We start from the raw sequence: 72,089 nt of genomic DNA, 5'->3' as shown, positions 1-72,089 counted from the left end.
GTCTCCGGAGGGCTTACCAGAGGTATACCCACAAAACCTTTATACTCCAGACCCTAGCTATCTACACAGAACCTTGGAAGGAACTAAAGAATCTCCTTGGTTGGCATACTTATTGACTACAGGAGGAAGTACCCTGATACGAAATTCCAATTGATGTACACGAGTTTGCACTCTAGCATACTAAAATTCATATATAAGTGACAGAGCTCTACTCAGATAGTCGCACTATGGACATCAATATCCGGAGTCAAAACTAATCACATGGATAGATCAAGAAGATGGATATAGAGAAAAACATAGATGGTTTTGATGTTTACTAGGTGAACGGTGTTTCTCATATCTGTCTGAAGGCCTCCGCTAAAATGAACCTATCCTAATGGACTGAGATACTAGTCTGACTAATATCAACACACTGGCATATACATGGGAACCAGTGATTGATAATCCTAACTCTAGGTCAACAGAACTGGCATATACAAGGGTTCCAGTGGTCGAATTTATTGAATTTATTCCAGTTGGTCTGATGGTCTGGTCTCAATTTCTCTTTTTTTTTTCAACTCTTTTTTTTTTCAACTTTTTTTTTTGTATCTCAATCACTCTAATTCACCTTAGCATTGGTAACAACTTGAATCGTGAGCCCCACCTAATCACTTAGAGAAACGTAGTTTAAAAATAAAACAAAAACAGAAGTGAAAAGGACTCAACGAGATATGGTGAAACTATCATGTTATTTCTAACACCTGAGCTCTGTGCTTTTATGAATAGACTCTTTAGAAGATTGGTTCCTCAACTCCTACAACCAAATGCTTCCATACACTTAGATTGGTTAGTGCCATCCTTAATAGGGATAAATTTCTAGGCTCTGGAGTTTATTTATTGCAACGGAAAGGTAACAAAAAGTTCTACCCCACCCCCAAACTTAAATCTAACATTGTCCTCAATGTTTCTAATTAAAGAACAGTACCAAAAATATAAGTAACATGAGGAAATAATAAAGAGAGAAGTCGGAAAGATAGTACCTGGGTGAAGTGTAACCAAAAACCTACAAAAATATTATACAACATACAAATCGCCTCGACGGTCAATCAAGGTAAATAGGGTCCTCAAGAGGGACCTCCTCAACATCACCTGTAGGAAAAGGCTCTAAAAAGGGATTCAATCGCTAACCGTTAACCTTCGAAGAAACACTACCATCTGGTGTCTCAATCTCAACAGCGCCATGAGGAAAAACAGTACGGACCACAAAAGGACCGGTCCACCGAGAGCGCAACTTCTCGGGGAATAGATGCAAACGAGTGTCATACAAAAGAACTTTTTGACCTGGAGAAAATGACTTTCGTAAAATATTCCTATCATGCACAAGTTTCATTTTGTTCTTATACTCCTTAGCACTATCATATGCATCTCTACGAATCTCGTCCAACTCATTGAGCTGGAGCTTTCTTTGAGCTCCTGCCTTGTCAAGTGAAAATTTTAAGTTGTTAATAGCCCAATAGGATCGATGCTCTAACTCAACAGGAAGGTGACATGCCTTGCCAAACACTAAAAGATAAGTGACATTCCAATGGGTGTCTTAAACGCAGTACGATAAGCCCATAAGGCATCAGTAAGCCTCGATGACCAGTCTTTCCTATTTGGATTAACTGTTTTCTCTAGAATACGTTTAATCTCCCTATTGGAAACCTCTACCTGACCACTAGTCTGAGGGTGATATGGGGTTGCTACTTTATGGGTAATACCGTATTGTTTCATTAAAAGAGCAAACGATCTATTACAAAAGTGTGAACCCCCATCACTAATTATAGCTCGCGGCGTGCCAAAACGTGTAAGTATATTCTCTTTCAAAAACTGGACTACGACCCTGTGGTCATTCGTTTTACACGGAACTGCCTCAACCCACTTAGACACATAGTCTACAGCGACAAGTATGTAAAGATAACCAAACGAAATAGGAAATGGACCCATAAAATCAATGCCCCACACATCAAAGACCTCAATCACTAAAATAGGGTTCAAAGGCATCATATTTCTACGGGAAATGGTTCCTAACTTCTGGCAACGCTCACAAGAAACACAATGACTATGGGAATCTTTAAACAACGAAGGCCAGTAAAATACACACTGCAAAATCTTAGAAGCAATCTTCTTAGCACTAAAATGACCCCCACATGCATGTTCATGACAAAAGGAGATAATACTAGACTGGTCACTCTCAGATACACATCTCCTAATAATCTAGTCCGGAAAATACTTAAACAGATAAGTATCGTCCCAAAATAAATGCTTAACCTCGGCTAAAAACCTATAACGATCTTGCTTACCCCAATGTTGAGGCATTCGACCAGTAACAAGATAATTCACTATATTTACATACCAAGGTGATTGGGAAACAGAGAACAATTGTCCATCAGGAAAACTATCCCTTATAGGAAGGGAATTATTAGGGGAACTAACAACTAGCCTAGACAAGTGGTCTGCTACCACATTCTCTGCACCCTTTTTGTCTCTGATGTCTGGACAAAATTCTTGTAACAAAAGGATCCATCTAATCAATCTAGGTTTGGTATCCTTCTTGGACAAAAGGTATTTCAAAGCAGCATGATCAGTATAGATTACGATCTTAGAACCAAATAAATAGGATCTAAACTTATCCAAGGCAAACACGATGGCTAGCAATTCCTTCTCGGTAGTTGTATAGTTCATCCGGGCATCATTCAGAGTTTTGCTAGCATGGTAAATCACATGGAGTAATTTGTTTTCTCGCTGACCTAGCACAACGCCTATAGCATAATCTGAAGCATCACACATAATTTCAAAGGGTAGGTTCCAGTTAGGTGCCTGGACTATCGGGGCAGTAGTGAGTAAAGTTTTAAGATTATCAAAAGCCTTTAATCAAGCATCATCAAAGACAAACTTAACATCTTTTGCAAGTAAATTGCAAAGAGGTCTAGAAATCAAGCTAAAATCCTTAATGAATCGACGTTAAAAACCTGCATGCCCTAAGAATGACCTAATATCTTTTACGGTTTTTGGGACCTGTAGAGTCTTAATAAGGTCAATTTTGGCTTTGTCTACCTCTATCCCCTTTGAAGAAACGATGTGCCCTAAGACAATTCCTGATTCAACCATGAAATGGCATTTTTCCCAATTAAGCACTAAATTCTTTTCCTTACACCTAGTCAACAATAATGTCAAATGATGCAAGCACTCATCAAAAGATGAACCAAACACTGAAAAATCATCCATAAAGACCTCTAAAAACCGTTCTACCATATCAGAAAATATGCTCATCATACAACGCTGAAAATTCGCAGGGGCATTACATAACCCGAAAGGCATGCGTCTATACACAAAGGTACCAAAGGGACGGGTAAAAGTGGTTTTCTCTTGGTCTTCTGTGGAAATAACGATCTGATTATAACCGGAGTAGCCATCTAAGAAGCAATAGTGACTATGTCCAGCTAACCGCTCTAACATTTGGTCGATAAAAGGAAGGGGAAAGTGATCCTTCCTTGTGACCTTGTTCAATTTCCTATAGTCAATACACACACTCCATCCCGTGGTCACTTGGGTTGGGATTAATTCATTATTATCATTCTGGACTACAGTGATGCCTGATTTCTTGGGGACAACCTGAACAGGGCTGACCCACTTACTGTCTGAAATTGGGTAAATAATACCCGCATCTAACAACTTAAGCACCTCTTTTCGAACTACCTCTTTAATTTTAGGGTTCAGTCGACGTTGCATCTCCCTAGAAGGTTTGGAGTCTTCCTCTAAATGAATCTGATGCATACACACCGTAGGACTTATACCCTTAATGTCTGCTATAGTCCACCCTAAAGCTTCCTTATTGTCTTGAAGTACATTTACTAGCCTACTTTCCTGATCACTATCCAAATCGGAAGCTACAATCACAGGTAATGTCTGCAGTCACGCATTCAACTTACAGAAACAGTCAAGAACTTCGAAGTATGCTTAAAAGAGTAACCAATATTTTTCGAATGACTTTCCTGTTAAGCTCGTTACCCTGTCGATCTCGTTCTAATCAAAATTTTAGGCTTAGGTTCGCGTAGGTTACGTGTTCCTAAAGCGAGCAAGAAGAGAACGGTGATGAAATCTGAACTCTTATCTTGTATGGCCAGGCCTTGTCCTTTACTAGAAAAATAAATGTCCGTATTCAGTCCTCAACATATATGCATATGAAGGAGTCCAGTAACTCGCTGACAGGGGATTCACGAGAGTTTAGAATCTTGCCTCGCGTTCCAGATGGGGGATGAATCAGTTGTAGTCGACTCGGGCCACTGACTCCGATGTCAAGTGTACGAACCCAAGGTGCAGAGAAAATATCGTAATTGTCCTCCTTCTCTGCAAACAATTTATATTTAAAGTACCCTTCCGTGGGGTGATAAAAAAAATGTCTCAAAGTCCAAAAGTCCAAAAAGTAAAGAAAAATTACAAAAATAATAAACCCTTATACAGTTTTTTTTTTTTAAAGAAAATAAACAAACCCTAAACTAAAATTGTCTAAAATAAAATTATCTTCTCTTCTATTCTTTTTGCTTTAATCTTTAGCTCCAAGTCTTTATGAAATCACCAAACTCTTTGGCTCAATTTTCTTTATGATCCAGAACCTGTAGACACAAGATAAATACCCAAAAACATAAAAAAGAACAAAAAAAAAATCTAAAACCCTAAAAACAAGTCCGCATCGGCGGCACCAAAAATTGATGTGATTTGTAGATAGTGGTAAAAAGTGATTTGATTCTCGAACTTGTGAAGGATAACTTTAGACTTAAATTCAAAACTAAATTGAAAACTCACTAATAATTATAACAAACACTGACAAAGTTGGTATCAATATTAAAAGAACAGTGAGGCTAAGATTCCACTATTTTCCAAGTTTAAAGTGATTTAATCCAATCTTTGTATTCATGCAATTTTCTCGTTCAATTTGATTCTTACTATTGCAACAAGTAGATTTTCAAAAGAAATAATTGTAAATACCAAGTATGAAGCATCAAAAGTCTTAAACTAAGCATACTCCATCAAAATAGATCACAATTACTCAAATAAAAATCATATTCGATATTAGTTCAAGGCAAATAATCATAATAAAATTGCAATAAATAGATAAAAGAGAATATACCACTTCTGGTTGGAAAAATAGCTTCCTCTAGCGCGTCAGCAATGGGGTTTATCTCCTCATATCAAAAACATGCTCAAAATATTTATTCATGGCTCCAAAGTGTTTGAAGAGAGTGAAAATACAAGAAAAAGATAAAACAGATCAATTGCAACGTTTGTATGCGTGGAAGATCGACTGTTACTAACGATACAAAAGATGTAAGACTGCTAGGAACGATACTATGTGTGTCGTGGATAAACCACACTTTTCTGCGACTGACTTGGGTAGTCTAATGTTCTTCAGCTTCGTCTTCTTCCTCCTGATGCTGCAACTTTCTCTGCAGCGTGATTTCTTCGTACCAGAGCTTCCCCTATACTACGTAAAGGCCCCAAACTACTCGACTCCCTTGCTCGACATCCCATCTGCCTATATATACCCACAATAACCCTTTAAAACTCGAGCTAAATCTTCCAAACCTAAATATTTTTCTTCGGCCAAAAGTCACGAGAATAACTCTCTGCAGCTTCATTACGCATCTTCCAAACCAAATCCAACGTCCCAGACTCTCTCAAAGATAGTCTTAACTTCAAAAGAGAATCCTATTTCCTTATCTACCTGTATCTTTCCCGGAATAATCTAAAAACTACCGAGAATATATGCAACTTTATGTTTTGATGCAAATCGATAACTAATCATCTTTTCTCAAATCTGGCCGCCTTACCTTCCCGGTTTAATCAAAATAGGTTCCTACCAATCCAACCCGACAACCAAATCCGAATATAACTCCACCTTCTACCGAATCAGGATGTCCGTGATAGTTCCTCTCCGTTCTGCTCCAACACGATCATGCTGCCAATTATGGTCGATCAAAACACCCTTACCAGCTCCATTATACTCTAGCAGGATCATCCCAACAATAATCTGCTCTTGAATCTCTTTAAATATCGCTTGAATCTCGAACCCTAATCTGCAGGTGTGATGGTTCATTTTCCCGCCAAAACTGATAATTCAAATGTAGGAGATGGTCGCCCCCTATCCAGAGTAAGGGTGCGATTAGCAGCTGCCTGGAAATGGGATGCCTCTTAGTAATTAGGTTACCCTTATCCAAAGTGAGGGTCCGAATAGCAAATGTCCTCCTATGAACGCAAAAAACACTTTTCGAGCCAATTTCGCCGCAAAATCTTATTTTTCCAAAAACACCTACAAAGACATAAAAAGCCAAAATAAATACAAAATTGAGCACTAACAATATACATAATTGAGAACAAAACAGACATATAAATGTGTCTATCACACATCTTTAGATCATAACCACTTAAGTTCACAAACAAGTTCGCGGACTTAAGATAACTGGCAGAGTTTTCCAAACTCAGCAGAAATTCTCGGGTCGAGAACTTCCGCCAGTTCGCGGACTTAGCACACAAACGAGTTTTTGGAAATCCCAGCAGAAATTCTCGGTACAAGAACTTCCGTCAGTTCGTGGACCTTGCAAAGCCAATTCCTCCGGTTTCTCTCAATCAACAAAGTTCGAAAACTTCGGATTAAGGAATAAGACTTATGCACATATGTGTTACCACACAATGCTTATATCCATCATTGGTTATATAGACCTAAACTCTCATTCCAACCATTGAAACATTCTTAGAGGACGGTATATAGTTGTTACACTATTTCTCGTCAAAGCGATTTTCAAAGTGATTGAAACATTATGAATTTCGTCACTACGTGAAGATAAATCCGATCAAAGAGAAATGCTTTACCAACACACGATTTCGAGAAAAAGATAAGTAGAGTATACTCAGCTCGAAATGTCAAATGTGTATGATCCAGTCTATATAGCATACGACTTTTGTCTCATAAGAAGTAGGAGATAGAATAGATAGACTTTTGAGTGATATATAAGTTCATGTATCCACATACCTTTTTGTTGATGAAGTTTCACGGTTCTTTGAGTAGATCTTCGTCGTTGTATGATGAATCGCCATGAAGTCCTTGAGCTCAACTAAACTTTTCTATCCTAGTCCGAGAATTAGCTATAATAGACTAGAAATCAAGACTCATAGTTTTGATCACTAACATTGACAAATATGCTTGATATAGCAACGCATGCGAGGTCGACCGAGCTATGCTCTAACAATCTCCCCCTTTGTCAATTTTAGTGACAAAACTATTAATACATATGGAATACAAAAAAGATAAACTGTAGTGGCTCCTATTCCATAATCTAATCTTCAACTTTCCTTGAATCTTCGTCCTTCCAAGTAATCCAATGATCCCAAAGGTTGTAAGTTTAGCACCACCGTTGTTGAAGATCCGTAGCTATAACAATGAGAGAAATCGAGATTCTCGATCATTATTATACAGTGACATAGTATTATTATGTAACATCAAAGTCCAATTGCATCACGACTTTAACAACAATACTATGGTGATATGTATCGCTCCCCCTTAGTCAATACTCCATCTCGATTATGGAAACCACTCCCCCTTACACAATGATCCGAAAACCATATGTATTTGTAGTGTGAACTACATTATTTCTCCCCCTTTTTGTCAATAAAATTGGCGAAGGTAAAAGAACGGGATCATAATGAAATTTCCACAAGAGACATTTCATAGACTAAAAGAAAAAATACATACCATCTTAATTTAGATGCAATCATAAAGCCGAAGCTAAAGGCATTCATCAAAGAGTTTTAAGATACAAGATAACCCCTATAAAATTCCACAGCCGCACACCCCGCAAGATATTACCATTAAGCACAAGTTCAAAAGAACTCTCCCCCATTTGATGTCATTACCGAAAGAACAACAAGAGCGACCTTAATTTTGAAAGAAAATAAGGATTTTGAAACACTAAATAGATACTAAAAAGACAAAAACAAACCTACAGAAACTGAACTGGAGAGTACCTACTGGAGTTTCAGACTCGATTGCCCAAAAGATAAGGATAAGCATAGGGGCAAGAGTCATTGAAACATTTTTAATGAACCAAAAAAACACCAATAGACTGCCGCAAGTGTTGAAAAGTTGCAGCGTCTAAGGGTTTGGTGAGAATATCAGCCAATTGTTGTTCAGAAGGCACAAATTACATACCAATGATACCATTTTCATAAAGATCACGAATAAAATGGTACCTTACGTCAATGTGCTTTGTTCTTGAGTGCTCAACAGGATTCTCAGTAATTCGAATCGCACTGCAGTTATCACAAAAGATCTTCATTGTTCCAGTATCAACTCCATAATCAGCAAGCATTTGTTTCATCCATAGAAGTTGAGTACAACATGATCCGGTAGCAATATATTCTGCTTCACATGTAGACAGGGATTGAGGGTTTTGCTTCTTTCTATGCCATGCTACAAGATTGAGACCTACATAGTAGAAACCCCCTGATGTACTTTTTCTGTCTTCTACACATCATGCCCAATCAACATCAGAATAAGCAGAAAGGTCAGTATTAGTATCAAAAGTGTACGAGAGACCATACCCGGCCGTGTGATTTATATATTGTATGATATTTTTGCAGCTGCAAGATGATATTCTTTTGGATCCGCCTGAAACCTGTCACAACAACCAACACTGAAATAAATATCAGGTCTAGTAGTTGTAAGATACAAAAGGCTACCTATAATGGATCGATACAGTTTTTGATCCAATTTTGCTCCTTTTTCATCTCTGTGCAATTTACCAGTAGTAGGCATGGGAGTCAACTTAGGATACGACTTATCCGGACCGAATCTTGACACGAGATTACGTGCATATTTCTCTTGGGATAAGTAAATTCTCTCCTTATGTTGGTGAATCTGTAACCCTAAGAAGAATTTTAATTCACTAACATTTCTCATTTCGAATTCTTTAGCAAGAGAGACTTGAAAGTCTTTTGCGAATTTTTCAGAGGTTGATCCATAGATAATATCTTCTACATAGATTTGAGCAATGACGACATCTTTTCCACTCCATTTGGTAAAAAGAGTTTTATCAGCTCCTCCTCTTGAAAAACCTTTCCTAATAAGAGAGGTAATGAGTTTCTCAAACCAGGCTTTTGGTGCTTGCTTTAATCCATATAACGCCTTTTTGAGCTTCAGCACATGATCTGGGAAATCAGGGTCTTAGAATCCCTTTGGTTGAGCGACATAGACTACCTCTTTTAGAATTCTATTCAGGAATGCAGATTTTATGTCCATTTGAAACAACTTAACCTTGAGAAAACAGGCATGGGCCAATAAAAGTCAAATGGACTCAAGACGTGCCACAGGTGCAAAGGTTTCATCAAAATCGATTCCTTCAATTCGTGAATATCCTTGAGCGACAAGTCTATCTTTATTTCTGACAATCGTGCCAAATTAATCAGACTTGTTCTTGAATATCCACTTGGTACCGACAATATTGACATTTTGAGGACAGGGTACACGTTCCTAGACATCCTGTCTTTCAATTTGATTTGACTCTTCATGCATTGCATTTACCCAAAAATAATCTTTCAGAGCTTCATCAATATTCCTTGGTTCCACCTGCGAAGGATAACAGCCAAAATTACATATATTTTGAAGTTGATCCCTTGTTTTGGATGTAGAATCCCTTCCCCCAATGATACTGTTAGGGTCATGATTCCTTTGAACCCATAGATGTCGTGGAGGGATACGTTCTTGTTCCTCAGGAATGTCTTGATCAGTGCTCTTCTCCTCGTCACTAGAAATGTCAGGATCAGCAACAGTTGGGATAACTTCAACTGATTCTGGAATTTCTTTTACTTTATCAATTGTCTCCGTTGGAGGCAACTCAGCAGGAGAATTATCTTGAAGAAAATCACTGATGTCGTCAATGATAACATTAGAAGATTCCATCATGACTTGTGTTCTGAGATTAGACACTCGAAAACCACGACTATCAGAGGCATAGCCTGATGTTAATTTTTTGAATGATGTTGTAGTAATGAGGTTCAAACTCTCGGACTTGTGAAGATTAAATTTAAATATTTAATAAAATTATATACAAAAATATTAACAAAGTGGGCGAGAGGTATGAGAAAACAACCAAGACACTGATTCCACTATTACATATGAATTAATGATGGTAAATAATCCAAAACTCTAATTATCTTTTAAGTCCTTTATATCTTAACTCACTAATAATCAAGCAAATTCTCAAACATCAATTGTATCCCTTAAGCATAGATTATCTAAACAAAGCATAACCTATCCAATTGAATCACAACCGATTAGAAAAATTACGCAAATAATTTAAAACTCTGCAAAAGCAGTGATTGAGTGGATTATAATTAAATATTAGAGAAAATAAAATAGTTACCAATTATTCATGCGTAAATAGCTTCCTCATTGCCTTGGTTGTGGGAGAATTAGCCGCTCATCATGTTGGAAACACGCTCAAAAATCATTATTATTGCTCAAAGGGTGTTTACAAATGATGAAAAGGGAGAAATAATTCAAAACCGGGTTTGTAACAATTATATTTTTTACAAACCAGAGAACTACGACCCTCGGCAAATAAGACTGTCCAGCGACAATAACAAATAAGACTGTCACTGTAACAAATAAGACTGTCTGACGACAGTCGCTGAAACTGTAGCAAAATAAGACTGCCCCGTGTGGGTCATATGTTCTTCGTGTTCTTCAGCAGCAGCAGAAAAATGGCAGCTCTGTAACTTGATTTTTTTCTTCTTCTCTGGCTCCTCACCCCCCCCCCCCAAACTCTCGACACCCCATCTATGATACCTTGTGAACATATTTATACGTGATTGCGACATTGAATCTCCTCCATTAACTCCAAATAATCTTCATTTACTCGGGATATTTTCTTTCTTTTTTTATCAATGATTTTGATTTTTACGCATCTGCAGCTGGATTAAATTCCGTATAAATCTTCTTCACGTTCTAAAGTGTTGATTAAGGCTTCCAAACACGTGCATTACACGTTTAGATTCACCACAACTCGTGTAAGCTCATGTTTTTCCTCCAACTCCCTGTTTGAATTAAACCAAGTTATCCAGACAAATTTGATCGAAACAAACACCCATACTAGCTTTGTTAAGACATATCACAACTACCCATGAAGTTTCAGAGATTGAATCGCACGAAAACTCCTCCAAAATCCGATCGAAAAATCTGCCTGTGAAAAGAAATATTTTCCCGCCAAAATATTTTTTTGAATTTGTGAAGAAGGTCACCCCTTGTTCAGTGGTCACCCCTTATCCGTTGCTGGAGTCCGAATAACACATGTCCTTTGGGGTGCCTTAAGTAATTTTTCTGGGGTGTTTCCAGCATTTTTTCTGGGTTCCTCCGGCGCATTTCTGTGGTGTTTTTAGTCTCTATCCTGGGGTGTAAAACACCACTTTTTGAGCCAATTTCGCCGCAAGAGCTTATTTTTCCAAAAACATCTACAAAAACATAAAATAACACAATAAGTATTTAATCGAGTCTAACAATACAGAACATTGAGAACAAAATAGACACATAAATGCGTCTATCATAGCCAAGAAAGATACCTTCGTCACTTTTGGTGTCGAATTTCCCTTTTTGTTCTCGATCTTTCAGAATATAACACTTACTTCCAAACACTCTGAGATAGTGTAGGTTGGGTTTTATTCCATACCACAACTCATAAGGAGTGTTAAGGGTCTTAGACCGTAAATACACACGGTTGATCAGGTAACATGTTGTAAAGACAGCTTCTCCCCAAAACCTTAAAGGTAAGTTTTTGTTGTGGAGCATTACTCTGGCCATTTCCTGGATGTTCCTGTTCTTTCTTTCTGCAACTCCATTAGCTTGAGGAGTAATCGGTGGAGAGAATTGTTGAATGATCCCCAGTTTGTCACAGAACTCAAATACCTTGGTGTCTTTGAATTCAGTACCACGATCGCTTCTAATCTTCTTTAGTTTGCGACCTTGTTCGTTCTGGATCCTTTTAACAATAATCTTGAATTCACCAAGGGTTTCATTCTTATGAGCTAGGAATGCAACCCAGGTAAATCTGGTGTAATCATCTACCATAATTAAAGCATACTTCTTACCAGCAACAGTGGGTTATTGAATTGGTCCGAAGAGATCCATATGAATTAAATCAAGTGGAGCTTTAGTGAGAATATCTCGAGATGGTTTGTGGTGAACTTTCGTTTGCTTACCCTTTTGAAAGGCACCACATACACCTTCAATCTTTGCATTGATTTTGGGAATGCCTATAACAAGTTCTTTGTTAATGATCTTAGTTAGAAGGCGATAATTGATGTGACCAAAACGCTCATGCCAAATATGTGTAGATTCCACCTTAGTCAAGTTGCAGCGGTTGCTAAACTGAGTATCAAGAAGATAACAGTTGTTTTTACCACGAGTTCCTTGGAAAATTACTTTCCCAGACTTGTCAACAATGTCACATCCATTCGCATTGAAGACAACTCGATGGCCCTTGTTGCAAATTTGACTAATAGAAAGAAGATTAGCAGTCATACCTTTAACATATACCATATCATGAATTTCTGGAACACCGGGTAGCTTGATCGTTCCCTTCTTGCTGATGTAGCAACAACTTCCATCTCCGAACGTTACGGGACCTCCTTCATAGTCAACATTTGAAACAAACCAAGTGAGGTCTCCTGTCATATGTCGACTACATCCACTATCCAGAAACCACTAAAAGGGAGATGTAGATCTCAAAGCAAAGGCAACCATACCACTAGTACTTCTCGATTTAGAGTTTCCTGGTAGTGTTGTATGAACTTTTAGAGATTCATACAGTTGTTTAGCTTTCTTAGAAAGATTACTTGCAACGTTAAGACTCTTTTGAAAAGACATACACGCTTGATATATATGATCGTACGGATCAAAACATGAGCCTACGCTTTGAAGATTGTCTGACTGGTTCCTTGTCATATCAGTTTTCTCAACATCCTGTCATTGATTACTATCTGACTTGTGATTTTTCTTAAGTGAGGAACAACTGAGGCTTTTTAAACTCTCAAAGGGAATATTTCCAGATATCAAATCCTTAAGAACAGTAATTTCTGCAACAAGACCGTATTTGATCCGGATTTGTTCATCCAACCCTTTTTGAAGAAACATCATTTTGTCAGACCATTTATTGCGATTGTTTTTCACAACTGGTGAAGCGTCAATTGAGAATTTATAGTCCATATAGTCAGATCGCTACAAACACAGACTTTTGAGGTCTTTAACGTGTTTGCCTGCTCTGATACAATTTAAAAAGCTGGGGTCTAACAACACCACCCAATAATTCGATTAGCAATCTGTATGGACTAACTCTGAAATACTTTGCTAGAGAATCAACTAGACAGTCAGACTCAATCTAGATTAAAGTATCTCAATGAGTTAATATCTCTCACTTGTTTTGATTTACTCAAGCTAAAACAATAGCGAGTCTTTAATCAAACATAAGGAATAACTTGGACGGTACCAAAGACCAATGTCCAAGGATCAATCAATATCAATCAACAACCAAAGGTTGGATTTCCAGTTGATGATCTTAATGCACAACCTGTATTATTTCAATTATATAAAATATAATGCGGAAAAGAAATAAAATAGACACCAGAAGTTTTGTTAACGAGGAAACCGCAAATGCAGAAAAACCCCGGGACCTAGTCCAGATTAAATACACACTGTATTAAGCCGCTACAGACACTAGCCTACTACAAACTAACTTCGGACTGGACTATAGTTGAACCTCAATCAGTCTCCCACCGATCCAAGGTACAGTTGCACTCCTACGCCTCTGATCCCAGCAGGATACTGCGCACTTGATTCCCTTAGTTGATCTCACCCACAACTAAGAGTTTCTACGACCCAACATCGCAGGCTTTAACAATAAACAAATCTGTCTCACACATAAAAGTCTATCAAAGGATAAATCTGTCTCCCACATATAAACCCTAAAAGTTTATTCCGTCTTTTGATAATAATCAAGGTGAACATGAACCAATTGATAATCCGGTCTTATATTCTCGAAGAACAACCTAAATTAATCAATCACCTCACAACAAACTTAATCGACTAGCGAAAGAAGATGTTGCGGAATCACAAACGATGAGACGAAGGCGTTTGTGATTACTTATATATCTTGCCTATTAGAGAACACTCACGATCTCAAGTCAATCAATATGATTGTACTCGTACGATAGAAGATGCAAGATCAGATCACACAACTACAATAAAAGTAGTATCGGTTTGGCTTCACAATCCCAATAAAGTTTTTAAGTCGTTAACCTGGTTTTAGAAGAAGAAAACCAAAGGTTAAAGGTTAATCGACTCTAGCGAGCGCACTAGTATCACACAGACGTGCGGGGATTAGTTTTTCCCAATTCTAGGTGTCTCATTTATATAGTCTTCAAATCAGGGTTTTGCCTTAGTTACAAAGCAATCCATATTCATCGTTAGATGAAAACCTGATTTAGATTCAAGCTAATATTTCTCAACCGTTAGATCGAAAACTTAGCCTTTTACACACACTTGAGATATAAGTTTACTGGGTTCGTGAAAACCATGCCCAAACGTGTTCGTGTATGTTGGTTCAACATGGTAACCCAAAAGGTTAACCATATGAGCTTTTCATATTAACCTTGTTCTTCTTCACCATAACTAGTTCAATTGACTTCAAATGAACTAGTTAGAGAGTTGTTCAATTTCTATGAGATCTTATGTAACTACACAAGACACAATTGAAACAAAGATGATTCGATTCGATTGAATCGGCTCATGAACTTTAGTCACGGTTTGCATAAAGAATTCCTTAGTAATTTAAGTTTCATGTTCAGAGCACATCTTTAGATCATAACCACTTAAGTTCACAAACAAGTTCGCGGAGTTAAGATAACCGGCAGAGTTTTCCAAACTCAGCAGAAAATATCGAGTCGAGAACTTCCGCCAGTTCGTGGACTTAGCACACAAACGAGTTTTTGGAAATCCCAGCAGAAATTCTCGGTACAAGAAATTCCGTCAGTTCGCGGACTTGGCAAAGCCAATTCCTCCGGTTTCTCTCAATCAATAAAGTTCGAAAACTTCGGATTAAGGAATAAGAATTATGCACATATGTGTTACCACACAATGCTTATATCCCATCATTGGTTATATAGACCTAGACTCTCATTCCAACCGTTGAAACATTCTTAGAGGACGTTATATAGTTGTTACACTATTTCTCGTCAAAGAGATTTTCAAAGTGATTGAAACATTATGACTTTCGTCACTAGGTGAAGATAAACCCTATCAAAGCGAAATGCTTTACCAACACACGATTTCGAGAATAAGATAAGTAGAGTATACTCAGCTCGAAATGTCAAATATGTATGATCCAGTTTATATAACATACGACTTTTGTCTCATAAGAAGTAGGAGATAGAAAAAATAGATAGACTTTTGAGTGATAGATAAGTTCAAGTCTCCACATACCTTTTTGTTGATGAAGTTCCACGGTTCCTTGAGTAGATCTTCGTCGTTGTATGATGAATCTCCATGAAGTCCTTGAGCTCAACTACACTTTTCTATCATAGTCCGAGATTTAGCTATAATATACTAGAAATCAAGACTCATAGTTTTGATCACTAACACTGACAAACATGCTTGATATAGCAACGCATGCGAGGTCGACCGAGCTATGCTCTAACACAATATTCCCTTAATGTCTCCAAATTTTAGTGTACAGAGGCGCCTGACATTTTGGAATGACGAATCCACCGACGACCTCATTATTTGGGCTAGTATTAGTCATGGGAGCTTCAAATGGGAGTCCAGCCGTTGGATATTCTCGAACGGGAGCTCTAATCACAGCCTCCACGGAATCAGTAGAGTCTTCATCAACACGGTTGCTGCTATCGTCAACTACGACCACTGACTCCCCATTTCTCCTCTTTCCAGCATCAACAACAACGCGTACATCAACCTGTGGTAAAGAGGTTTGCAATTTCAGATGAAGATTGGATAAACTATTGAGTAAAACTTCAATCAAGAAGTCATATAATCACTCACAGATGTGTCGGCTTCAGTATGAGATGATCTATACCGAGCAGGGGCTCTAACAGTCCGCTTAGGTCTCGAATTATGAGAAGGAGACGGATTCTTCTGATTATCCCGCAACAAATTATTTTCCTATGATCAATAACTCTGATCAAATGGAGATGAAGAAAATACACAACTTACTGAGACAGACGCTTCCACTTCATGCTTCGACTGAGATTCGTTTCGAGAAGACATACTACTGCTGGACATAGTAACGAAAGGTATGATAATCAAAATTTTCTCTGCGCGATGAAACTAACTCAGGAGCAGAAGAAATATTTGCGTAAATGCTAAACCCTAAGTCTTGGAGATATATATGAGATACGGTGGGTGCTTATCTTCTGCGGATAGTCAATTCAGTTGCGAGTTTTACTGAAACCCTAAGTTCCAAACAAGATCAATACTTGAGATGCGGAGGAAAATAATACACTGGGGACTGACCAAAGTTGGACGTGGTCAGAAATCCACACGGCTTTGTGTGTGTTATGTGTCTTCTCGGCATATGTGGCGTTTCTGGATATTTTCACAGATGGAAGCCGTTAAAGCAAGTAAAGGAAAATCACAATGGGTTTAGCGCAAGAGCACTGGCTCATTCTATTTGGTTCAATCAAGAAGAACCGACATTAATAAAAGGATTTCTCTTCCAAAAAGAAAATCTTAATACTGAAGTGAAGCTGTTCGAAATAATCAAAGAAGATATCTATTATGAAGACTAAGAAAACATTCAAATGTTTAAATAAGATCAGGAGTAAAGCTATTCGTCAGAGTCATCAGATTTGTCAGAATAATTATCATCTTTCTCAAAATCCTCTTCTTCGTCGGAGTCACTGCCATTGATGAAGTCTGGGTGAATATCAAGATCGTCCGAATCCGAGTCATCTTCGGCTTTATACTCAGCTTCGAGATCATCTTCAACTTGTTTTGCGATCTTTTGGAGATCTCTAGTACGCCGGTCTGGCTTAATCTTGCGCTCCGGTAACACCCACACGGTTTCGTCTTCAGAAGCGTCAGCGTCAGAGTCAGAGGGCACACTGTCTACAAATCGGCGTTTCTTCTCAGCTGCTAGTATTCTGTGCCGGATTCGATCCTTTATATGCTGACGATCTTCTGCCTTCTCATCCTCAGCTTTTCTCTTCATGAGCTCGGCATAATTGACTGTACGATTATTAATAGTCGCACTCGGCTTTGATCCCTCAGCACGGTTTATCTTAGCACACGTTTTAGCCACAGGGATCCTCGAATCCTCTTCAGAAGAGCTGGAAGAATAATCACTGCTAGAAGACACCATTTTCTGGAGCCAGGAGCACATAATCACGGATATGTTGATAATAAATTCACTTCAAAATGGTAATCCTTAACTCTTACCTTTTTACAATTCCACTAACAACAGTGATGGCAATGCAAGAGTTAACACTTCAAAACTTGCTCGTTTCTTCGAGTCTGCAAAAGCGAGCAAAACTCAGGTTTTCATAAAATCATGAACACAAATTATCATCATGTGAACAGTCACGTCCAGGTTATGAAAATTTACATGAAAACAATATTTCATCATAATTAATTGTTTACTTTAACGATTGCTCAAAATCATATTTTATTTGTCAACATAAATATATATATCCATGTTATGTATATATGCGAGAACTGTTCATATATGTTTTTCATGAAAAATATATTTCACGTGAGCAAAACTCACGTAAAAAAAAAATCGTGACCAGGTCACGGTTTTGCAAAAAAGAAAATCCCTTTTCCTTCGTACGAACATCTTTCTTTGAAACGAAGGCTTATTTCGATTTTATGAAAAGTTCACACCTTTTAAGATGAAGTTTTGGTTTCCATGAAAGCTCATAACCAAAATTTTATCACTGGACACAGGTCTATTTCAAAAGAAAAATATCTCTCAAGTAAGGGATTGTTGCTAGTCTCTTGAACTAACTATCGAACGAACATACGTTTAATAAAACATGATTTGCAACAAAACTCACACTCGTATATACACATTTTAGCATGATCAAAGCATGAACTCTGCAAACTTAAAAAAAAAAAATTCGCACATGTACGCCGGACGGAAGTTGGCCGGACGGTGAACGGCGGCGTCGGAAAATACTGAGCTCCGGCATTTTTCCTGCTCCTCCCTGATGCAGGCGTGAAGATGATGGAGAGGTGAAGGTGATAGTCGTACAAGGTGAAATAAACAAAAAAAGGGGTTAATTCCCTTTTATATCAATTTTTATTTCCAAAACCTAATTTCACAAGGATTTCCTTTTTGGACCGGGCCCGTGAGTCCTGATCCGACCAAGGTCCCACCATAAAATCAACGGTTCTACACCAATTTATGCTCATTGGATGACGCTCTATTATGGCACTGGGTTTTCATTCAAGCCATGGATTGCTCATTCAGTCAAAAATCCAGTAACGTCTTATCTTACGACCAAGTTCAATTACTTATTTTGTCTGTAACTGGAAAATCACCATTTAGCGCTGACTGGGGAACATGACTCTCCCTCACTAAGCAGGGGACTTAATGTAGATGGTGGATTTTCAGCAAGGGTTAAAATCGTAAAACCATAATCGTAATGCTCCTGATCCAGCAATCAGCTAAGTATTGAGGCTCATGTCTCTTGTTGAAAGCATGAAAGCTCATGACGCAAAATCTCTGACTGAGAATGCTGTCTCTCAAAGTATATGTAAATGTGTAGTCTCTCAGCTGAGGCAACGACACATCTCATGAATACTGAGCAACTTCAGTAATTATTTCTATACATAATCGAAAAATTGGACGACTCCTAGACAATATGCCTGCTAGTATAGAGCAATAACGTCTTCGGGATACAACAAAGTGTTCCCTGACTATATAAAGGAAATATGACGTTTCAACAAGCTCACGTTTCTCAATTCTCAGATAATTAATGCTCCTAGACAGCATGCCTGCTAGTATAGAGCCATCAATTAATTATATATAATCGTTAACTGAATATTCAACAATATTATGCGATTCTTTGTAATATTTCGTCACTTCAATTCTAGTTCTTCCCAGCAGAATTCCACGGGTTAGTGATAAATATTCAACGTGCGGGCATCTGGGCAGCTCTCGAGTAAACCTACCAAAATGGTGCAAGTGTACTCAACAATAATGCACAAACGGGCACTTGAATGCACAAACGAGCATTCTGAAACACGAAGGAACATGAATCTATGCAAAATAGAAATAAAAATAATAATAATAAAATATTAATAAAGGCACTTGGGACTGGACCCACCGGCCGGCCGGTCACGCCGTGGCCAGTCCCACGCTCAATTTTATATTTTATCATAATTTATTATTTTTCCTGATCCCATGAAGATTCCTTGATCTCATGATATTTCCCTCAACTTATGAAATATTATGAATTAGGGAGAAAAGGCGCACGGGACACGGGCTCGCTGGACGGCCGGCCATGCCATAGCCGTGGCCGGCCCCAAACTCCCATGCCTTATTATTTTAATAATATTTGTTTCCTCATCCCATGGAAACTCCTTCACTTCAAGGAAATTTCCTAGTTTCAGCAAACTTCTTGGATTCATAAATTTCACCAAGTTCATGAAAAATAATATAATATTAGGGAAACCCGTGGGACCGGGCCATAGCCGGCCGGTCATGCCCTAGCCGGTCCCACACGTCCCTTATTTTATTATTATTATTTTTTATGTTTCCCTCATCTCATGAAAACTCCCTGATTTCAACAAAATCTTTGGTTTCAACAAACTTCTTGATTTTATGATATTTCCCTAAAATCATGAAAATATTATAAATTAGGAAAATTGTCTTGGGACTGGGATCCTTGGACGTCCGGCCATGCCTCGGATATAGCCGGTCCCACACTTTACGATTCCTTTATTATTTTATTATTTATTCCTTCATCTCATGAATTTTTCCCGGTTTCAGCAAAATCCCTGATTTCTTCATATTTTCTCAAAATGTTGCTCAAACGCACACCGTAAAATATCGAAACTCTCAGGACTGAGACATGGACATTATGGTGAAACGGGCATGTCTCCTTGACCGACCAAGGCCGTCCCTGAGGCTTGCAAAAATCCGGTCCCGCGTGTTTTAACAATTTTGACCTAATTTGCTCAATTGCTCATACTAGGTCCAAATTCTCCTCAAACAGCTTGGAGTTTGCTCACACGACCATCATCTGGTCCCACGACCACCAAGGGTCGGTCCCATGACCCCTTGGTCGGTCCCTCATCTGTTCATTATCAGGTTCTACTACCTGATGCTCACACGAGCACTATTTGAAAAAATGATTAAACCAACATTTAATCTTCTTTTGACCAACTGATCTTCGAGAGATTTTGGTATTTTGCTCACTTGAGCATCTGGGCGCTATATGGTCGGTTCATCATACCCTGTAGCCGGTCCCTACTTTATTTTCATGAATGATTTTCAATAAATCATCAATTTATCATCAATTCGGCAATTGATCAAAATTAGGGTTTCGAATCCAGAGCTCTGCAAAAACATAATTTTGAGCAGATTCAAATACTAATAATTTTACGTTGATCCCGTGATCAACACTTCAATAATTATGCTTGGCTCAGATGTCAGCATCTTAAATTGACGTTTGTTCAAACGAGTAACATTTGCTCATACGAGCAACATTTGTTCAAATCATGAATATTGGCTCAACTGTTAATATTCAATAACTCATGCGAGCAAAATTTGCTCATGCAAGCAACATTTGCTCATACGAGCAATATTTTTTCAAATCATGAATATTGGTTCTACTGTCAATATTCAGTAATTCATCAAGTGAGCAACATTTGCTCAGATGAGCAATATGTTCTCACACCAAAGAATGTTAGTTCGACCATTAATATTCAACAATTCATCAGAGCAGCATTTGCTCAGACCGTGAATATTGATTCAACTATCAATATTCACTGATTCATCAGATGAGCAACATTTTCCCAGTCCATGAATATTGGTTCGACTATCAATATTCAATAAGTCATCATATGAGCAATACTTGCTCAGTCCATGAATACTGACTATTAATGTTCAACAATTTATCAAACGGGGAACATTTGCTCGTACAAGCAATATTTGCTCACTTTAACAATCAACAAAATTATATCTTCGTCTCAACAGACATGTTCAATTCATGAGTCTCAGAACATTTTCAAATTATGTTCAACTCGGCAATACAAGGACTCATCGTCCCATAAAGTCAGCAACTGACTAACTAAATACACGTCTGCCTTGCAGACTCCACATTCACGAGACATCAATCGTGTCACATGGGGGGATATTAACTAGGGTTTTGGTCTGGCGGTATATGGCACGTGTGTTCATACACACGATGAGAATGTGAGCAAGTCGTGCAATCAGTTGGAGGAGTTAGCAAAGTAGTGCGTGGAAAGTTAACCAAGTCTCCGTACGATGAGAAACTGGGTTCAACACGATTTTCCACTTCCCCACTCTTTGACTTCAGCAACTGTCACACTTCATGGGATCATGGTGTTTTCAATTCAGCAATATAAAAGGCCTCTGAATCCTGATTGAAAAAGGACAAGAATTTCTAGACAAGAATTTCACAACAAGTTCACATATACAATATTTTGTCTACACGAACTCATCGTCTGAGTAATCACTCTCAACTGAGTAAATTCAATCATTCAGATCTTTGTTACGCAGAATACACAACACACCTACAATCTCGATCACCATTGATCTCACACATTTCTCAGCTTCCCTCCTACAGATCATCCCGTCCTCTCTTGTGACCGAATTGACTCTGGAACGACCATTGTCTTGGTTTAGGCCAGAGTCTTACATATTTATCTCTCGAACTTAAAGCACTCCCTTATTTCAGTGTATCTGTGTGAGGTTGAGTATTTGCTCGGTTCAAGGAGTCTCCGCACGTTCATCTCCTTAATTCCTTAAAACCAGCAAATCGTTTTCCCCCATCTACAGATTGGCGACCACAGTGGGAGATTAATCTCTCGGTTGCAATCTCACAGTCTCAAAAGATGGTTGATCTTAGGTCTACTTCAACAACTCACAGCTCTCCCCATAGTCTTTCAAATGGAAACGCTCCTCATACTCATTTGAACGACTCTGGTAACGTTCATAATTCTTACTTCACTACTCCCTTTCTCACCATTGATACCTCCGATGGAGAGATTCCATCATTGGCAGAATTAGCACGAAGGCAAGTAATTCTAGCCGGAAACATCAATCGGTTAAAAGAAGCGATCGATAACCTCTTCACCTGCGTGGTGGAATTGACGAGGCTCTTGGGAGCAGAAGTGGTGGAACGCCCAAATTTTACTGACGCTCCTCAAGCCAACAGTTTCACTATTTACGAGAAGCCAGTGGATTAGGAAGTCACACACTTGATCGAGAATCTATGTGAACTCTTGCACTTCTCAAGAGATCAACGTACGAATACGTTCGTCGCACTCAACCAAATATCGTCGGACGTGCAACTAACTCTGTCATGTCTAGCAGTCGAAGAAACGTCCATGATGTCTGAGCATTCGCTCAACAATATCACATTCGGAGAAGAAGACCGTATGGCAGACGAAGGGCATAACCGAGCCCTGTACATGACTGGTTTTATCAGAGGCTCCGAATTCAAGAGATCTCTTATTGATACAGGCGCTTACACAAATATTATCACTATGAAGACTCTTAAAGCAGCCAAGTTTCCGCAGAGTGAAATTGTTCGCCATCCCATCTTGATGACAGGATTTGAAGGAAGCCAGATCCATACATGTGGATACGCATACATAGACCTGAGGGTGGGGCCTATTCAATCAAAGGCCAAATTTCACGTGATCAAACAAGAGCCTGATTATCACATGATACTTGGAAGACCGTGGATCCATGACAATAAAGTGGTTCCTTCAACATATCATCAATGCATGAAGGCTCTGCTCAATAACAAAATCGTTCGTATCGCAGCTTCATCATCTCCTTACGCTCCGGTCTAAGACGCTGAATTCCTTGAATCTCAAAAGGACATCCCTGAACCTCCCAGGAAGATTTACAACATTCCACTCCCAAGATGGAAGTCCATTGAAGAAGTTGCTGACAAACAATCATCCTCGGGAGTTAAGCTGATCAAGTCATCTGCTACACCGGTCAAGCGCCGGAAAGACCAGGTCTCAACTCCGGGGTCTAATTTCATATCCAGTAATGATGCGAAAGGGAGGATCATTTACCTCCGACGCAAGGATTATCAATTAACAGGGGAGAACAATGAAAAGTCTCCCCGCCCAGAAGAAACGGGTCAGAGCGAACCATCACTCGATGAGGAAGACAAAGATGCTCCACGACAGTTGAAAGACGACACTGATTCCACCACTGACGATCTCGAAACGATCAACATCGGGACGGATGATGATCCAAGGCCGATTTTAATTAGTTCTATGGTATCTCCAGAGGAACGGACGGAACTGATAAACCTACAGAAAGAATACCAGGATGTCTTCGCTTGGACGTACGAAGAAATGCCTGGATTAGAAGACAAGTTGGTTACTCATCACCTGCACATCACTCCTGGATCCAAAGTTGTCAAACAACCGCCTAGACAGTTCAGACACGAAGTAGAGGAACAAATCAAAGTCGAGATTCAGAAGCTACTGGCAGCAGGGTTTATCAAACCCATTCAACACCCAACATGGTTAGCAAACGTTGTTCCTGTCAAGAAGAAAAATGGTCAAATCATATGCTGTGTTGATTTCAGGAACCTGAATAAATGTTGTCCAAAGGATGATTTTCCTTTACCCAACATTGATATGCTCGTTGATGTAACCAGTGGTCAAGGTATGTCCTCGTGTATGGATGGTTACAGTGGATACAACCAAATCAAGATATATGAGCATGATGCCAACAAGACCGCATTTCGTACTCCTATCGGGAATTTTCACTACACTGTGATTCCCTTTGGATTGAAGAATGCAGGATCTACTTACCAACGAGCCATGACTGCCATATTTCACGACATGATGCACAAGCAAGTGGAATACTATGTCGACTATGTGGTGGTAAAATCGAAGACTCGAGCATCCCATCTTGAAATTCTGAGACAAGTTTTTGAAAGATGCAGAGAATACAAATTAAAAATGAATCCTCTGAAATGTGCTTTTGGTGTTTCCTCCGGAAAGTTTTTAGGATTCCTGGTCACTGCAGAAGGAATCAAAGTCGATCCAGACAAGAAGAAAGCCATTACTACCATGCCTCCTCCATGCACTGTGAAAGAACTCCAGAGTTTTATAGGCAAGGTAAATTATATTCGACGCTTCATTCGTGGATTAGCTCAACTCATTGCTTTGTTCACTCCTCTGCTGAAGAAAGGAGCAAGTTTTACATGGACGTCTGTTCAACAAGAAGCATTCCAAAAGATACAACATATACTTCTATCACCTGCTGTCATGAAGTCTCCGGTGCAAGGACGACCATTAATACTTTACACAGCTTCTAGTGATGTGGCTATCAGATCACTTCTTGCTCAAGAGGTCGAAGAAGGTATCGAACGTCCAATCTACTATTTTAGTCGCACAATGAGAGATGCTCAACTCCGATATCCGAAAGCTAAAAGAACGTGCCTAGCATTGGTGCATGCAATCTAGAAAGTCAGACATTACTTGCTATCCAACAAGGCTGTGCTTGTTTCCAAAGCCGAACCTATAAAGTTTTTACTATCAAAGCCCGCCTTGATGGGGAGACCAGCAAAGTGGCTACTTCAGATGTCAGAGTTCGACATAGCTTGTGTACCACCTAAAGCAATCATAGGCCAAGCAGTTGCAGACCTGCTTGCCGCTTTTCCAGGGGAAGATACGACAATGTTACATGAATATGTGCCCGACGAGTTTCCAGAAGTCTTAGTTATCGAGGAAGAGACGTGGCTTTTATACTTTGACGATTCCGCCACCCCTAGTAATGACACCGGAGGAGCGGGCGTAGTGCTAGTATCACCATCTGGCGAAGTCTTCTCACATTCATTCAAGTTGGATTTTCATTGTACCAACAATTCAGCAGAATATGAGGCTTTCTTATTAGGTTTTTCCTTGGCCAAGAAAGCAGGGGCAACACACCTTGAGATAAGGGGAGATTCAAAGCTATTGGTCAATCAAATGAACGAAGCATGTTGACTGTCTAGCAACTCTCGCTTCTAAACTACAATTTGAAGGAGCGGAGAAAACAATCACGGTACAAGGGCATGTTGTGTCATCTACCTGGCTTGCTCAAGTCGAAGACATTCAAGCAAACGATTGGAGAGCACCCATTATTCATGAATTGAGAAATTCTCTTTCAGAAGGAAAAGTCAGCTTCAAGGAACTGGAGAATTATTTCTTGCTTCATGGAGCATTATATTATCGGAATCCTGATAGGTCCTTGTCACGATGCCTCGGGAACGACGAAGCGGGCGAGCAACTCAAACGCATACATGAAGAAATCCGCGGACAGACGTTGGTGGTAACACTTTACAGAAAGCTTCAAAGGATGAGATACTATTGGCTTTCCATGGAAGATCAATCGAGAACTCTGCAAAGATCTTTTCCCAATTGTCAGACGCCTCCTCATCACTTGGAAGCTTTGACAGTTCACCACACTGGGGACCGGAGGGAGCCTTACATCAAGTATCTTCGGGATAATGAGCTGCCATAGGAAACGGTCAAACTCACTCAGAGAGCCAAAAGATTTGCTTTTCTGGACGGAGTCTTATACCGCAAAAGTTTTGGTGGGAACTTAATGAGATGCTTAGCTGAGCATGAAATCCCAACAATTTTAAAGGAAATGCACGACGGAGAACATCAAGGGAAAAGGAAACTATTTCTCCAGATTCATGAGAAATACTATTGACTGACCATGGAAGACGACGCATCTGCACACGTTCAGAGGTGTCATCAATGCCAAGTCCATGGTAATCTCATCCATACTCCTTGTCTCCCGTTGATTTCTATGAATAGTCCATGGCCTTTCTATAGCTGGGGACTGGATATCATAGGGAAAATCAATCCAGCATCTTCGAAGCAGCATAAATACATCATCACGGCAACTGAGTATTTTACCAAATGGGTTGAAGCTATCCCTCTTCGAAGCACCACTGGAGTCACGATCGCAGCCTTCATCAAGGAACACATAATATGCAGGTTCGGCGTTCCTAAGCACATCATCACTGATAATGGAACTCCTTTTGCTAACAAACACGTGACAGAATTGCTCGAGGAATACGGCATCAAACAAGTTTTCTCCACACCATACTACCCACAGGTTTTCAACCTAGTTCATCTTTACCTAGTGACGAAAGTCATGATATGTTTCAATCACTTTGAAAATTTCTTTGACGAGAAATGGTGTAACAACTATATAACGTCCTCTAAGAATGTTTTAATGATTATAATGAGAGTTTATATTATATAACCAATGGTGGACATGAGTATTGTTGTGGAAACACATATATGTACAAGTCCTTATTCCTTGAACCGAAGTTTGCGAACTTTGTAATCAAGAGAACCAGAATAGTGGCGTGAGCTAAGTCCGCGAACTGGCGAAGTTCTCAAACCCGAGAATTTATGCTGAAGTTTGTAAACTCCTTCCGGGAACTTAAATCCGCGAACCCAGTCCGCGAACTTGAGTAGGTATATCTAAATATGATGATCGTGAACTAATACTTATAGAGACTAAGGAATGCAGTATGCAAACCATGGCTATAAAGTTCATTAACCGATTCAAGTGAATCACATCATCTTTGCTTCAATTGTGTCTTGTGTAGTACATGATATTTCCTTGCAATTGAACAACTCTCTAACTAGTTCATTTGAGTCAATTGAACTAGTTATGGTGAAGAAGAACATGGTTGATATGAAATGCTTATATGGCTAACAATTTGGTTAACTATTGTTGAACCAACTAATGTACACGTTTGGGTACAATTACACAAACCCAGAAACGTACATTTCATTTGTGTGTAACAAGCTAAGTTTTCGATCTAACGGTTGAGAAATATTAGCTTGAATCTAAATTGGGTTTTCATCTAACTGTGAATATTGAATGCTTTGTTACTATGCTAACATTGATTGCAAACCCTGATTTGAAAGACTATATAAGGGGAACTCTAGCATCTGTGCAAAACTAATCCCCACACCTCTCGTGTGATACTAGTTCACTTGCTAGAGTCAATTCTCCTTTAACCTTTGGTTTTCTTCTTCTAAAACCAGGTTAACGACTTAAAGACTTCATTAGGATTGTGAAGCCAGACCGATACTACTTTTATCGTAGTTGTGTGATCTGATCTTGCATCTTCTATCGTACGAGTACAATCAGATTGACTGGCTTGAGATTGATATCTCTGATAGGAAAGATATAAAAAGTAATCACAAACATCTTCATCTCATTGTTTTTGATTCCGCAACATCTTGTTTCGCTACCATACAATTAAGATTATTGTGAGGTGATTGGTAACTCTAGGCTGTTCTTCGGGAATATAAGACCGAATTATCAATTGGTTCCTGTTCACATTGATTTATCAAAAGACGGAATAAAACCTTTAAGGTTTATCTATGGGATACAGATTGATACTATGATAGACTTGTCTGTGTGAGACAGATTGGTTTATATCAAGTCTTCGACTTTGGGTCGTAGCAACTCTTAGTTGTGGGTGAGATCATCTAAGGGAATCAAGTGCGTAGTATCCTGCTGGGATCAGAGACGTAGGGAGCGCAAATGTACCTTGGATCAATGGGAGATTGATTGGGGTTCAACTACAGTCCAGTCCGAAATTAGCTTGGAGTAGGCTAGTGTATGTAGCGGCTTAATACATTGTGTGTTCAATCTGGATTAGGTCCCGGGGTTTTTCTGCATTTGTTGTTTCCTCGTTAACAAAATTCTGATGTTTGTGTTATTTCAATTTTCGTATTATATTGTCTATCTTTATAATTGAAATAATACAGGTTGTGCATTGAAGTTCAATCAATTAGAATATCCAACCTTTGGTTGTTGATTTACATTGGTTGACACTTGGATATTGGTCTTTGATAGCATCCAAGTTATTCCTTGTATTTGATTATAGACTCGCTGATTTCTATTAGCTTGAGTAAATCAAATCAAGAGAGAGATATTAACTCTTTGAGATACTTTTATCTAGATCGAGTCTGATTGTCTAGTTGATTCTCTAGAAAGTATATCGGAGTTAGTCCATACATATTGCTAAGCAAAATATTGGGTGGTGTTGTTAGACCCCCGCTTTTTCAATTGGTATCAGAGCAGGCAAACACTTTCAAGACCTCAAAAGTCTGTGTTTGTAGCAATCTGACTCTATGGATAAGAGCATCTCTGATAACGCAACATCAGTTCAGAGTCATTCAGGCGAGTTTCAAAGTTCTGGAACTTCTGAGAAAAACTCTAACCCTTGTCCATCGACTGAATCTACATTCAAGTGGGAAAAATCCCTTGATGAACAGTTGGATGATCTTTCGGATGATAGTGATTCAGAAGAGGGACAAAGTACTGATGAGGAAGTCTCTCAATATATCAAGTTATTTGACCGTTCTTTGAAAGAAAAGAAGTCAACAACCTGCTTGAGGAAATACAAGGGTCCTCTTTGTCAAGAAAACAGAAAGTTGATAAAACTCTTTAAAGATTATGATGGTGGATATAAACTCTTACAATCTACCGTTAAAGATCGTGAAGAAGATGTTCGCACAAAAAAAATCTGAGTGTAATAACCTTTTTCGAAATCTCTTCGTGTTGAAAGAAAGACTTGCAGAGACTGAAGCAAGATATGACTCTCAACAAAAACTTTTTAACGACAAAGAGCGCAGTCTTCTCGCTAAAGAAAAATCCTTGTAGACTAAGCTTACAACTGCTCTTAATAAAGTAAAATCACTGGAAGAGAGTCTGAGAAGATTCAATTCTATCTCTAAGAAATTATCTTCTATGATTGGAGCATGTAAAGAACATCGTGATACACGTGGTCTGGGCTATAAAGGAATAGACGCTCCAAAAACTAGTAAGATTAATTTTGTTAAAGCTAGTGATAATTCTCCATGTGAAAAACCTTTGGAACCTTGCAATGGTCCTAAAAACAAGGATTTCACTCCTTATAAATCTGCTCACAAGAGAACGGTTAAAAATAATTCCTTCAACTGCTATTACTGTGGGAATAAAGGACATTCTGAGCGAAGATGTCGTTATTGGTTGAGGAATGAAAAACTTCATAACATTCTTGCATGGATGTCCAAAGAAGTTATTAAACCGGTTTCCCACATTGTTGGAGTAAAAGGCACTTTCAACACTCAAGGGATGTACTGTGATAAGTCCTTTCTTAATTGCGTGTTCAAAACGGAAAATGCCTACAATGGTAGAAGTAAAAGTGGCAAAAGAGTGACCAACCTTGTAAATCACCCTAAAAGGAGAAAAATACATAGAAGAAAGAAAGAAAAGTTGAGTTCCTTATCTCTCCCTGAAGAAGCCTGCAAATCCAAGACTTCCGCTCCAGATTTCATTCATATCAATTATCGAGTCTCAGAACTGAAGATCAGCGTAACCAGACTCAAATGGAGCATCAAGAAAACATGGAAAGCAGTTGACTCAGGTACTCCTAATTCTTCTCTTGATAAAACTTCTTCAGCTATGAAAAGTATTTTTTCTCTAAATACCCTCGAAAAAGGAAAAGAAGAAGTGATTATTGATGAGAAAGATACTCATCTTAATATACCATGAATGCTTAAAGCTACATCCCTCTTTTAAACAAAGAAGGATTCTCATTGTTCTCGAGATGCTCATCTTGAGAAAGCTGTCAGGGTTATATTGTGTTCATTGTTAATGATCTTTTAGTTTTCTTTTAGAATTCTTGCCTCTTCACCCTTCCTCCGAGTGTTTGCCTCTCGGAAATTCTCACTTAAAATTGACTCATTCGTGTACAATTGTGCTTCTTTGGACTCACATGATTTTTGACCACAAGTACACATTCACCGGACCCACATGGACGTCATGGTCTCTAGGGTTTTATGGAACGCCTTATAAATACAGTGTTCCATAAGGTCAAAAGATTCTACTGAATTTTTTGTATGCACAATGGACGGAGGCAATAAGGATGATGAAGTCGAGAAGGGAAAGGCTATTGAATTGAATCATGTTTACGTAACATGCTTTCATGTTTTTGATCATGAAAACAAACTATCAGTTTCAGATGTCATTACAAACGGTAGGAAGTCTTCTTCATGACTTTGAAGTAGTACATGAACAACTCGGAATTGCAACAAGAAATCTTGATTTTCTGAAAAGCGAACTAAAAAAGGCAACTGATGAGCTTGTCCATGTTCAATCTCTAGTTGCTGACAGGGTTTAGGGTGTTTTAAATCATGTTTCTCGTTGTTTTATTTGCCTAGTAAATCTTCTTTTTTGTTTAGTTGGAAGAATAACTAGAGTTTGGAATAGCCATTATTGTGACTACACATAACTATGTCCATTATTTCCATCTTCATGTTTTTAGGTTTATTTATTTAAATTCTAAAAGTGTTTGGAAGATGATTCTTGCAGTATTAATCTTTATGGTTTTATATATTGCAATTGTTATTGGATATGTGTGTTTACTTCCGTGAACTTGATTGTCCCATATCTTGTCAAAAGTAAAGTCGTTCGTGTCGGTATTCATGTACTGATAAAAGAATGAATGGACTTTTGACAAATACAAAAGTTAAGCCTATTATGTCAATTATTGATGGAAGATAGGATAAAATATTTTGTGACAAGGATTATGTCTATCGATTATCGTTATGCAAATAGTGATTGAAGATAGGATGAATCCTTGTATATTCCGCAGTATTGATCTTCCCTGATCCATATATTATGTATATACTTCAATACTCCATAAGATTTTCTTGTGTTGAGTATATGAACGATTAAGCTAATCATTTCTTATGGTTAAATTAGTCGTATGTTCCGTAAATTCTCTTATGTTGAGCACTTTCAATTAAATTGATCAGTTGTGTTTAATTTGATTGAGTATTCCGATTAAATTAATCATGGATTTACTTGTGATTAATTTGATTGAGTTTTTGGATATAGAAAATCATTCTTATGGTTTTTGGTGTCCAATAAAATCCTTCTTTTCTTTCGAAATTAAGGTCGCTCTTGTTGTTCTTTCATGAATGACATCTAATGGGGGAGAGTTTTTTTGAACTTGTGCTTAATGGTCAAATCTTGAGGGGAGTGCGGTTGTGGAATATTAGAGGGGTTATCTTGTATCTTTAAACTCCTTGATGAATTCATTTAGCTTCGGCTTTATGATTTCATCTAAATTAGTTGGTATGTATTTTTCTTTTAGTCATGAAATGTCTCTTTCGGAAATTTCATTATGATCCCGTTCTTGTACCTTTGCCAATTTTATTGACAAAAAGGGGGAGAATTAATATGTAGTTCACACTACAAATACATATGGTTTTCGGATCCCTATGTAAGGGGGAGTGGTTTCCATGTAAGATGGGGTATTGACTAAGGGGGAGTGATACATATCACCATATTATTATTATTGAAGTTGTGATACAATTGAACTTTGACACTGTGTAATAATACTATGACACTGTATAACAATGATCGAGAACTATGTTTTCTCATTGTTATAGCTACGGATCTTCAATAACGGTGATGATAAACTTACAACCTTTGGGATCATTGGAGTACTTGGAAGTGATTAAGATTTCGAGTAATGTTGAAGATTAGACATGTGGAATAGGAGCTACTAAAGTTTCTTTATCTTTTTTGTATTCCATATGTATTGGTAGTTTTGTCACTAAAATTGACAAAGGGGGAGATTGTTAGAGCATTGATCGGTCGAACTCGCATGCGTTTCTATCTCAAACATGTTTGTCAATGTTAGTGATCAAAACTATAAGTCTTGATTTCTAGTATACTATAGCTAAGTCTCGGACTAGGATAGAAAGTGTAGTTGATCTCAAGAACTCCATGGCGATTCATCGTACAAGACGAAGAACTACTAAAGGAACCGGTTAAACTTCATCAACAAAAAGGTATGTCGAGACTTGAACTTATCTATCACTCAAAAGTCTATCTACTCTATCTCCTACTCTTTGAAACAAAAGTCGTATTGCTATATAGACTTTTATTATACACATTTGGTATTTTGAGCCGAGTATATCTCGTCTATCTATATCTCGAAATATATGTTGGTAAAGTTTCACCTCAACCAAGTTCATCTTTACCTAGTGACGAAAGTCATGATATGTTTCAATCACTTTGAAATTGGTTTGACGAGAAATGGTGTAACAACTATATAACGTCCTCTAAGAATGTTTCAATTATTGGAGCGAGAGTTTAGATTATATAACCAATGGTGGACATGAGCATTTTTGTGGAAACACATATATGTACAAGTCCTTATTCCTTGAACCAAAGTTTGTGAACTTTGTGATCAAGAGAACCGGAATAGTGGCGTGAACTAAGTCCGCGAAATCAGTCCGCGAACTGGCAAAGTTCTCAAACCCGAGAATTTCGGCTGGAGTTTGTAAACTCCTTCCGGGAACTTAAGTCCGCGAACCTAGTCCGCGAACTTGAGTAGGTTATATCTAAAATTGATGATCGTTAAATAATACTTATAAAGACTAAGGAATGCAGTATGCAAACCGTGGCTATAAAGTTCATGAACCGATTCAAGTGAATCACATCATATTTGCTTCAATTGTGTCTTGTGTAGTACATGATATTTCCTTGCAATTGAACAACTCTCTAACTAGTTCATTTGAGTTAATTGAACTAGTTATGGTGAAGAAGAACATGATTGATATGAAATGATCGTATGGCTAACCATTTGGTTAACTATTGTTGAACCAACTAATGTACACGTTTGGGTACGGTTACACAAACCTAGAAACGTACATTTCATTTGTGTGTAACAAGCTAAGTTTTCGATCTAACGGATGAGAAATATTAGCTTGAATCTAAATCGGGTTTTCATCTAACGGTGAATATTGAATGCTTTGTTACTAAGCTAACATTGATTACAAACCCTGATTTGAAAGACTATATAAGGGGACTCTAGCATCTATGCAAAACTAATCCCCACACCTCTCGTGTGATACTAGTTCGCTTGCTAGAGTCGATTCTCCTTTAACCTTTGGTTTTCTTCTTATAAAACCAGGTTATCGACTTAAAGACTTCATTGGGATTGTGAAGCCAGACCGATACTACTTTTATCGTAGTTGTGTGATCTGATCTTGCATCTTCTATCATACGAGTACAATCAGATTGATTGGCTTGAGATTGATATCTCCGATAGGCAAGATATGAAAAATAATCACAAACATCTTCGTCTCATTGTTTGTGATTCCGCAACATCTTATTTCGCTACCATATGATTAAGATTGTTGTGAGGTGATTGATAACTCTAGGCTGTTCTTCGGGAATATAAGACCGGATTATCAATTGGTTCCTGTTCACCTTGATTTATCAAAAGACGGAACAAAACCTTTAGGGTTTATCTGTGGGAGACAGATTGATCCTGTGATAGACCTGTCTGTGTGAAACAGATTGGGTTATATCAACTCTTCGACTTTGGGTCGTAGAAACTCTTAGTTGTGGGTGAGATCAACTAAGGGAATCAAGTGCGTGGTATCCTGCTGGGATCAGAGACGTAGGGAGCGCAACTGTACCTTGGATCAGTGGGAGATTGATTGGGGTTCAACTACAGTCCAGTCCGTAGTTAGCTTGGAGTAGGCTAGTGTATGTAGCGACTTTATACAGTGTGTGTTCAATCTGGACTAGGTCCCGGGGTTTTTCTGCATTTGCGGTTTTCTCGTTAACAAAATTCTGGTGTCTGTGTAATTTCTATTTCCGCATTATATTTTCTATCTTTATAATTGAAATAATACAGGTTGTGCGTTGAAGTTCAATCAATTAAAATATCCAACCTTTGGTTGTTGATTTACATTGATTGACACTTGGATATCGGTCTTTGGTACCATCCAAGTTATTCCTTGTATTTGATTATAGACTCGCTGATTTCTATTAGCTTGAGTAAATCAAATAAAAAGAGAGATATTAACTCCTCGAGATACTTTTATCTAGATCGAGTCTGACTGTCTAGTTGATTCTCTAGAAAATATATCGGAGTTAGTCCATACAGATTGCTAAGAAAAATATTGGGTGGTGGTGTTAGACCCCCACTTTTTCATTTACCAATGCTCAATATTTAGAGCATGACACATGATCACCAAGATCATATAGATAACATAAAAACGCATAAAAACATACAACTAATCTTGAGACTCCCACGATCATCATCCCTATAACTCTCAAGATAGATACAAGGATGAACTTACCTGGAATCAGGCAAGGGAGTGAGAAGTGTTCTCACTATGAATTATGGGAGAAGAGTTGTACAAATCTTTTGCGCGTTTGTATCGTGTATTCCCTACTTATTCCATAAGGATTAGTCATAAACGCTTTTAGAGGTCCATCAGAAGGATTTTTCTGAGGTTTTAGTCTAGGACCTCTAGAGATCGGTTCCAGAAGAGAAGAGTTGAAGGGATTCTATCTTCTCGATCTAGACTTGCTAGATTTGTTCTTATAAGCACAGGGAATGTTTTCATTCGGGTCACAAGAGTTTATACCATAAAGCGGAACTTGTAACCTGTGATGATTTATTGAAGAGAGATCATTCTTATATGAATTCTAGTTTTCTGTAGGAAAGAAATTCATTGTAGATGTCTTCAGACGATTTACTCCATTGACAGTAAAAAGAAGCAAATTATGAAGATCAGAGATTTGTTTCTTTCTAGAAAAACAATGAAAATCATAGTGATTCTTTTTTTCATAGAAAAAACGGCATCGGGGATTAGAAACATAATTGCATTGACTCATAACCTTTTCCGGCACATGCGAATTTTGCAAGTAATTCACAGTGGGTAATTCCTTGGAGGGAATTTTCTTTACGCTGGGTAAAACCTTGTGAGTATCAGAAGAAGGTACAGAGGATGACTTACTTATCAAAACAGAGTTTTACTTTTTCAAGGTGTTACACTGTTCTTGGGCACATCAAAGAGATGCAACAAGTTTCTCTTTTTCAGCACGATGACTGTTTATTTCTGACGAATGAGTCTTGATTAAACGTTCTTCTCTAACTGAGTCTTCTTTAACAGTATCTTCAAGTCTACTAATGTTTTCAAGCTGTAGATTAGTTTCTTGAATCAATTTTTTGATATTGTTAGAGATAGATTCAGTAAAGAAATAGAGCTCACATTCTCTTTCAAGAGATTTCTCGAATTCATCAATGAGCTGGTCATTCTTTTCTTCAAGAGTCTTGATTTTTAGAAACTTTAAATCAATGATTTCAACAGATTTTTTTAACGATCTGGTAAGTTCCATTTATGATTCTGACACGGTGTTAATTTTCTTGCTTTTCCCTCGAGATTCGGAAGAATCTACTAAGGAGTTATCCTTTGAGGAAAAACCAAGATTTTTGGCATAATCAGAAGTTTTGGAAAACATATTTATGTGCGTTAATTTGAGAGATACTTCTTAGGTCCACAGAGATCAGATTGCTACAAACACAGACTTAAACGTGTTTTCCTGCTCTCATACCAGTTGAAAAACGGGGGTCTAACAACCACACCCAATATTTCGTTTGGAAATCCGAATAGACAAGCTCCAATATACTTTCAAGAGAATCAACAAGACAGTCAGACTCAATCTCGAGAAAAGCATATCAAAGAGTTTTATATCTCAATCTCTCAATTCAATCTACAATCAACAAATAGGAATTTGCGAGCCCTATTGAATATAAGAGAAATAACTTGAACGGTACCAAATACCAATGTTCAAGGATCAATCAATTTCAATCAACAACCAAAGGTTGGATTTCCCAATTGATCGATTCAATGCACGACCTGTGATATTTCAATTATATAACAAAATATAATGCGGAAAAGAAATAACACAGACACAAGAATTTTGTTAACGAGGAAAACCGCAAGTGCAGAAAACCCCAGGACCTAGTCCATTTTTGAACACCACACTGTATTAAGCCGCTACAGACACTAGCCTACTACCAATGAACTTCAGACTGGAATGTAGTTGAGCCCTAATCAATCTCACACTGATCAAGGTACAGTTACGCTTCTTACATCTCTGAACCCCTACATGATTCTACGCACTTAATTCCCTTAGCTGATCTCACCCACAAACAAGAGTTGCTACGAACAAAAGTCGATGACTTGATAAACAAATCTGTCTCACACAGAAAAGTCTATTGATATAGATAAATCTGTCTCCCACAGGAATACCGACGAGTTTTGTTCCGTCTTTTAATAGATCAAGGTGAAAATGAACCAATTGATATACTAGACTTATATTCCCGAAGAACAGCCTAGAAATATCAATCACCTCACAATAATCTTAATCGATTAACGAAACAAGATATTGTGGAATCACAAAAGATGAGACGAAGATGTTTGTGACTACTTTTAATCTTACCTATCAGAGATAAATCTCAAGAAAATCTTAGCAAAGATAATACTCAATCACGATAGTAAAAATTAGATCAGAACACGCAACTACAGAGAAAATAGTTGGGTCTGGCTTCATAATCCCAATGAAGTCTTGAAGTCGTTAACCTACAGGGTTTCGTGAAAAACCTAAGGCTAAAGGAGAACCGACTCTAACTAATATCACACAGAAGGTGTGGGTATTAGGTTTCCCAGTTGCTAGAGTTCTCCTTTATATAGATTTCAAATAAGAGTTTGCAATCTAAGTTACCTTGGTAATAAAGCATTCAATATTCACCGTTAGATGAAATACTGATTAGATTCAAGCTAATATCTTTCAACCGTTAGATCGAACTTATCTTGTTATACACAAATAAAATGTACCCTCATTTAGGTTTATGTAACCGTACCTAAACGTGTACACCATGTTGTCTCAACCATGGTTAACCGAGGTTAGCTATATGAACACTCTCATATCAACCTTATTCATCTTAACCATAAATATTTCAAATGACTCAAATGAAACTAGTTAAAGAGTTGTTCAATTGCTATATTCTCATAGAAGTATACAAGAACACAATTGAAGCAAAATCGATTTGATTCACTCGAATCAATTTGTGAAAATTATAGCCACGGTTTGCAAAGAATGCATTCCTTATTATATAAATGCATTTGTTCATGTCACAATTTGTGAAAATTATAACCACTCAAGTATGCAAACGGGTACGCATACTTGAATAGCCGGACCAAGTTTGGTTTTCGCCAGTATGCGAACGGGTACGCACACCTTCCGGTCATAAACCTACGCCAGTATGCGTACGGGTATGCACACTTAGGTTCCCGGACTTCTCAAACCAACAGGTACGCATACAGGTATGCATGTTATGGTTCTTTTACATGGATCACATATATGCAAGAGCGTACAACATGTTTAAAATCCAATGTTGGTTAGGTGTACTAAACTTTTATTTCAATCATTGAAACTTTGTTAGAGGATGACAATAGCCGTTTTCACACACTATTAGCATCAAAGCAATTTTCAAGTTATTGGAATAATCACAACGAATACATCAAATGATTGTATCACACAAACCATGTAAGATGTTACTCGGCAATTTTCACATGATCATCCTTTGAATTTCGTCAACAATATAAGATGAACTTGGTTGAAGTGAAAGCTTACAAACACATATTTCAAAAAATATGTGAGCGAGTTAAACTCAGCTCGAAATCTCAAATGTGCATAATCGTAAACTATAGTAATACAACTTATGTCTCAGTATAGGAGATAGAGTAGAAATAGACTTTCCAAGTGATAGATGAGTTTTAGTCTCCACATACCTTTTGTTGATGAAGTTCCACAAGCTCGCCTTAGTAATTCTTCGTCTTCAATTGATGAACGTCGTGAAGTCTAATGCTCAACTACACAATCTATACTAGTTCGAGGCATCACCATAAGTAGACTAGAAATCAAGACTTATAGTTTTGATCACTAATGTTGACAAACAAGCTTGAGATAGCAACGCTCGCGAGTTCGACCAAGCAGTGCTCTAACAATCTCCCCCTTTGTCAACTTTAGTGACAAAACTATCAATGCATATGGATTACAAAATAAATAAACTTTGTAGCTTCTCATCCAAATGCTTGATGTCCTTGGTTCTTCAACATTGCTCGAAATCTTCGTCACTTCCAAGTACTCTAATGATTCCAAATGTGTTCAATTCCGCATCATCATTGTTGAAGATCCGTAGCTATAACAATGAGAAAACAGTTGCTCTCAATCATTGTTATACAATGTCGTAGTATCATTATACAACATCAAAGTCCAATTGTATCACAACTTTTACAACAATACTATGGTGATATGTATCACTCCCCCTTAGTCAATACTTTATCTCAATATGAAAACCACTCCCCCTTACATGATGATCCGTAAACCATATGTATTTGTAGTGTGAACTACACATTAATTCTCCCCCTTTTTGTCAATATAAATTGGCAAAGGTACGAAAACTAGTGGGATCCTCATGAAATTTTCATAGAGATACTTCATGACCAAAAGAGAAAAACATACCAGCTTGTTTCGATTATTTTACATAGTCGAAACTTAGTGCATTCATCAAGGAGTTTATAAAGATACAAGATAATTCCTACAATATTCCACAGCCGCACTACCCACAAAGATTTGGCAATTAAACACAAGTTCAAATAAGAACTCTCCCCCATAAAATGTCATTCCCAAAAGAACAACAAGAGCGACCTTACTTTCACAAGAAAAGAAGAATTTCTTTGGACATTAACAAATCACATGAAACATGAATTTGTATCCAAAAACCACAATTGAATTAACCACAAGGAAAATTATCAATTCAATTGGTCATGCTCATCATAAGAAAACTTACGGAGCAACACAATACATACACAAAGATGTGGATCAAGGAAATACCAATACTGCGGAATAAACAAAGATTCATTCTATTTTTCATCACTATTTGCACGATGACATATAATAGACTTAATATTTGTAAATAAAAAAGACTTAACTTTTGTAGTCAAAAGCTCATTATATCTTCTATCAATACTTTCATACCGATATATAATAGAGTTAACTTTTGAACAAATATGGGACAGTCAAGGTTCATAGATGTAAACAACATATCCCATAACAATTTGCAATATGTAAAACCGTAAAGATTAATACTGCAAAATTCATCTTCCAAATAAACTATAGAATTTAAACAAATAAATCTAAAAACATTGCAAGATGAAAAACGTTGGAAGATGAAAAACGTTGGAAATAGCTATGTGTACTCACAATAATGGCTATTCCAACGCCTTTCTCTTTGACTTTCTAGATTCCAGCCACAACACCTTCTTCCACCGATTCAACAACTCGACCAACAAACCCCATCTGATTCCTGCTATTAACCCATGTTGCACAGACAGATATATAACAAATCCGTTCTCTGTCGACTCTGAATTCTTCAAGCATGGACACCAATTTCACTCAGCTCAACCATCTTCTCACTGTTCTGTTCGTTGATAATCCACCATCCAACCACAATCTTATCCATCTCCCAAATTACAACACCGTTACTCTAAAATTATTTTGAGAACACACCACTATCAAGAGTATCTCAGCCACTAAAACAACCAGTACCACAAATACAACAACACCTCTCTCCATCGTATTTCCGTCTAGGCAACACCTCACTGACAGAAACCTACTTTGCTCCATCGACTTAAGTTTGCAACCAGTAATCCATTCAAATAAGTAAATTTGTGAATCCCTGAATCACCTAAAATACCACCAACTTGAGCTCAAAATCGAAGTAAATCAGCACCCATTAAACCAATTTTAATCATATCTAGAAATCACCAAGATAAAACTCAATTTCAGGACGTGCAATTTATTCCCAGAAATTTATCCATGCCACCAATAAATCCATATCGAACACAGTCATCACCATTTTATCCATCTTGAGTCTGTATATTGAATCGAACACCACCTTCAAGTTCAGATTCCTGGAGTAGAACTCGAGCTCTTTATAAAAGCTATCTTCATTCATGTCCGAGATTTCTCTACATAGACACTGTAATCCAACACCAACCTTCAAATACATAACCCCCTACTGCAATAAGCTATCTCATCCATTGAGTTCTTCTTTAGTACCAAGAATCGAAACCATGGTATGAATCTCTCATGGTATGCTGCTATTGTTGGAAGAGAATAAAAAATTTATTTCAATTTGAGATTGAATCTCCTGGGTGGAGATATAAAAGAAGGGTTACATTTCCTTGCCGTAGAACTGTAGAGATCCTCAAGCTCGTCAACGCTATTTGACCGGTGTAGAGATGACCAAGAAAAAATTTAGCCGCTAATGTCTCAATAAATTAATGTAGATTTTAATTAATAAAAATAATCTAAAATTAACCTAGAGATGAAACTAGTGTTGTTGGTTAGATTTCAAAAAGTTAGGCGAGATGGACTACTCGAGCGTGTCATTCGGGTACCGGAAGAAGAAGATATCATCAAATTTATACGAAGGTAAAAATAATCATTTCGTAGTTTAACCGACCTGGCTTCCCTTATCCAATCTTATGGATACCTCAGTAAATTTCATTTGGTATTATCTCCTATCCAATCCGAAGAGAAATCATTTTTTCTCGTTCTCTTCTTATTTATTATTCTTTGTTCTTTCTCTTCTCCTCTCTGTTAATCTCAATTTCAAAGATTTAAGCGTGATTGCTGTTTGAGCGATTCATCTTAAGCTTAGTATCATGTTGCATTGTGGGAGAAGGTGATGCTTCTGCTGTCGATTGGGTTTTGGAAGAAGCAAAAACGGGTAAGCTAATATAGGGTTTCGAATTTATTGATGTTTCTTTATGAAATCGTTATGTTTTGATTGATTATAGATCATTTTGATCTTAATTGTGGTGTATATGGTTATATAAGGTTTAATTTTAGTTTCTTTAGGAATTTGAGTTTCAGGGTTAGGGTTTAGAGGAATTGAAGGTGAAGAATTAGGTTTCCTGAATCGGGTAGTTCAGATGAAGATGATGATTTGAGCAGTAGTATTCGGATTAGAGTTATTGGGTTTGGGTTTTGTATCTTATCGGGTACATTAATTATATACCCCTTGTTTTAACACCCAACAAATATACCCTTTATACAACAATAAAAATACTCCTATCATTTAAAAGCCTTATCCATTATAGATTACTATAATACCCTCACTTATAATATTTTTCTTCATTTCAAAATACATTTTTTTGTCTATCACTTCACCTCCATCGCTGCCACCGCCACAACCACCACTATCGCTGCCAACGCAACCACCACCACCGACGATGCCATCACCGTCACCACCACTTCCAACGTCGCCACCACCACCACCAAAATTTGGTATCAACAATCGATGTTGATCCAAAATTAAAAGTTCTAAAATAGCTTTACTAGTACATTTTCCAGTTTTTTTGTGTCAACAATGTAAGTTGATCTTAGTGACGGAGTCAACAACCAAAGTTGACAGAAATAATTGAAAAATATTCCAGTTCAGTTGTGTCAACAATGGAAGTTGATCCCGTAAATGGAGTCAACAACCAAAGTTGATACAAATAACTAAAAAATATCCCTGGTTCAGTTGAGTCAACAAACAAAGTTGATCCCATTAAATGGAATAAACAACCAAAGTTGACACAATAACTTAAAAAAATACTTCAGCCTTTTTGCATCAACAATGGAAGTTGATCCAGTGAATAAAGTCAACAACTAAAGTTAACACAATAACTGAAAAAATACTCCAGGTTTTTTGTGTCAACAATGGAAGTTGATCCCAATAAATGGAATCAACAACAAAAGTTGATCGCCACTTTATCATCATCATTCGTCCACTAATTTTTAACTATCTAAACATACATAAATCACTACAAATAAACAGATTCGACAAAAAACACTAGATGCACATCACATAAAGATGATTAAAGAAAAAAAAATCTGCATGAGAATAAGCAAGGTCTCTGCTGGCTCTTGATTGAGGCCTCCCTGGTCTGTTTAAAGCATTCTTACTACCACCAAGCAACATTTCCAAAGAGACCTCCTTTTTCAGTCTTTGAAAATACTTTGATCTGTTAAATAGCAAAATAATTACACAACTACCTAAAGTATATTCAGATCAAATTATATTTACATGAGATACAAGTAACCTTAATTTCCAACTCAATATCATCAAATACATATAAAAGGAAAACACACACACACATGTATACGTACGAGAAGAAATGGATACAATAACCAACAACAAGACCAAAGAAGCAACAAAAATGGGAGAAGAACAAAATAGCTTAGCATTATGGTATTCAAACTAAGAGTGTTTTCTTAATTAGTATAAAGCACAATGGATAAGTTTAGAGATCCGGGTGAATGAATATCCTTATATATAAAGATAAAGAGTAATACTAAAACCTTGAGATTATCATTGCATCGCTGCTGCTTTATTTTTCTTAAGTGCAGCTCTCAAATAACATAATTTGGAGTGCTTCGTTTGGAAGGTTTTTACTGTGCTTGTATTGAAAATGTTTATTTTGTCGAAAACCACCAATTACGGTAATAACTCCAACTACAACCACCAGCTCCAACAACACCACCGTTACAACCTTCAAAACCACTAGTCGAATTGCTTTTGGAGGTGTGTGAAACAAAAATTGTAATAATTAACAAGAACAGATCCATTTCAAATTCCAACACATTCATGAACATCAAAAAATTAGCAAAATCGCGGTTAACATCTACAACATACACCAAAATAAAAACTCAAAACCTAAAACGAAACTAAATCATACTTGTTTTAGGGATGAATCAAGTAATATCGAAAAACAAATTAAAATCATCATATTGAAATTTATGTGAAAAAGGAAACCTAAAATCGAATCTCTTAGGCTCTGTATCTGAATCTGATATTGAAAGAAATCAACAATAAAACGAGAAAAAAAAAGAAGATGATGATGAACTTTCAATTTATGTTGTTGTCGTTGGTTCAATTTATATTGTGGATAAAGGGTATTTATGGAGGTCATTAAAAGTAAAGGTATTTATCTAATTTCCACTATCTTATTTTGGGTTGTTTGAAATTGGGAATCATATTGGTTTGTTGATGGTTGAAGAACAACTGGTTTGTTGTTTAAATTGTTGTTATAGGATTGTTTTGTGAATAAATTGAAGAGCTAGGATGTTACTGTTAATAAGGTTTGTTCTTGAGGGAGTTTAGGGAATGGAGGCAGAGATAGTGGACATGTGAATGAAGGTAGTAATTGATGGATAGAATGAGATTCAAAGAATCTCACTTACAATCTAGTGAAGCTAAATGATCACAGGGAGTTCATGGAGTTAAGCTCAGTTGGAGATGAAGAAGATGAATGATTGTTGCAGGTCGGGGATGCGTTTCTAGTGGTGTTGGTGTTAAATTTTGAAAGGACTGAAGTTAAGATGTTTGTCTTACTAGAGTTACTGTTGGGATTAGTTGAGTTGCAGGAAAAGTATTTATGTTGCTGCTGTAGCTGATATGAAGATTGTAGTTTTGAAGTTATTATGTCTGAATTTTCGGTAGATGATCTGCAGCTAAGAAATAGTTGTGCAGATTAGTTAATGTTGAGGGAACTGGGTTACATATTAGTTAATGTTGAGGGAACTGGGTTAGTATTGCAGTTGTTGATGTTTGTAAGTCGGGGGTTTGATATGGAGTTGAACCTTGGATTCAGGGTTAGTGGTGCATATATGCGTTTGGAGCTGTAATTTCTTAGGCTTGCGGAAAAAATTAGGAAGTATGAATATGAAGAGGAGGTTGGATGGAAAACTAGTATTGCAGGTGTTAAATGAATGTGGTTAAGTTAAAAGTGTTCATATGGTTAACTTCGGTCAACTGTTATTGAGTCAACTCAATATACACGTTTAGGTACGGTTACCCCTATCTAAATGAAGGTATATTTCATTTGTGTGTAACAAGATAAGACCATCTAACAGTGGAGAATGATTTCATTATTTTTAAGCAAACTTAGCTTGAATCTTTAATCAAGAGTTCATCTATGGTGAATATTGAATTCTTTGTTACTAAGCTATCTTAGCTTTGATTGTAAGCAACCCTGATTTCAAAGGCTATATAAGGGAGAACTCTAGCAACTGGAAAACATAATCCCCAAAATTTTGTGTGTTCCTAGTTGCGTACCAGAGTTGATTCTCCTTTAACCTAGGTTTTTCCAAAATCATATTAGGTTAACGACTTGAAGTCTCCATTTGGGATTCGTGAAGCCAGATCCAACTATTTTCTCTGTAGTTGCATATTCTGATCTTACTTGTTCTATCTTGTTGAGTACTATCTTCTCTAAGATTTTCTCGAGATTTATCTTTGATAGGTAAGATATAAAAAGTAATCACAACAGTCTTCGTCTCAAACTCTTGTGAGTCCGCAATAAAAAGATTTCTGCTGAGTGTGTTGCAAGTTCCAAACATCGGAAAGCTTCACCCCTTAATCATAAGAAGGAGTTGTCAAAAAGATTTATTAACACTGAGTATCATCGTTACTATGATTATACTTCTGGTACATATCACAAATATAAACCTGAGATGGTGCGTGAGCAGTCTCATGCCCATCTAGCCTCTTGGTAACAAGATTTTGCTTCACCCCATCTGTATATAACTTGAGATGGGGAAAATAATGGTTTGACTAGCTTTGCGATTTTGTATTTTTTTTAAAGGGTGTGAAATATTTTTAGTTTATAAGAAAAGCTTCTTTACAGAATGTTTCTGACATTTGACTGTATTCAATGTGTTGAGGAAACTCCAATTGTTTCATACCTTCTATGTCAGAGTATTTCTGCCCTCCTAAGGATAAATAATGTTATGTAGTTATCTACTATCTTATTTACTATATTGTGACGTAATAAAAATATCAATTGTTCCTGTGCTCTGAATATTCTTAAAATTTTCATTGAGCTAAGAACCAAAGTGATTATATTATCACACTGATATAAAATTCTCACAGTGTGTGCACCTCATGGGTCGGGTTTTTTGCCTTGGTTTGGTATGAACCATCTAGGAATCCTGCTTTTCTTGGGCCTCAACTCCTGCACGGGTCCAAACCCACTAAAAGGGTTATAAAGGTAAACGTTCACGTACCTTTCTTCTTCATCTTCTTGTTTGCGTACGCGAACAGGGAAATATCTAGTGCTCGCGTACGGTCTCCATAAAAGCCTACTTTGAGGTCTAGAAAAGGTGAAGGAAGCAATCTCTCAAGGAAGATCATCAAGTAAGTTCTTATCTTGTTCTCTTCTATTAATTACTATAATGGAAAGGTCCAATGGGACAAAAACAAGGAAAACTTCTAACGACTTTGTTTCATCTTCTCTCTCAAGATTTTTCCAAAAGACCAAGACTCTGCTAGAATTATATTAATCAATAATTCTTGTAGTAAAACCTTTGAATCTAGTGGATTCATGTTTGAGAAGAAATTGGTGAAGGACAGTGGTCATAAATAAGACTTGGTGTGTTTTGAGAAATATAATCTTGGTAACATATTCAATGGTCTTGGTGAAGCTTTTGACACTCTCACAAGAGTTCCACAAGTTCCCTTGAGTAGTTCTTCATCTTCAATCGATGAACGCCGTGAAGTCTAGAGTTCAACTACACTTACTATCCTAGTCCGAGACTTACCTATAAGTAGACTAGAAATCAAGACTTATAGTTTTGGCAACTAAACTTGACAAATAAGCTTGAGATAGCAACACTTGCGAGTTCGACCGAGCAATGCTCTAGTAATCTCCCCCTTTGTCAATTTTAGTGACAAAACTATTAACACATATGGAATACAAAATAAATAAACTCTGTAGCTTATCTTCCAAATGCTTGATCTCCTTGGTTCTTCAACATTACTCGAATTCTTCGTCACTTCCAAGTACTCCAATGATTCCAAAGGTATTCAATTCAGCATCATCGTTTTTGAAGATCCGTAGCTATAACAATGAGAAAACAATAGCTCTCAATCATTGTTATACAATGTCATAGTATTATTACACATCATCAAAGTTCAATTGTATCACAACTTTGACAACAATACTACGGTGATATGTTTCACTCCCCCTTAGTCAATACTTCATCTTACATGAAAACCACTCCCCCTTACTTAATGATCCGAAAACCATATGTATTTGTAGTGTGAACTACACATTAATTATCCTCCTTTTTATCAATAAAATTGGCAAAGGTACGAAAATTAGTGGGATCCTAATGAAATTTCCATAGAGATACTTCATGACCAAAAGAAAAGCACATATCAACTTTTTTAGATGCAATCATATAGTCGAAACTAAATGCATTCATCAAGGAGTTTATAAAGATACAAGATAACCCCTAATTGTGAAACTTCATCAACAAAGATACCCTAAATTAGTTATCCAGCTCCCAAATTATATCACCGTTACTCTAAAATTATTTTGAGAAGACACCACTGTCAAGAGTATCTCAGCCACTAGAACAACCAGGACCACGAATCCAACAACACCTCTCCCCACCGTCTTTCCGTTTAGGCAACACCTCCACTGATAAAAACCTACTTTGCTCCATCGACTTCATTTCACAACTAGGAACCCAATTAAATAAGTTAATTTGTGACTCTATGAAACACCCGAAATTCCACCAACTTGATCTCAAAACCGAAGTAATTCAGCACCCACTAAACCCAATTTTAATCATATCCATAAATCACCAAGATAGAACTCATTTTCAGACTATGTAATTTATTCCTAGAAATCAATCCATGCCACCAGTAAATCCATATCGAACACATCATCACCATTTCAGCCATTTTGAGTCCATATATTGAATCGAACACCATCTTCAAGTTCAGATTCCGGGAGGAGAACTCGAGCTCCTTATAAAACCCATTTTCATTCATGTCCGAGATTTCTCTATATAACCACTATAATCCAACACCAACCTTAGAATACATAACCCCCTACCGCTATAAGTTATCTCATCCATTTAATTCTTCTTTAGTACCAAGAATCGTAACCATGGTGTGAATCTCTCATGGTATGCTTCTACTGTTGGAAAAGAATAAAGAAAATTTTATTTCAATTTGAGATTGAATCTCCTGGGTCGAGATGTAAAAGAAGCGCAACATTTCCTTGCCGTAGAACTAGGTAATATGAACTCCATTTGTCCAAAACTACTCAAATATGCTACAAGTAGGTGCACTATATTTTGAATTTTAAGTTGGTTCCTTACACCCCTCGGTATTGTTCACTGTCATAATTCTTTGTCCAACTTAGCTTTTCGTGGATGTGAAATAATGGAATTAAAATGGACGTTCACCGTTAGAGTATTGTTCGGTTGAACCCACCAAGCGTTGGTATGTCAAGTTTGGTTATCATATTTTAGTGAAGCAAAACTCATTTAAAGAGTCGCTTGATTATATGTTAGAGTCAACTTTGTATAAGTTAGCTACAAAGTTACTAGGATATGAGACTTACAAGTATTACATGAAGACTTGAAGAATGTGAAGAAGTAAAGAGCTACATCGACGACATCATCCTTCCTCTTGAGGTTAGTATATTTGATTTGAACTGTTTTATTCCTAACGTATCTTTCAAGTCGTGCATATTGAAAACATAACTGCGAAGCTGTGAATGATTATACTCTAGTTAGACATAGTATTAAGGAATTACAATACGAAGTATAACATCTATCTTTTGAACTTCGTATATATGACATAGACATAATCGTATGAATGCTATTGTGATTATGTATGGGTACGGGTGAAGATTTCGTCATAGGAAACAATGTTTTGTGAATCGAAGATTTGTTTAAAGGAAGTACAAAGGGAAATCGCTAGGCTTATTGGTATTTTTATTCATTGCAAATATTTGGATTACCAATATGTGTGTTTAATATAACCGCGCATAACTTGTTTATGTATCTTGGTAAAACTATTCACAATGCCTGACTTTTGTATTGTATGACTTTTATTAGTGAAACCGATCTTAAGTAATCACATGATATGGTATGATCGATATTTTGTAATTGGTATGACCAACTCTAGATATTGGGTAACTGATGGGCACCTAATATTTCATACATTCTTATCATTTTGTAGGTGTTTATGGTATTCTGTTGCACTAATTGCTTGTTTTTATGCCAAATTATGTATTTTGTAGTTCTTGTTCGTTGTAAGTAAAATGTGTGGCAATTGTCCTGACTTTTGTTTTATAACTATAGGGGAATGAATAGAATGGTATGAACATGGGATACACACAAAGTGGAGCTGTTATTCCTTGTCGAGCTAGATGTCAAGTCGGCTTTAAGGAGATACGTGCAATGGAGAAGGCAGTTGGGGTGCGAGCAGATTTATGAAGTGAATAAAACCAGTAGTGAAGAAGAAGAAGAAATTAATGGGCTGAAATTCAGAACTCAAACTGCTGGAGAGCAAACTAAGCCCAAAAGCCACTCTTGTATACCACATCAAGGTATTCATAATTTACACCCAATCGGACCCAAACCCCTCTTTCTTTTTTCTATTATCAGAAACAACCCTCATTCTCTCCTTCTCCCCCGACAACCTCTTGTCAATTGTCAACCCTAACTCTTGCAAATCTCATCGACAACAAGCTCCCTGTAAATTTCAGTACTCATCACCCATACCTCTATCACCATCTTTCCCCTGTCAGACTAGTTGCTTTATTTTCTATATTTATCTCTATACTCATTTCAACCTAGCCCTAGACCATGAAATGCAAGATTAGGTCGGTTGAATGCTTTTCAAAAGTGACAGAATGACAAGTTTGAGATCTGAATTTGTTCCCCCTTGCAAACTTCAACAAAGGCAGCAGGAAATTGTAGAGTGAACACAAGCAACTGGCCTTGTCAAATTAGGGATGAATCTGACTTCTCTGCAACACCGACAACATCAGTCAGATTGGTGAAGATAGTGCAGTGGATGTACATGAATGAAAAGTATTACATAGTGGTGAGTTTCGAGAACAAAATCCCTTGTTTCTTTTGATACTAGGGATTGAGAAAAGGAGGAGAAATTTATGTATAAAAGGAGGGGTTATGTTGTGTAAGGGGGTATGCAGTGAGTGAGGATAAAAGAATTTAGTTTTCATCTCTTGCTTTTGTTGTTGAGTGACTTAGTAGAACTCAGTTGAAAAGAGAATATCCTGCATTTTATGAATATCAAAACTTCATCTGTTTCTATCAAAGCCATGTTCTAACTTTCTTAGCTAGGTCTTTGATGAAGCCCTTAGCTTACTGTTAATTTATTATGTTAACGTAAATGTTCTTGTAGATCTTAATTGAATAGGATTCAGTTTAGTATTTATGTTGCAACTTTATAAATTTCACCTAGTATGTCTTACATCCTAGGTTGTTAGATCAATTATTTGTTGTTGCATCAACTCATGCTTCACTGGATGTTTTCAATTTGTGATTAGTTGTACCCTAATAAGAAGACTAATACTAGGGATTGATACCTTAGTTGTGACTAAACTATCCATCTTTGAAACCCTTTTGGAAAGGAGAAAGACTCGTATCTTCACTGCTGATCCGTTATAAGGGATAAGAACAATTTCTGTAATTAAATTTTCTAGTATAAGTTAAGTGCTGAATTCAACTGCCTTAATGCCTTTCACTTGTCTGTTTTCAACTCTCCTTGCATCCATATTTCCGTTTCCCTTTTCTAGTTTAATCTCCATAACAAACATCTAGTCGTTTCGACAACCCCTTGTTTGATCTAAATTGGTAAGGCAAATCTCTGATATTTAACGTTACACCGACCTAGTCTCTGTGGGTTCGACCCATATTTGCCCTGTTTACCTTGTTGACACTGTGCACTTGCGGTTTAGTATAATTGTAGGTATCTCTTCTTAGCCTACTGGTAACCAATTCTAGTAAGAGGTGCAACCGATCACAAGTATGTGGAATCGATCCTTGTAAGAGGTACAACAAGTCTTAGTAATTGGTAACTGATCTTATGACTTGTGCAACCGATCACCGGTAAATACCATAATAATGTGGTAACTGATCCTAGTACCTAGTCAACCAATTTTTGGAAAGCTAGTGTGACCGATCCTAGTACCCACATGGAGGTAGAACCGAAGCTTTGTGTTTTGGTAGAACCGTGAAACCCATTAATGGTGATTTGATAGGATAATCAATCACAGAGTTCTTGGAAGTCAGATGAACCAATTCTAAACTTGTTTGGAAGTGCGGAAAATCGGTTCCAAGATTGTAAATATGAAAACGGATTTACAAAGTAAAGATGTCGACATACTTTGAACAGTAATTTTTATATTTTATTGTTCAAATATATTCCTTAATAACTAAAGGAGAATTCAGGATCGAAATAAATTGAGAATCTTTTAATTAAGGTTTTTAGTTTTATATGCTTTTAATTTCCAGCAATTAAATGCATATCTTTAGAAAATAAAAATTGGTAATATGCATTTACTAATTGGAGATTTTCTACTTCGGTCAGTATTTGGACAGTGCATTTCCAGGAATTCTGAAAACCGATTTTGGCTTTATTGCATATCTTTGAGAATATTCGGTTTTGGAAATTCCTTGGTGTCCAAACTTCGTTGGTCTATAAATATTGAAGTTTGCATTTAGAGCAAACTAATCCTCATAGCCAGCAAAACTACCTAGTTGTGTTGTTACTGGTGGAGCCGTATATTGGGAGAGGAAAGTACCCTAATTAGGCGAAATCTCTTACGGCCGCTCGTTTTAAAGACCTTTTTGGGATTGAGAAGGTCTACGAGTATCGTTGGTGGGAAACTATATAATTGCATTTTATTATTAGTTTTCAATTGATTTGATTGACTAACGGTTGTTGAACTTTGATTGCACCTAGTTTGTTTATGCTTGAGAATCTTCTCTTCTGATATAAGATTCACTCAAACTAGATCGAAGTATCGACGTAGATCTTTAGACTGTTTGTAGATCTAAAGATGTCTTGTGATAATCCATCGTTAACAGACTCCGTTGTGTGTGTAACTGATCACAAGAGATTCAAGTTGTTTGTGTGCAGGTGTTTATTGAAGATCTAAGAAGATTTGAAGACAAAAAAGATTTCTTATTTGAGTTCATAATCTTTGGTGTGCACAAAACATGATCGGCCGGGGATCCAACTATAATCGGTTTATCTTTTGATAGATTGGATTGATTAGTTGTGTATATCGGCATCAATACATTTCTTTGTGATTAATAGTATTGATTGCATAGTCTAAACAATTTCTTTGGTAGTTGTTGAATAGATTGATCTAAGAACCGGACAAAGGAGTTTATTGGGATAAACGGAAGAGCCTTTTGTTAAACTCATATCACGTCGTTTGAAAAGAGTTGTTACCGAACAGATTTTCTGTTCCTTTACTGTTTGGAATACGAACCAAAGGAATTTTTCCAAGTGCATGACTTATTGCAAGTTGGAGGCGCAGGGATACGGGGGGAACTAGGTGAACTATAGGTTTAGTTGCTTGGTCTCATCTATACGAAGTTGGTTTAGATTTTGTATAGCGGCTTAATTATGAGAGTATTCAATTCTGGACAAGATCCCAGGGTTTTTCGGCATTTGCGGTTTCCTCATTAACAAAATCTTGTTGTGCCATTTACTTTTATTTTTTGCAATTATAATTGTGTTTATTATAATTTAAAGTAAATTACAAAAACGTTAAATCCTAATTACTTGATAGCAATCGTATAGTGTTTGGTTAAGTGCGAACCTATTATCAAGTAATCATACTTCGTTGTTGTATTGTCTGGATCTTGTATCCGTAGTCAATCACACAAGTTATCTTATTGTCGTATTGTCTCGATCTCGTATCCATAGACGATCACATGAAGTGTGAACCGATTCGTTGTATTATCTCGACTCAGTCCATAGACAATCACTTTAGGAGAAAGGACTTATAGGTGGAAAAGTTTTATATTGAGGTATATTTGGGTACCCTTGTCTTTTCAATTGGTATCAGAGCAGGAAAACACGAAAAGATCTAACAATCTGTGTTTGGTGTGATCCAACCTATAAGAATTAACTCGAATTCTCATGAATCGACTTCAATTAACATACCACCAAGATTTGATGGAACAAACTATCTATGGTGGAAATATTCTATGATATCTTTTCTTCAACCACGAGACTTTAATACATGGCTATTAGTCGTCGATGGTTATAATCGCCCGAAAGTAGAAAATTCGGAAATTGAGTTTAAACGCTTAGTGGATTTTTCAGTTTCCTTCCTTACTCTTCCAACATCTCAGGCCATGCTTAACCAGTAGAAACAACAGCTTTTTCAATTTCATTCCTTCTCAAATAAACAACAATAACCCACTAACATTACCATTAGACTATGGCATCAATGCCTAACCAATCATGTAATCTGTAGCACACTGCACTGTTCAAAACATCAACATAAATCCCTGGAAGTACATACTCAGTTCCATTCCCTGCAATGCAGCATCTCCACCAGAACTGCTGCAACTAACATCCACCAACAATCCACCAATTCAGTCACCAACAATCTCATTCACTGCTTCATGAAAACACTATAGCAGCACCTCAGTGTTGTAGCTTCCCCATTCTGCGGCTGCAACAGTTTAATCCATCCACCTCTACTCAAACCACGGCCGCATCATCTTACTAAATTCTTGTCTCAACACAACAATGACTTTGTAACACCCCGTGTTTTTAGCATGGCGCATGCTAAAAGATGCGTTATGGCCCGGGATTAAGCTTCATTCAAAGCTTCCGTCGCGTAGGAAAAAGGAACATTGGCCCTTGGCCAATGCGTTGACAATGTTCAGCCAACACGGCTGGAAATCGGGTTGGCAGAGGACAGCCAACACGGCTGGACATCGGGTTGGCAGCGGACAACCAACATGGATGGACATCGGGTTGGCAACGAACATCCAACAACCATCATGGTCGGGTATATGCCAACGGCCATGAATAGTAAAAATGGGAGTTGATGAATGATTTTTGCTCCCCTAATCTAAGTTGTAAAAATGTAAAGTTAACATATATAGGGAGGGGTAGTTGGTTGAAGGTGCATATCCGGACCATGCACCAAGTAAGCTTCATAGCTTAGCCAAAAGGGTATAAATGATGCCTAAGTCTCATTAATATCTCCGTAGCCTTCCCAATGGGGCATATGATGCGAAGGCATCACTATGCCATACTGCGGACCAAATATGCATCACCTGAATGCATTTTGACGGAACGGCCTATACGGACTAGGCCATTACCTTTATTGCTAGGCCACGGTCTTGCAAACGATTTGGAATAAGTTGCTTGTCCCTTCGTGATGAACTACAGTCTGTTCTTGATCCCTTTAGAGTAGGGAAGGGTACGTAGGCATCCGCAATGAGTTGCAGCATTGCCGGTCTAGCACCTTGTCACTCATATCATCTAATTGAGGGATGATTATGACATACTGGCCTTTCATATCATCTGGCTCGGTAGATCGATGGAAGAGATGATTGTGGCAAAACTTGATGAGGCAAGTTGCATTCGATTCATTGGATTCTCATACTTCCTATCAAGGCGTTCGACGTAGGCTAAAAATAAAACCTAGTGTCGTAATTTAGCTCAACAAGAGTCCATTTTGATGGAAACGACCCAAAGATCAAGACACGTCGATCTATAGATCCACATGGTCACCAGAATTTAGCCAAAATCCATCGTTTAGGGCCTCAAAAGGCCGTTTTTCCCGTATTAAGAAAGTTTTTATTTTCTTGATAAACCCTCTGCGGAATAAGGGTAAGTTGGAACGGTGTGGAAGCTAATTTAACTGTGTCATGCTCCAGGAGCATGCTTGCGAGGGAAAATGGACGTGCATTTGCCTAGCCATATAGCCCGGATCGTACCATCATCATGTCGCATCGGGGGAGTTATGGCCTGCACGCCCAAGCGCGCCAGGCATAATTTTCCCGTCCGTCACAGTTACGTTTGAAGGTAAAAACTGATTCTGCTGTTTTTGGTAAATTTGGGTGTTTTGATGAGAAACGAATTCAAACCCTAAACAAATGCACTGCACGGGAGTACTTTTGAGTTTTAGAGATCAATCTGTAAGACTCTGGCCTAAACCAAGAAATGGCCGTTCCAGATTCAATCCGGTCACAAAGTGAAGGAGAAGGGTTCATCTTAGGGAGGGAAGCGAAGGAGGTGTTTGAGATCAGAATGTTGAATTATGAAGGAGTGGTTGTTTTATAACTTGTATCATAAAATGGGTTCTGGCTGTTTGTGTTGATAACACTTGTGTTTTGAAATAGGTTGAAAACCTATTTTTAGTCATTGAGCTTACCCTGATCTCATAGGAAGTGGAGGAAGTTAAGTAATGGATAAGTGGAGTTGTGGGGAAGGTGATAATCATCGTGTTTCCGTTATGAGGGAAGATTGATCACGTTTTCACCTACTACTCTCATTACAATTAACCGTCCGTCTTTCCTGACACTTTTCTCATAATGTGCGTGTTGCACGCTGCATGCTATAAACTTCCAGACCAATACCCCAATGAGCATCCCCCAGTTTGTGACATGATTGATGTCTCGAGTAAGTGGGTCGAGTCGTGAGACTCGTCGTTGAAAGTAGCACACAGTGCTTTTAGGTCAAATTATAAATTATTTGTGAAACCAATATTTATAAAACATCGCTTATATTCGATGTGTATGAAGCATCGCTTTTAAACAAGCAACTGAAAATAATCAATGTGCAAGAAGCATCGTTGTTTTAGATCTCGGTCGAATCAGTCACGAATTGAGTGTCTTAAAAGAAGTAGCACGACCGGCCACCTTTGGGTGATCGTTCGAGAACCCTATGGGTAAACTACCACTTGGTCAATCACTCCTTGTGGAGGTGGGGTGGCCGGTGATCACGACATCACCCTGTTGGCCACCTAGAATCCGATCTAAACCGTCTGATCAGGCTAGCGAAGTTGGACGGACGAGATGATTTGCGGCAGTTGTATGCTGTCGTTGATTGTATTTTAGAGTTTGAAGCCGTGCAGCCACCCTACCATTATGCCAAACGATTTGTGAGGTTTTCCACATATTTGGACAGGCCGATTAGGTACACGCACAGATGGGTTGCTGGTGAGTGTGCAAGCATCTTGTTGGCCTCCTGAAATTAGATCTAGACCATCTGACTAGGATGGAGAAGATGAACGCCCGTGATACATTTGCGGCAGTTGTGTAATGTCGCTTATTCAATTTTGGGTTTCATAAGCGCGCGATTGCCCTACTTTGGGCAAGCGGTTCGATGTGCTTCTGGATCACCGTATGTAATTCGATCAGCTGGGGATGGAGATGAGCCGGCGGAGATCATGTTGGCGCCTCTTTGATCGTCTGAAATTGGATATAATCCATTCAATATGGCTAGCGAAGATGGATGGTTCTGATCGATTTGCGACAGTAGTGTGTCACCGCAACACAAACTAGGGGTTTCAAACAGCGCGTTCACCCTGCTTTGGGTGAACGATTCCATACACTCTTGGCTTGCCGTGGGCAAGTCGGTCGATCATGGGTGTAGCTGGGTCGCCGGTGAACACGCCAGCACTTCTTTGATCGTTCTAAGAAAAATCTAAGCCGTCCAACTAGGCTAGCTAAGTTGGGCAGTCGTGATGCCTTTGAGACCGTTTTTGTCGGTTTTAGATCGTTTGAGCTCTTTTTAAAAACAGCGTGATCACTTATGTTTTGCTGAGCGTTCAAGGGTGTAGCGGATGAGCTAAAGGGATTTTGACCAGTTGGGATGTTAGTGGGCCCGCCGGTGTTTATCATGACAATCGCCTAGTTCCGTCAGGAGTAGGCTAGGCTGGTTGAATTGTGTGGCCAAATCGTGTGGCCTTGATCATTTTTTAAGACTGACATGGACAATCTAGATTTTCCTTAGGGAATTAAAACGCGTTCGATCGCGCTAACTTTTAATTAGAAAGTGTATGAACACGCTAATCTCTTTGTCAGAGGGTGGTGTAGCCTATGTGAGTGTTTTCATGCAGGTCTGAATACTGACACTTAGGGAGATTTATGCTACTCCGCTGCGAGTGAACATTAATCGTCATGTCATGCCAATATTGAGAGTTCAACTGAGAACATAACATAGGAAAACACTAGGCAGGTCATGCATTAATGAATAATACAATAGGTTAAAGTTTACAGAATATCAAGGGTTGTTGCTTCACGTACCATTCTGAATAAATTTCATAAATATGTTGAATTGCTCAATACATATGTATGTAAAGAGGTCTGGACACTCATTACTTTTAAATGTCCTTTATTCCTTTGCAGGATGACAACGCATTAAATACAGGGTTTATGATTTTGACCCTGAACTAAAAACCACCATCAACATTAAGTCCCCTGCTTAGCACGTAATAGTGATGCTATTGCAGGGTAAGCACTAAATGGTGACAGTTAAAGAAATTCACGAGAAGTTTGGTGTACATTACCAGGATAGAGGCTGGTTCGACCCTTGAGTATGATACATCTCCTCTTAGCACACGTCAGTTGTTTTTCAGATGGATAAGAATATACTTGATTATTATCCCGCATCTGAACCCTTTGTACACGGCGAGTAGAGATTCCTCTCCTTACCGGAATCTTGTTGCTTTGCGGAATATAAAAGAAACACCGAAGCCTTCTTCTCTGCATTGATCATCACAGAGTTGCTTTCTTCTTCATTCCAGTCATCGCAGAGTTGTATCCTTCTTTGTTCCAGGTATTGCTTCATACCCTCGTGTGATTTGATTTGATTTGATTTCTTTTATCACGTAGGTTGTTGACACAATCATAATGCCTCTTTGCAGTATATGATGGGAACTGTCGGGGATAATTATTCTTCCAATGCTCCAGAGAAAAGTTTCGAAGTCAACAAACCTAGGGTTTCTTAATTCGAGGAGGTACTAGCTAAGATATATTCTCCGTTCCGTGAAGCTGGTCGCGCCATACAGGGTATGATTGTCGCACATTTGCGTATCGTTCGAGAGCGTGTTCAAGCTTTCCTGGATTCGGTTAGCATGGAGGAAAAATGGATATGTGATGAAGCGTCTCAGCCTGATGAAGCGTTTCAGCCACCGAGTGCCAGGGATGAAAGATTCGCGTCTCGATTGAAGCGGCGGAGGATTGAGCATAAGAAATCTCCAGGTGGGAATAAGTATGATTACCCTATTCATAACGGGATCATAATCTTGATTATGACGTGGACGAACCGGAGCACCCTCAGAAGGCTGTAGGGGCAGTTTCTGAGGAAAAGGTCGAAGTAGCTTCCATAGAGGATATTAAAGCGACTGTTGGAGGAACACTGAAATGACTGCTGAGGAGAACATGGGAGTGGCATCCAGAGAAGATGTTGAAACAACTTCCAAGAAAGATGTTGGCGCATCTCTTGTAGGGAATATTGAAGCAGCTGTTGAGAGAGGTGTTGAAGCAGCATCTGAAAGGGAAGCCTGGGCAACTTCCAGAGAGGAGGCGGTAGAGGCTTGTGACGAAGGTGTTGAAGCAGCTTCCAATGACGGCTTTGGCTAAGACACTGATGATATCACTAATGAATAGACTTTCCTTTGTCACTTTCATTCATAGATGAGCACTTTTTCATAGTTCGTAGACGTTTTTTTTCTCGCACTTTAGTAGTTTTTTTTTGTTGTGCTGAGCCTCGTCTTTATTAAATGATGATTCTTTATTCATGATACCTTGAGCCTCTAGTTGTAGCGCTTCTCTAATAGGGTTACAATAGGATTTCCCCGTTCCATCGAGTCGCGTGGCCGATGGGTATGCAACGCATATAAGCGGTGATGCATCTTTACGTGACCGTCCTCCATGATAATTGTATGTATCCCTAATAATTTCTCAAAGTAGGGGATGCAATGATGGAAGTTAAGGATTGGCCACGAACCTGTCCACTTATAATTGATAGCATGTTGCGATCCATGTGGTGATGTGGTGATCGAGAGGCCACTTCATCATCGAAGTAGGCTGCACTTCAGGGTACAAAAGGCGCTTGCCTAAAAATTCATACTGGTTGTGTGACGATTCCCTTTCCCATTTTCTTTCTGCATGTATTCCTCAGTGTTTCTTGAAAGAGATGTTTTTTTTAGGGTCTTGTCTTTCTGGTTTGAATTGATGGGTAATTATGATGATTCAGGCTTGCTCAAGACTTTGTTTCATGATTCAGAAGTAAAGAGATTCCTCAAAAGGAAATTATATTTGATTTAACTTACAAATTGAAAACTTAATTATGAATGCAAGAAGTGCAATCATTTGGGAGGAAATACAAGTACCGCATGAAAAGGGAAATTTCTAGAGAAAACACTAAAGACAACGCTGGAGGAAAAAGTAACACAACGTTTTAGGTATTGAAAGGCTTGACCCATCGTGAGTGAATTGTCACACCTTCCAGTTTGTCGGTATTGATGAGCTTACAGTAACCCCTAAGATAACGTCTGCCACTAGGTATGACTCATCTTTCTCGTCTGTGAGTGAATCATGCTGAGTGGTAATTTTCACTACCATATCTCCAATCTTAAACGGGTTCGGGTGTTGCACAGCTACTTGATTCTTAGACTCGTGGTCTTTGATTGAGACGACTTCTAAATTTTTGATAAATCATTTGAAAGGACCAACATCCCATTCACATCTCCTAGTGGCGGCTGGGTTGATGATCAGAGCGATTCCTCAAGCCTTGGCAGAAGGAGGAGTGGATGGTTAAAAAGGGTTGTTCAATGAGACTTACTTGGGATCGAAATCTTCGAATGTACGTCGATGGGCTCTCCCCAGGTAGATGTGTCACATTGGAAAGTTGTTGATACGACAACAAATAATCTTCGGGGTTGGACGGCTTGTTGGAAATCCTTTCAGGTATAGACACTGACAAATGACATACTCCTAGATTTGCTTTGTTGTCATGCACCCACGAACGACCCAGAATCATATCATAATTCGGGCATTCTTTAACAATATGAAACTTGCCGCGTGTTAAAGCATATCCTATCTTGATTTCGAGATTAATGTACCCGTAAGCATTTTTTTTATTCTCCTTCTGCGTCTTTAATTATGGTTGCGCAATGAACAACTTCCTGCTTCGAAATCCCTGAAGCTCTCAGAGTCTTGACGGTAACAACGTTGAAGTCAGAGGCCGCGTCGATCAGCGTGCTGTCGAATTCGACGCCCTTCAGGTGGGTAGTGGTCAGCAGTCCCAGTTGCATTTTCCAACAGCGCTTTCTAAAAGAGGTTGGGGCTTAAGAGTGGCTCCTTCGACTCAAAAGAGCCGCTTTCCCCACACAATGCGATTGAGGGCCGCGAATATATTTTTACGTTGTCCTTTGGAGAAATAAAGAATTTCACATACACGCTCCATCATGGACTGCACGGCTTTGTGGATAGTGTCCCCAGAAAGTGTGCAGCTTCTGACTGGAAGAGGGTCTCTGTGAACTCCCTCAGTGCCTAGTTGAATCTCTCCCGCATCTATTTTTTCTTTGAAAATGCGCTTCAACTTATTGCATTCATTGGTGGGGTGATTGACGAACCCATGGTAACGACAGTATTTTGGATTTGCCATCTCTTCCTCAGTTAGTGGGCGTTTGATGGGAGGTAGCTTGATAGCATCATCTTAAATCCATGCTTCCAGGAGCTCAATTACTTCATCTATTGGGAATGGGAAGTCTGGAGCAGTGTCTTTGGTCTCTTGTTGTTACGCAGGCGTTCTAGCTGGTGCTTTCCGTGGTTGAGCTGCCTGATGCGCTGGTGCTGTACGTTTAGGTTGTTGTTCCGTCGCTGGAGCTTTTCTCTTTCCTCCTTCACCCACTACACTTACAGAGGGTCCAGCATTGTATTGTTTGTTGATGAGACTTCTGCTTCCTCGAGTCTCACGTGCATCTTCGTTTCTGGCGGTTCTGGTCCTCTCCAGTAATGCTGGTGCTGTCGTGGCCGAGCTTTTAGTGGCCTCATGAAGTTCAGAAAAAGTTTGGAAACGCAAGTTCTCCAATAGAACGCGATAGATGGGTACCATGCCATTAATGCATGACTCTACCAACTGTTGTTCAGTCACGTTCGGATTGTGACAATCCAACGCTTGAATCCTGAATCTCTTGACGTAATCATTTGGATGCTTATTGTTTCGTCGGAATATTCTCCCCAAGTCTGAAAAGGTGATTTTCTCGGATACGAAGAAATACTTCTTGTAAAAATCAGTTACCATCTCACATCAGTTGGATATGCTGTTCAGTGCAATGTTGTTGTACCAGGTGTACGCTCTCCCGGTAAGTGACTTTAAAAACTCCTTCAGGCGGAGGACATGATTGTATTCGTGTTCTCCTAATGACTCCAGAAAACGAGATATGTGTTCACGAGCATTACAAGTTCCGTCATAAAGGTAAAATTGGTGAGAAGAGTATCCTTTCAGGAGAGGGACTCTTTGCACATCAGGAGGATATGTAGGTTGGTGTTGGTGCATGTCAACCGGGTTTTCCTTGCCTCGATTTTGGAGGAGACGCTCTAGGTCCTCTTGTGTGACGAAGTTGGACGGATGATTCCTTTCCCTTGAGCGCTCAGGAGCAACACGAACTTCTTCATCTATGAATACACGCCCTGTTGAAGAGCTTGCGCTAGGAGGGTCGAAAGTACTCCTAATTGGATCCATGGGTTGATGCGGATCTTGTGGTAGTCGTTCTGTTAGCGTCTTGAGGAAAGTGAGTACCTCTTTCTGAGTTGTATCCATGTATGTATGGGCCTTAGCAAGAACCTCTTGTCTTTCCATCAAATCGACAATGATAATAAGAAGTTGGCCTCCCCTGGCTCCTCCAGTCTCTCGTCCTGATGTGGGAGTGGCAGTAGCTCTAGTAACGATCGGGGGCGTTACTCTCGAAGAAACATTGGGGGTGCCGGCAGCGGCTCTGGCTCTGGTGATTGGAGGTGTCACTCCTAAGGGGATGTTTCCTGCACCGCTGGTGTTGGTGGTTGAGGACGTAGTACCACGAGATATGTTGATCGTGCTGGTAGGCGGTATATTGGTGTCACCGACAGGAATATTGACACCAGGGGTGTTGTCAGTGCCGGTAACATCGGGACTTGTCGCTGATCCAGACCTAAGATCCACCATCTTGAATTTGAGAAAATTGAAATAAAATTGAAAATTGATCTTGCAACTGAGAGATTAATCTTCCACTATGGTCGCAAATTCTTTGAGGGTAAAAACTGATTCTGTTGTTTTTGGTAAATTTGGGTGTGTTGATGAGAAACAAATTCAAACCCTAAACAAATGCACTGCACGAGAGTACTTTTGAGTTCGAGAGATCAATCTGTAAGACTCTGTCCTAAACCAAGAAATGGCCGTTCCAGATTCAATTCGGTCACAAAGTGAAAGAGAAGGGTTGATCTTAGGGAGGGAAGCGAAGAAGGTGTTTAAGATCAAAATGTTGAATTATGAAGGTGTGGTTGTTTTATGACTTGTATCAGAAAATGGTTTCTGGATGTTTGTTTTGATAACACTTGTGTTTTGAAATAGGTTGAAAACTTACTTATATAAGTCATTGAGCGTACCCTGATCTCATAGGAAGTGGAGGAAATTAAGTAATGGAGAAGTGGAGTTGTGCGGACGGTGATAATCATCGTGTTTCCGTTATGACGGAAGATTGATCACGTTTTCACCCACTACTCTCATTATTATTACCCTTCCATATTTCCTGACACTTTCACATAATGGGCGCGTTACACGCCGCATGCTGTAAACCGCTAGACCAATACCCCAGTGAGCATCCCCCAGTTTTTGAAATGTTTGATGTCTCGAGTAAGTGGATCGAGTCATGAGACTCGTCGTTGAAAACAGCACACAGTGCTTTTAGGTCAAATAATAAATTATTTGTGAAACCAATATTTATAAAACATCGCTTGTAAACAAGCAGCTGAAAATAATCGATGTGCAAGAAGCATCGTGGTTTTAGAGCTCGATCGAATCAGTCACGAATTGAGTGTCTTAAAAGAAGTAGCACGAGTAGCCACCTTTGGGTGATCGTTCGAGAACCCTATGGGTGAACTACCACTTGGTCGATCACTCCTTGTGGAGGAGGGGTGGCTGGTGATCACGACGTCACCATGTTGGCCACCTAGAATTCGATCGAAACCATCCGACCAGGCTAGCAAAGTTGGACGGACGAGATGATTTGTGGCAGTTGTATGCTTCCGGTGATTGTATTTTAGGGTTTGAAGCCGTGTGGCCACCCTACCATTAGGCCAAACGATTTGTGGGGTTTTCCACTGATTTGGACAGGCCGATTAGGTACACGCACAGATGGGTTGCTGGTGAGTGTGCAAGCATCTTGTTGGCCTCCTGAAATTAGATCTAGGCCTTCTGACTAGGATGGAGAAGATGAACGCCCGTGATACATTTGCGGCAGTTGTGTAATGTCGCTTATTCAATTTTGGGTTTCATAAGCGCGCGATCGCCCTACTTTGGGCAAGCGGTTCGATGTGCTTCTGGATCACCGCATGTAATTCGATCAGCTGGGGATGGAGATGAGCCGACGGAGATCATGTTGGCGCCTCTTTGATCGTATGAAATTGGATCTAATCCATTCAATGTGGATGGCGAAGATGGATGGTTGTGATCAATTTGCGACAGTAGTGTGCCACCGCAACGCAAACTAGGGGTTTCAAACAGCGCGTTCACCCTGATGGGGGCGAACGATTCCATACACTCTTGGCTTGCCGTGGGCAAGTCGATCGATCATGGGTGTAGCTGGGTCGCCGGTGAACACGCCAGCACTTCTTTGATCGTTCGAAGAAAAATCTAAGCCGTCCAACTAGGCTAGCTAAGTTGGGCAGTCGTGATGCCTTTGAGACCGTTTTTGTCGGTTTTAGATCGCTTGAGCTCTTTTTAAAAACAGCGTGATCACCTATGTTTTGCTGAGCGTTCAAGGGTGTAGCGGATGAGCTAAAGGGATTTTGACCAGTTGGGATGTTAGTGGGCCTGCCGGTGTTTATCATGACAATCGCCTAGTTCCGTCAGGAGTAGGCTAGGCTGGTTGAATTATGTGGCCAAATCGTGTGGCCTTGATCATTTTTTAAGACTGACATGGACAGTCTATATTTTCCTTAAGGAATTAAAATGCGTTCGGTCGCGCTAACTTTTAATTAGAAAGTGTGTAAACACGCTGATCTCTTTGTCAGAGGGTGGTGTAGCCTATGTGAGTGTTTTCATGCAGGTCTCAATACTGACACTTCGGGAGATTTATGCTACTCCGCTGCGAGTGAACATTAATCGTCATGTCATTCCAATATTGAGAGTTCAGCTGAGAACATAGCATAGGAAAATACTATGCAGGTCATGCATTAATGAATAATGCAATAGGTTAAAGTTTACAGAATATCAGGGGTTGTTGCTTCATGCACCATTCTGAATAAATTTCATAAATATGTTGAATTGCTCAATACATATGTAAGTAAAGAGGTCTGGACACTCATTACTTTTAAATGGCCTTTATTCCTTTGCAGGATGACAGCGCATTAAATACAGGGTTTACGATTTTGACCCTGAACTAAAAACCACCATCAACAAGTTGGTATCAGAGGAAGTTTCGAGATAACTCTAGGGACTGTACGGAGTGGACTCGTCAACGAGTAATTTTCGTTCAAAAGGGAAATAAAGTTGGAGAGTACGCCAACTTTTGCGCGGAAAGAAGTTTGTAACTGCTATGCCAGTTACTATGCGAATCGAGTTGAGCTTGTTTAAGTACTGTGAGTTTGCCTGGCCTAAGTGGCACCCCACTTACGAGTGGATATCCGGAAGACCGTCTGTAGATTGAGGATTTTTAACAAGGGCTAAAATCGTAAAACCATAATCGTAATGCTCCTGATCCAGCAATCAGATGAGTATTGAGGCTCATGTCTCTCGTCGAAAGCATGAAAGATCGTGCCGCAAGAATCTCTGGCTGATAATTTTATCTCTCCGAGTATATGTGGATGTGCAGTCTCTCAGCTGAGGCAACGACATATCTCATGAATACTGAGCAGATTCAGTAATTAATTCTATATATAATCGAATGATTGGACGGCTCCTAGACATCTTGCCTGCTAGTATAGAGCAACAACGTCTTCAGGATACAACAATGTCTTCCCTGACTATATAAAGGGAATATGACGTTTCAACAAGCTCATATTTCTCAATTATCAGATAATTAATGCTCCTAGACAGCATGCCTGCTAGTATAGGGCCATCAATTAATTATCTCTAATCGTTAACTGAATATTCAACAATATTCTACGATTGTTCGTAATATTTCGTCACTTCAATCGTGGATCTTTCCAGCAGAATTCCACGGGTTAGTGATAAATATTCAACTTGCGGGCATCTGAGCAACTATCGAGTAAGCCCCGACCAAAATGGTGTTAGTGTACTCAGCAATAATGCACGAACGAGCACCTGAATGCGCAAACGAGCATTCCAAAACATGAAGGAACGATAAACCTATACAAAATAGGAAGAAAATAATAAATAATAAAATATTAATCAAGGCGCTGGGGACTGGGCCCACCGGCCGGCCGATCGTGTCGTGGCCAGTCCCACGTCCAATTTTATATTTTATCATATTTTTATTATTTTCCTTGATCTCATGAAAATCCCTTCATTTGAGAAAATCTCCTTCTTCTCAAGGAAACTCCCCAGTTTCATGGTGTTTCCTTGTATCAAAGAAATAATAAAATTTAGGAAAGGTGTCGCCGGACCAGGTCCACTAGCCGGCCGTCCATGCCCTAGACGTGTCTGCTCCCACACCTCATGACTCCTTATTATTTTATTATTTCCCTCTTCACATGAAAATTCCCTGATTTCATGATATTTCCCTCAATTCATGAAATATTATAAATTAGGGAGAAAACACACAAGACCCGGGCTCTTGGCCGGCGATGCCCTAGCCGTGTCCGGTCCCACACGTCCATTTCTTATTATTTTAATATTATTTGTTTCCTCATCCCATGGAAACTCCTTCACTTCAAGGAAATTCCCTAGTTTCAACAAACTTCTTGGATTCATGAAATTTCAAGTTCATGAAAAATAATATAAAATTAGGGAAACCCGTGGGACCGGGCCATAGCCGGACGGCACTCCCTAGCCGGTCTCACACACCCCTGATTTTATCATTATTATTTTGTATGTTTCCCTCATCTCATGGAAACTCCTTGATTTCAACAAATTCCTTGGTTTCAACAAACTTCTTGATTTTATGATATTTCCTTAAAATCATGAAAATATTATAAATTAGGAAAAATTGCTTTGGGACTGGCTCCTTGGCCGGTCGGCCTTGGCCTATCCGGTCCCATACCTCATGATTCCTTCATTATTTTATAATTGTATTCCTTCATCTCATGAAGTTTCACTGTTTCAGCAAAATCCCTGATTTCTTCATATTTTCTCAAAATGTTGCTCAAACGCACACCGGAAAATATCGAAACTCTCAGGACTGAGACACGGACATTATGGTGACGTTGGCATGTCTTTTTGACCGACCAAGGCCGGCCCTGAGGCTTGCAAATAGCCGTGTTTTAATAATTTTGACTTAATTTGCTCAATTGCTCATGCTGGGTCCAAACTCTTCTCATACAGCTGGGAGTTTTCTCACACGACCATCATCTGGTCCCACAACCACCGAGGGCCGGTCTCATGACCCTTGGTCGGTCCCTCATCTCTCCATAATCAGGTTCGACTACTTGACGCTCAAACGAGCACTATTTTTAATAAAACCAGCATTTTATCATCCTTTCACCAACTGGTCTTCAAGAGACTTTGGAATTTTGCTGACTTGAGCATCTGGGCTCTACATGGCCGGTTCATCATCCCATGTAGCCGGTCCCTTCGCTTCTTCGTTTCATAAATGATTTTCAATAAATCATCAATTCAGCAGTTGTTGAAAATTAGGGTTTTGAATCCACGGCTCATGATTCCAGATTCAAACGCTAATAATTTTATGTTGATCCCATGATCAACATCCTAATTAATTATACTCGGTTAAGCTGCCAGTATTTTAGATTAATGTTTATCTTGGTTTTGTTACCAATGATTCCTCAAATGAGCAACATTCGCTCAAATGAACAATATCTGTTCACGATAAGAATATTGGTTCAACTGTCAATATTCAATAATTCATTAAATGAGCAACATTTTCTCATGCGAGCAGTATTTTCTCATACAAGCAAAATTTGCTCATACGAGCAATATTTTTTCAAATCATGAATATTGGTTCAACTATCAATATTCAATAATTCATCAGATGAGCAACATTTGCTCAGATGAGCAACATTTGCTCAGACTAGCCATATTTGCTCAGACTAAGGAATATTGGTTCAACTATCAATATTCAATGATTCAGCAGCACAGTTTGCTCAGGTTATCAACATTTATTCGACAATGATATTTTTTTGTCTCAGCAGACATGTTCAATTTATGAGTCTCAGAACATTTGCAAATTATGTTCAACTCAGCAACACAAGGACTCATCGTCCCATAAAGTCAGCAAGTGACTAACTAAATACACTTCTGTCTTGCAGACTCCAGATATATCAATCGTGTCACATGGGGGGATATTAACTAGGGTTTTGGTCTGGCGGTCTACGGCACGTGTGTTCATACACACGATGAGAATGTGCGCAAGTCGTGCAATCAGTTGGAGGAGTTAGCAAAGTAGTGGGTGGAAAGTTAACCAAGTCTACGCACGATGAGCAACTGGTTTCAACACGATTCTCCACTTCCCCACTCTTTGACTCCAGCAACTATCACACTTCATGGGATCATGGTGTTTTCAATTCAGCAATATAAAAAGTCTCTGAATCCTGATTGAGACAAGACAAGAATTTCTCGACAAGTTACACAGACAATCTTTCGTCTACACGAACTCATCGTCTGAGCAATCACTCTCAACTGAGTAAAATTCAATCATTCAGAACTTTCTTACGCAGAATACACAACACACCTACAATCTCGATCACCATTGATCTCACACATTTCTCAGCTTCCCTCCTACAGATTAGCCCATCCTCTCTTGCGACCGAATTGACTCTGGAACGACCATTGTCTTGGTTTAGGCCAGAGTCCTACAGACTGATCTCTCGAACTTAAAGCACTCCCTTCCTGCAGTGCATCTGTACGAGGTTGAACACTTGCTCAGTTCAAGGAGTCTCCGCACGGTTATCTCCTCAATTCTGTAAAAACCAACAAATCTTTTTTCCCCATCTACGGATTGGCAACCACAGTGGGAGATTAATATCTCAGTTGAAATCTCAAGCTTTCACAAGATGGTTGATCTTAGGTCACGCACGATCGCAGATCCTAACACAAATAATACTAACACTAACAACGACACTAATGATGATATTCCAGAAACCATTCCTGCTTCCAACAATGGCGGTGGCGTCACTCCTCATCAGACCGATATGGATCACATCCCCTGTTTGGTCGTTTCCTTGAGGAAATCAGAGAAAACCCACCTACCATAACTGACCTCATGAAGGTGCAAGAGACTCTTGCTAAGAATCAGACTTACATGGCTGCAACACAGAAGGAGTTATGCAATTATCTCAAAACTCCCACTGATAAGATATCCGAGAAGACTCAAGAAAATGGAAAAGAAAAAGGAAGATCCTCAGATGCTGATCCTGAAGGAGTTCCAATTCATACAGTGGATGACAGCGAAGTCCGCAAAGCTGCAGACGATCCATCAACAAAAGAATCATCGAATTTCATTACTCTGGAAGTTTTGGAACGCCTCTTGGAGAACCGTGGAAAAGACAATACATCACATGTCCATCGTCACCAACCTCCGTACTCTGCTGCTACGTAAAGGATTCCTCTTCTAAAGGGTTATACCTCTCCAACCTTCACTTTTTATGACGGAACATGCAATGCTCGGGAACATGTTTCTCGGTTTCTGGAAGCATTGGGCGGACATGAGCACAATCATGTCGTCCGTCTGAAGGAATTTTCAAAGTCCCTGAAAGGCAAGGCATATACCTGGTATAACAACATCACACCAGGAAGTATCACCAGTTGGGGAGAAATGATTAATGCTTTCTACAGAAAGTACTTCTTAGTGTCAGAGCAAATTACTCTCTCTGATCTGGGAAGAATTTCTCAGAGAAGCAATGAACACCCCAATAACTATGTGAAAAAATTCAGGGTTCAAGCCTTGGACTGTCGTGATCCAAACGTCACAGAGCAACAACTTGTAGACCTTTGCATAAATGGGATGATCCCGGTCTACAGAGCTTTAACGGAAAATCTCCGGTTCCATACTTTCTCAGAACTTCACGAAGCGACTAAGAGATCAGCGAATACTGCACCTGCTTTACTGGAAAGAGTAAAGTATGCAAGGTCGAGGAACCTCGAAGCAGCTGACGCCTAGTCAACAATCAATACAATCTCCATCCTTCAACAAACGTTGTTGCTGAAAGTAAAACCGAGACACAACATCAGAACGGTTCTCCAACATCCCAGGCTCCTCTGAAGGCATAAAGAAAAGATAACCAATCCTGAAATACACAAACCTCGACCAGCATCAACAAACGGGGAAATGATCGGACAAACTCAAACTTCTCTCTTCTCATGAAGGAGTGATCGAGTTACTCGAAGTCTGAGTTCAAGATGGTGCAATCAAATTGTCTTTCATCAGGAGAGAACCAACTGAAGAAGAAATGGAGAATCCCAAGTACTGTCACCTTCATGGATTCATCAATCATCCAACAAGCAACTGCAATATTTTGAAGCACATTTTCAAAGAGAAGGTTTATCCACAATAACTTCAACTGGGGACTGAAGGAGTACACGAGAATCCTCTCCCAATCAGAACCTTTACACTCTCTGAACAACCTATCAAAGAGGCAGCTCAATCATTGGTCGAACGTGAATTTCTCTATCTGTCGAAGGCACAAGGGAGATACATGTTCACAATATTGAACCACATCGTGTCAAGAATTCCATTCCGGAAATACTTCTCGAGCCTCCAGCCACAGACCAAGGGATGTACGACTGGGGAATGCTTACCACAGTCAATCTGAGAAACGAATTTGGAAGAACGTTGATCGATGCTGGCACCGCCATCAACAACATTCCCCTGAAAACCATCAAATCCACAGGCATCACTCGACAAGAAGTTACTCATGCTCCTATCTCAATCAGAGACCTTGAAGGAACGCTTGGAAATACTTATGGCTACATCACTCTCAAAGTGAACATAAGTTCAACCTGGACAGAAACCAAGTTTCACATAATCAGGAAGATCCAGGATATGACATGTCCTTCATACGAGCGTGGATCCACGCTGAAAGGATGGGTACTTACAAAGCACCTTTGGTTACACATCTCTCCAACAAAGAAAGTTCTGATCCAGAATATTTGGCGGACGTTCCATCATCAGAGCACTTGGAGGAATTTCGAACTTTGACGAGGTTGAAACAAGAACCTGCTCAAGATGCATATACATTCATCAAAATGTCCTGCACTCAGGCAAGTCTCATTCCTCCCATGTCCATGTCATTTATTTCCTCACATGATATTCTAGCATGGGGACTCAATTATGCTAGCATCTCTGCTATTGCAAGACGCTATAAGTGGATAATCTCATTTCAGCAATATGTTACCAAGTGGTTGAATCTGACATTTCTTAGATCGAGCATCTCACTAAGACATTCATTACCAAGATGATGTTCAAGCATGGCAAAGAAGGTATTTCTCCATAGCCTTGCAGGAGTGTTCATGTGTACCACAAAATCAGAAAGCTCTGATGTCTGCACAAGTGTTGAATCCCACTACCGCAACGACAAGAATGCTGAATCAACAGAAGATACTCAGGGTCGAAATGATCAAACCTAAGACATTCAATGCTTAAGGAATATATGCTTCAATGCTCAAGCATCTAAGAAGACATCAAATTGTACTCCCAATCAAAGAGTACAGCTTCAGCACAAATATCACGTCGATGATACACTGATTCAACATCAACACGATCAAAGTGTAACTAAACTACAATCGATAAGTCTTCATTATCCCATGATAAGACTTCTGAAGCAGATGAAACATCATTCATACATGGATGGCACTAACTCCTTCAACATACACTGGGAAACCTGGGGTGATTCCGTGAAACTTCATCAACAGAACTTCTCTACATCACGAACCTTGCACGACCAAGGAACTTTTCCCCTCACATCCAGAATGGAGACTGTCGCTGCTATCTGCCACAACAATATCGATTCTCTGACGAAGCCACTGTGGATAATTTGGGTTGAAATCCTAGTACACCTTCATCTTAGGAATGCTCAACTCACCAATCAGTTCGTGCATATAAAGGAGGAGCAAAGACTATGTCAATAATTTAGCCTTTTCGGTCTCTGGAGCAACTCCAACCATAGTATCGGATCAACAAGGATATGTGGAGCAACTCCATTCATAGTATCAACATCAACAAGAACATCTGGAGAAAATTAAGTCGTGTCTCAACATCAACAACAGTCTCAGGAGCAACATCCTCATGACAGGACTTCATCAACTAACCATTCTATGGAGTGTTACACATGAAGCGGACTTCTCTAAGAACTAATGATTCATATCAAGATGTGTAGACATGATAATATGTTAACATCAAAGTCTTTCCGAAGCTTGCACAACATGCGGGCACAATCCCAAGTCTTCTACAAGAAGTTCTCATCACCTCTACAAATGAGATACAACATACTTCAGCCCATGGGTTTACAAAAACGTAACAATGAGTGAGTAATGTGACAATACTTACTCAACGAAATATTTTCGTTTATGTCTCTTCTACAACATACCAAAAGGGCGCATCAATCGGACATACGAGCTGAAAGATATGGCCTTTACTGTCAGGTCTACGAAATCTGAAAAATTTGTATGGAATTATAAATTACAAATGTGCACGCTTCGTTGGATGACCTCTACAACTCCAAATTGATAGATTCTTTTCTCATGTTATAACTCAGTCTCTTGGATTCAAAAGTTGGGGTCAGGCATCAAATTCCGACGTCGTATGAGGTTCCTACAGCTTCCAGAGCATACAACATATAGGCAGCAATTCTTGGACAGGATTCATAACTTCCATAGTCGATCGGTGTCCACCAGGTCTTTCCATCAAGTCCTTCATCAAGGTACCACCAACTTAGAACACCTAGGTCTTTGCATCAATTTTTCTACCTGGCTCCTCTATCTAGGTCTTGTCGTAAGAAGGGAAAACGAAAGGGAGAGATTTAACAAAATACTAGGGACTGACGGTCCACTGATCATGACGATCAACTTCACCGTCCAAGACTCGTCGCGCCGGGCTCTCCAGTGATAATCATTTATCATAAAAGGGATGCTACCGCCGGGACATGCAACCATGATCATTACATCATCCTCTCTTGAGAGCAACCTCAGTTATGTTCCCGTGACCAAGGTTTCAAAAGTGATGTTTCTACGGCTAACAGAAACAAGATGGCACTGCAAGCACCATGCTCATGTATCAATCAAGGTTTCCTTATCTCAAATGAATCAATGACATTAAAATTCTTCACCAACCATTCAAGACACAGGCGAATGATTTGAAGACACAAGAGGAATGTTTTACAACAAGCTCGTCTGAGATGATTTTACACTGTCCCGCACAAAGCAGCGAGCTGGGAGAAATTGGTGAAGAATCTAGGGATGGGTCGTATACCATTCTCTTCGTATGGATGTCCTCTACAACATATCCAAAATTCACAGCGATTGGAGAAACGATCGAAACGATGTGGCCAAAACTTTGGACTACATGACAGCTGAAAATTTTCTGAAAACCTCCTGGAAGTTTATTGTTTCGTCAATTTCGGCCCTTAAACGTGTTCAAAAGCCGAAAATCTTCAATTACAAAGCTTGTAAATTTTCTGAGGATGAAGAAACAT

This window comes from Papaver somniferum, chromosome 11 (assembly GCF_003573695.1).
Source record: "Papaver somniferum cultivar HN1 chromosome 11, ASM357369v1, whole genome shotgun sequence".
NCBI lineage: Eukaryota > Viridiplantae > Streptophyta > Magnoliopsida > Ranunculales > Papaveraceae > Papaver > Papaver somniferum.
Note: the sequence above shows the minus strand (reverse complement) of the source record.